This window comes from Xyrauchen texanus, chromosome 14 (assembly GCF_025860055.1).
Source record: "Xyrauchen texanus isolate HMW12.3.18 chromosome 14, RBS_HiC_50CHRs, whole genome shotgun sequence".
NCBI lineage: Eukaryota > Metazoa > Chordata > Actinopteri > Cypriniformes > Catostomidae > Xyrauchen > Xyrauchen texanus.
This window is the reverse complement of record NC_068289.1, coordinates 215,305-287,393: the sequence shown is the minus strand read 5'-3', so window position 1 is coordinate 287,393 and position 72,089 is coordinate 215,305. Positions and strand designations below refer to the sequence as shown.

Genomic DNA, 72,089 nt, shown 5'->3' with positions numbered 1-72,089 from the left:
AGCCCCAGCACGCCTGGGTGGGGCTCAGCCCCTCGTTTGCCTAGCTCCTCCTGATTCAGATGTCATTTGTGTATTCTCTTTGGATCAAAGGCAGGTCACGTTAATTAGCGAATTTCACACTCCTTTGCCAGCAAACACCTCCCTCAGCCGCACTGTCACTGAGGCATTAGACATGTTAATCGCCTGCACAAGCCTGAGAACATAATAGCAGTTCATCTGCACACGCTTCTAGAGGTCAAGTCGGAGACACCGTGGTATCCTTCGTGATACTCTGTCAAACCCAACGCTGGCGTGGCTTAGTCTGTCCATCCTGTGGGCTTCCCAATCATGATTGCAAAGTCTTAAAGTGTCTCTTTAATGTCCACCTGGGCTTCTGTTCTTACCGCTGGGCTGGGAAAAGAGCCACTAGTACTAGGGACGGGTTCTGAGGTTGGACTGTAGAGCAGGAGCCCTTTGAGAAATTCAATCCAATATTTTTGGCAGAGTGCACACTGAAGTGGCTCCCTGTGCATACTGATATCCCACTGTTTGCTATGGTGTATCATGGAGTATTAGCACCATGTTGTGTCCCATGCATAAACAATCAGTTCAAGGGTAAAGTAGAAGACACAGTAACCCTGGGCTTCAGACAGGAGTGCCCCATAGTTCCTGAAAGTCTTGGTTTTATAAGTAAGAGCAGCGTAAACGATGAGAGTTCAAATGTTGTTTCTGGCTGGTGTCGTCCATAGACCTCTACATGTAGCCATTTGTAATACCTGATCAAAAAGTTCCGAATTATAAACAAACATACTTAAACAGTACTTCAATGAGGATAATACAGAATAACAATAAATGTAATACATTACATAAACACAATATAAGTATAGTATATTATAGTTATTATATTACTTTGCCACTGTCACATTATGTGTCTTATACACAAATAAGATGATGAGAATTTACATGACTAACACGATGAAGTTTGTCAGATAATCTAAAAGACAACGGTTTTAAGGAAACTAATCTAACCTGTTATTTAATGAGCCTTACACTTGTACTTTCATATTGATCTTGCCTTATTTTGATACAATGCACAAATACTCAGCTGGGTCGACAACATTCAGACCAGCATGTCTATGATTTGGGAGTCAGCTGCCCTCAAGCAGTAGTCTGTGAATTGTTCTGGATTTGAATGTGCAATAATGGGCTGAGATGCACCCAAAGCCCATGAGAACATAGGCTGAATAGAGAGAAAGAGAGAGAGGGGAAAGAAACCCTGAAACCCCAGAGCCCTCTAATCCCTACAAGAGCCAGTAATTCTTGCTGGATGTGTATTTCCTTCCTGTCAGCGTGAGGGATAGTTCTGCCCAGTATCTTCATTAGGGGCATCATTTCCATAGCAGGTTTGTCAGGGTGGTGTGAGACTGCAATTTAACCGTTCTCAGCTGCAGGTGAATCAGCCTGGCAATTAAGAGAGACAATTAGAGCTCATTCACTACTGCAGGCTACAGGCACAGAGATAAGCTCTAAGCCTCCACTTAATTGTATCATTGTCTCAGAAACAGAAAATGGTAGTGTTGTGGATTTTAACTAGTTCTACATCGTTATTATCTATATTTGCATTTTGTGGTTTTTAACATTGATCCATATTTTATGAGTTATTTAAGTTTATGCTAAGTAAAAAGGAGCATTCTGCTAAACCGTTGGTTTTGTGTCTTTCCCTGAACGTAAAAGGTAAAAAAAAAAACATAAAAAGGTTTTTACTTCATGAAACATTAGACTAGACAATTGTTGCATCTTTTGGGGCTCCTAGTTAGTTAGAAAGTGGGCAGAAAATGAGCATTGAATTTGATATCACATATCACGACCCCTTCCGTGCCCATGGCATCATTTGTGTTGAAAGATGCAATTAGTCTTACGTGCCCTAACAATTAGATAATGGAATAATTGTATCCTCGACTCTTGTCTGCCCTTACCGTTGGCAATCTGAAATATGTCCTCATTAGCTGTTTTCTTTTTCTTTCACATTGTTTTGCTTTCAGGATGACAATCTAAAGTTGTCTGCATTTCTGGTGAATAGGACAAGACTCATATGTGTAAGAATAAATGTTTGTTTCTGATAATGAGTGAAACTAGATTTTTACTCAACTGTGTTCAGGGTTGGGGAGTAATGGGATACATGTAACGGGATTACATATTTAAAATACAAAATATAAGTAACTGTATTCCACTACAGTTCAATTTAAATCATTGGTATTTAGAATACAATTACATTCCAAAATTATTTTGATTATTGAAGAGTACTGAAACTATTAGTCGACGTTATTGACAACGACAACATTTTAATTGTTGAAAAGTCGTTTGATCTCATTTAAGGTAACATGAGATCACAATAAACTCTAATGATGACGTGTGAGAGGAAGAATTACACAGATCACAGATCTTTACTCCATTATACACTCCAACAATACACATGTTTGCTTGTTTTCCAATAAAAAGATCTAACTCATTTAAAACAATGTATATTTACTTTAGGAACTATACTGCAGAAGAAAAAAATTGTTATCTGAGAATTTTGAATATAATATAAAAATACAAATATTTTAAAATATCTAAAAATCCTTAAATAAAGATGCATTGACCTGAGAAGCAGCATAAGAGAGATTTACATTTATGCATTTGGCAGACGCTTTTATCCAAAGTGACTTACAGAGCATTTATTACAGGGACAATCCCCCCGGAGCAACCTGGAGTTAAGTGTCTTACTCAAGGACACAATGGTGGTGACTGTGGGGATCAAACCAGCAACCTCCTGAGTACCAATGTATTATACAGAGCACTTATTACAGGGACAATCCCCCCGGAGCAACCTGGAGTTAAGTGTCTTACTCAAGGACACAATGGTGGTGACTGTGGGGATCAAACCAGCAACCTTCTGAGTACCAATGTATTATACAGAGCACTTATTACAGGGACAATTCCCCCGGAGCAACCTGGAGTTAAGTGTCTTACTCAAGGACACAATGGTGGTGACTGTGGGGATCAAACCAGCAAACTTCTGATTACCAATGTATTATACAGTGCACTTATTACAGGGACAATCCCCCCAGAGCAACCTGGAGTTGTGTCTTACTCAAGGACACAATGGTGGTGACTGTGGGGATCAAACCAGCAACCTTCTGAGTACCAATGTATTATACAGTGCACTTATTACAGGGACAATCCCCCCGGAGCAACCTGGAGTTAAGTGTCTTACTCAAGGACACAATGGTGGTGACTGTGGGGATCAAACCAGCAACCTTCTGAGTACCAATGTATTATACAGAGCACTTATTACAGGGACAATCCCCCCGGAGCAACCTGGAGTTAAGTGTCTTACTCAAGGACACAATGGTGGTGACTGTGGGGATCAAACCAGCAAACTTCTGAGTACCAATGTATTATACAGTGCACTTATTACAGGGACAATCCCCCCGGAGCAACCTGGAGTTAAGTGTCTTACTCAAGGACACAATGGTGGTGACTGTGGGGATCAAACCAGCAAACTTCTGAGTACCAATGTATTATACAGAGCACTTATTACAGGGACAATCCCCCCAGAGCAACCTGGAGTTAAGTGTCTTACTCAAGGACACAATGGTGGTGACTGTGGGGATCAAACCAGCAACCTTCTGAGTACCAATGTATTATACAGTGCACTTATTACAGGGACAATCCCCCCGGAGCAACCTGGAGTTAAGTGTCTTACTCAAGGACACAATGGTGGTGACTGTGGGGATCAAACCAGCAAACTTCTGAGTACCAATGTATTATACAGAGCACTTATTACAGGGACAATCCCCCCAGAGCAACCTGGAGTTAAGTGTCTTACTCAAGGACACAATGGTGGTGACTGTGGGGATCAAACCAGCAACCTTCTGAGTACCAATGTATTATACAGTGCACTTATTACAGGGACAATCCCCCCGGAGCAACCTGGAGTTAAGTGTCTTACTCAAGGACACAATGGTGGTGACTGTGGGGATCAAACCAGTGACCTTCTGATTACCAGTTATGTGGTTTAGACCACTACACCACCACTCCATATATATATATATATATATACACACTGATGAGCCAAAATATTATGGCTCTCACATGGTGAAGTGCATAACGTTGATCATCTCCTAACAAGGACACATGTAAAGGTCTGGGTAGATTAGATGGTAAGCAAACAATCAGTTCTCATCAATTGTGTTGAATGTAGAAGAAATGGGCAGGAGACTTGAGCGACTTTGACAAGGGCCAAATTGTTATGGCCAGACTACTGGGTCAGAGCATCTCTGAAATGGCAAGGCTTGTGGGGTGCTCCCGATCAGCAGTGGTGAGTACCTACAGTGGTTGAGGCGGGACAAACCACAAACTGGTGACAGGGCTCATGGCTCACTGATGCGCAAGGGTATCGAAGGCTATCCTGTCTGCTTCGAACCAACAGAATGTCTACTTTGGCACAAGTCACAGAAAATGTTAATGATGGTTACAGGAGGAACGTGTCACAACACAAAGTGCATCACACCCTGCTGCGTATGGGGTCGGGTAGCCATAGACAGGTCAGAGTGATGACCTCTGTCCATCGCCATAACAGCCTACAATGTGCATGCGAGCATCGGAACTGGACCTTGGAGCAGTGGAAGAAGGTCGCCTGGTCCGATGAGTCCTGTTTTTTTTTTTTTGTGTGTTTTTTTTTTCACATCATGTGGATGGCCGTGTGCAGTCCGATCCACAGCGTCTTGTAGAGTCCATGACTTGATGGTCAGTGTACAGCGTGAGATGTACACACAAGTCATGAAATTGAATGAACATTTCGTTTACACAATATTTGATAAAATTGAACTAAAAATGTATGTTATGTAGAATGTAATATTGATATACCTTTTGAAAGAAACACTTTTGTTAATCGTAAACACGGGGACATTTATCAGCTGATGCAAATAATCTTAAAATGCCCAAATATCTGCTTATGTTTCAGTCTGTCAGTTTGTGATTTTAATAAGAAAAAAACTAATTTGATACCAGTGTGTTATGTTTGATTTGAAAGAACGTGAAATACTGTATGTGGTCAACTATATTCTTCATTTAATATTGTTCATTTTATTACTTATTCATTAAATATTGAATCAGTTCTTTTCATTCATTCAAATCCCTTTTAAATGAAGGATATCATGGGACAGAGTTTGAGAATGTTCTGCAGTTCAACCAATTTGTATGACAACACGGATTGTGTCCTGAGGCTCAGATGCAGCGTTTCAGCAGGGTCAGAAGTGTACTTGACCTAGCCAGTAAGGAAAAGAAATTGCAGTTTTGCCCTCTGCCCCACACCTGTGGCCACAACAATACACACAGGCCTTGAGAAAAAGGAAACATGTGTGACTGTCTCCAGAGCTGTGTGTGTGTTGTGTTTCCTTTTCCTCTTGCCTCTCAGGCTGATAAGAGAGAGGAAAAACAGGATGAAAGACAAGACAGATGGCAATTGGGCTTTTTATTTTTACACTTTCTGCCATGGGGATTAGTTTTGAGGTTAGGTTGGTGACAAAGGAACATTGTTCCCACCTCATGCTCAAGGTGGCTGTATGTGCAGTGCTTTCTTCCCCTCCAGAGGAACCAGGTTTGGGTATTATGTGTGATTTTTACAGAATTATATTCCTTTTTCAAAAAGAAGAGGTTTAGGCCTATGTTTGAGTGGAACAATAAAAAGTTTCTTTAAGTCTTGTTCAAAGTAGAGATATACTATATGGAATTTCTGGACCGATAACGAGAACCGATAATTCACAGCCCATTGTGGCCGATATCGATAACTGATGTTTTTAGTTTTAATTTTCAATCCTTTAAGCTGGAACTGCGAGCTAATTAATTAAAAGCTTCTCATTTGAGAAATATGTGTCATTTAAAAGCTTGGAATTTGGATTTGCTGCTATTTAAGGTTTGACAGATGAACCAGAAATGTGCCTATATTACAGATGTATGCCGATGTGAATGACTAATCAATTGTACGGTGCCCATTTATGAGCGGTAATACTCGTGTATTTAACAAACAATAAACAACACAACACAAACCCTAATCTCTGTATACATGCAGCGTTGTGTGTGTGTGCTTATTGCATTCCTCATTCACAGACACTCGTTACAGCGCTCATCTGTGACAGTTCCTCTGTATAACTTATGAAATGTGAACACAACAATCATAACAACACACATATCGAATAATCATAACGCTACAAAAGTCTCAACTCGTACAAGCACATTCCCTCACAAACGAGTGTTTTAGCCGTCTCGAGTCACACTGTGAGAATTATTTCATACTGTACATGATTTTGCCACGTTTCTGTTTATTGTCTCGTGTAACAAACAGAATATGAGAAATAACATGTCCTTACAGCAGATGACTAAAACCAGCCCCAAAACAACATAAGCAGAGATTCACCGCCACAAGCAAATAAACCGTAACAAATCTTCGACGAAAACATTGATGGTAATTCCATTATTGGCGTGAATTTTTTTTTAGATTTGAACAGTTATCGGCCAATAATATATAGGTATTAGCTGATATATTGTGTATCTGTAGTTCAAAGGCTGGTCTTATATTGACACCTCATTCGAGAGCAAATGAACGGTTCACTCTTTTTGAACAAAACTTTGCCAGAACGTCAGTGAAATCTTACGCTCTTGTTCTCAATGGACAACAAAAATGACAAATGCTATTAGATAAATGACAGATAGACTTCACTCTTTTGTCTCTCACAAACATAAATATTAAAATTGTATTGCAGCCGGGGGTCAGAAATCAACCGCGTTATTAGAGCAATTTTTGCCTCATGCCTTGATTTCCAGCCTAACCTTTTCTAACCTTATAAAATGATTATTTGTTATCAAATATAATCTTAATATCAAATACATCAATTTAATTAATTGTTTCAATATTTACATATTGCCTGATCTGGTGCATTGTGACTGAAACACTGAAATTGGCACAAAAAAACAAAATGCCACTAATGAACCTTTTACATACTCCCACACCACAATTAAAGGGCAAGGTTCATTACTGAACCGACCCGAGATTAACTGGGCAGAAGATCAGGGATCCCTTCTTGCAATTGAAAGCAAAGTGAATATGCAGAAAATCCCTTAATGTAATCCACTAATAAACAAGAAGGCTACAAAGATAAAATGAAAATCAATGTGGATTTTCTGCCACACAGAGCAAGCTGCAGATATAGTGACCCACAGTTTGTTGACAGTGCGGTGATGTTTGACACTGGCTGAATTGATATCACTGAGAAGGGAATGTGGAAGAACAACAGGCTGCTATCTGAGATATGCATCCTCAGCCCTCTTCAGATGTGCATGTGTTTACCCTGAATAATTTAAGCTGTACACTCCAGCAACTGTCTGATAAAGACTCAGTATGACATTAATGAGTCGGAGCAGTCAGTAGATAGCAATTGAAGTGCCGGTTTTGGCTATTTGAAGCTTGTTGATGTGACTACTCAGCAGAGCACGAAATGGGCCATAATGGTGGGCTCAGCAGATTTACTAAAGTGCTCCGATACATATCTGAAATCAAGACATGATGAGGTCAGTTTTTCTTGTTTTGTTTTAAGCATAGGCAAACCCTTGTTAAATGTTGTTAGAGTCATGCTTAAAACAAGAAAATACCAGAATAAAATATCACTTCCCATTGCCATTCTCTGAAAACAGATAACATTTCATATTTTATGCAGTTTGGCTTCTCAAATAACTGTATGTTGTTTTAATTAGTTTTATTGTACAATGAATCAAGAAAAGGATATTTTGCAACTGATTCCCAATCTGTCCACAGATTCAGTAAAAAGAACTCATTAATTGCATTGGACAGCACTTGGCACTGTATGGAGGTTATTGCATGTAATCAACGAGGACAATGTAAGAGGAAGTTGTGTAGACTCTTTATTGTGTATTTATTATTTTTCTCTCTCATCACACAATTCAACAGCTGGCAACTGGGATTAATTAAAGTGTATATATATATATATATTTAGTTGTGGTGCTGCTCTTGAATGGTGGTGCAGGAAATACTGCTATGCAAAACACAAACTCCATCCAGGAAGTTCAGTGGTCAGGACTGATGCTCAATGAGCTGACCGGTCCTGACCTACGTGACCCGAGTATGGGCCAGTAGACTGGACTCGTGAGAGAAAGCATGTGCAGGAAATGTGTGTGTGTGATTTAGTGAATGAGTTATTAAATGGGTTAGTAAGAGGAAGGGCAGACAAACAAGGGTGAATGACGACAATCTAAAGCTTTTAAGCAACTGTCATCCAGAGATAAGTTTGTATTGTCTTGAGGGCTTAAATACCTTCTGTTATTGCTTCTCTTATCCTTAGCAGTTTTTCCAGATAAACTGTAAGATCTTCCTAATATGTATGAGTATGGGACCCCCTCGCGGACCCCTGATCCTGCTGGATCTTGACCTTTGAGTTTTAAATAAACAGCAATATTTCTAGATGGCAAACCAAGGTGTCTGCACCGTGAAGATACCACTGCTATTCCCTGAGGAAAACATTCAGACTGTTCTTTTCACAAACTTCCCAAAGGTCATTTAGAAGTCTGTTGTGATCATTGTACCATTTCAGTGTGAATGTTGGATGCATGTAAATGTACACAAGTTGTGTAATCATCAACTAAATTTGTACATTTTCTAAAGTTCAGAAATGGTCTGACTGCTATCTTGTCTTGTCATGGATGTGACATGTGAAATGAGTTGATGTTTGGAATGGTGTTCATGCAACGAAGGTTATCTCTTACTGAAATGTTTGCTACTCCACCTCTCAGAAGTAAAGCTCATTATCTTGCAGTAAGTGGATGGTTTATTTTCTCTAACATGTGCATGGGATTCCTGCAGACCTCATCTTGAAACACCTTGTCATTTGTTTTGATCTGTACTCTTTGAGAAGCATGTGAGATGCCGAAAATCTTTTAATGTACATTTTCATAAGAAAAAGTGACTGGTTCTTGCTGAAGTTAATGCAACAATGCTGTGGTGTTGTGAGTGGTTGCCAAGGTATTGCTATCCAGTTGCTAGTGTGTTCTGGATGGTTGCTAGGTGTATCATATGAAAGGGGTGTTCGACTTCATGCAGCGCTGCGCAGACCGATCGGCACTGGACTTAAAGTAGTGCATGTCAGTTAGAAATGATGTGCCGCGGCATTAACATATGCCATCAAAGTACTGCGAGAGTGATTCTCAGCCGTTGCAGTTGCTCCTGAGGAGCTCTATAAGCTCTGAATGAGGACACTTACACCAAACTTACAACTTGACAACGGTTACAAGTATTTCATGGGCTGCATTCGCAATGGCATCCTTTACATACTTCTGCTGTATCAATCCATGGCAGAAAAAAGAGCAGTATGGTAGTATGCATTCACCAAGGTGTTTATGCTGACACCTCCAGTTCTGCAAAATCTGTCACAAATCCATATTTTTATTACAGTACATCATGTTTCTATCATGTTTTATTATGTTTGTCATAGTAATGTTCGGCTGCCATATCACCCTGTGGCTATTGCCTGGTTGCCCACTAAAGCTAAGCAGGGTTGAGCCTGGCCAGTACCTTGATGGGAGACCTCCTGGGGAAAACCAAGGTTGCTGCTGGAAGTGGTATTAGGGAGGCCAGCAGGGGGTGCTCACCCTATGGTCTGTGTGGGTCCTAATGCCCCAGTATAGTGACGGGGACACTATACTGTAAAAAAGCACCGTCTTTCGGATGGGATGTTAAACCGAGGTCTTGACTCTCTGTGGTCATTAAAAATCCCTAGGCACTTCTCGTAAAGAGTAGGGGTTTAACCCCGGTGTCCTAGCCAATTTCCCCATTGGCCCCTATCTATCATGGCCTCCTAATAATCTCCATCCCTGAATTGGCTACATCACTCTACCATCTCCTCTCCACCAATAGCTGGTGTGTGGTGGGCGTTCTGGCGCACTATGGTTGCCGTCGCATCATCCAGGATGTGGATGCTGCACACTGGTGGTGGTTGAGGAGATTCCCCCTATACTATGTAAAGCGCTCTGAGTTTGAGAAAAGCGCTATATAAATGTAAGTTGTTGTAATATCATGTTTATTCATAAACAAAACATTAAAAATGATTAAAAATATTGACTTTATTGGTATTAAAATAATACAGACTTTTATTTGACTTGTTCACACAGCAGGCACTGTATTACGCAGCACATAAACCTTTCAAATGATCAGTGATTATGATTATTTAGTGTAAAATTCAAGCATCTATCTATCTGAATTGTCATCTGTAGCCTGGACTACTGTTACGCTCTCATTGCAGGCCTTGCTGCATGTGCAATTACACCTCTGCAAATGACCCAGAATGCAGCAGCACATCTGGTTTTAATGAACCGAAGAGAGCACATGTTACACCCCTCCTTGTCTCTCTCCACTGGTTGATTTCGTCACTTTTAAAATCTGTGATGAATCATGATTAACTACAAAACAATTATGCGATTAATCATATCAAATTCAAGGCTCTGATGTTGCACACAGAACAGTCACTGGGTCTTGCCACAGAGAATATGCATGTGCAAACAACATATACAAGAATTTGAGTTTTCCTTGATATTTTGACATACAGGAGATCATAAAAACATGCTCAAAACTCAAAACTTCTCACTGTAAAAAGAGCATTTGTTGAAACCAAGTTGTCAAAAAGACTCGTTCTCTTCTTCCTCCACATTGTGATGTCACATTGTAATAGACTCTGACCTCCCCCAAAACACATCAACACCTACTTTACCTTATCACTAGCAGTGAGCACTGAGATGACCAGTAGAGAGAGCAAAATATAACAGTGGGCATTTACGGTCAGAGCGTTTCTGGGAGTTAGGGTTAGGTTGGAAAATGATAATATTTTACAAATATATTACTGTTTTTGTGCCAAAAACTTTACTAATATTTTAATCCACCAGTCAGTGGATTAAAACGTTTAATCGTGATTAATCGCATAATTGTTTTGTAGTTTATCACGATTCATCACAGATTTGAAAAGTGCTGAAATTTGACACTATACTTATTTTCTTGTCAAAATTAATTTATTTCCATCTTAGGAAAGAAAACAAAACAGTATGTAGCAATATAATGCTTTATTAACTTTTCCAAACAAAGACTTCTTCAATATAAAGATATAATATAGCACAAATTCAAGTAACATTAACCCTTTCCTAAAGTGGGAGTTTGACTGAAATAACTGGTCCCCACATAGGTTGCATATTCATTGCGATTGGCATTAAATCCCTGAAGCTCTCATCCGCTACAATATTAATCTGCCGGTACACCGGCGATCCACTTTGTTACAGCAATTGTGAAGCCGCGTTCATGATTTACGTCAGCGTCGAGCGCCTGCACACGAACACGTCTCATTCTGCGTTTTGGAGAACGTTAAAATTTGGGGTGCTTCTGTGGTAATTAAAATGTGCCTTACATAGGCTGAAAACTGCTTTATTTCTGTCACATGTCCCATCTGGGATTGTTTTGTACATCAATTAGCACTAAGAGCTCCTTTCTCCATATTTTTATCACTGACAGGAAAGCGCTGTTTGAGATTTTTTTATCTTGTTAAATGCGATTAAGAAAACTTAATGCGTTAAACTTTATGAAGTAATTGGTTAACATGTTAATTCTGACAGCTTTACTAATATTATAAGTGCACCTTAAGGAACATATTAAAATAATTAAAAAAGGCATGTCATGACCCCTTTAAAATTCAAGCTGTCCATGTTTCACCAAATTACCATTAAAAGCTATTTTTACAACACTCCCAGTCTTTGTGCCCAAAAACAAGCTCATGTTGACTGAAGTGGTTCCCTCTACGCCACGGTAGGTATTGTTCAAAGCACATTACCACGTTTGCCATCATTTCCTGCTCCAGCCCATCAGAAAGGCAAGTATTTCCTGTTCTGGGACACTCATAAAGCCCTTCAATTTATGCCACACCCACTCCATTTCATCTCCTCGAGGGCAGTTAATATTATTTCCCTCCATGGTGAGGAATATATTGCTCGCTTTTATGGGAAACTGCTCATTGTGCCATAACAGCAGATATTTTATATGTGAGTTAATGAAGAAATGTTGAAATAAAAGAGCAATAATTGCCATCCTAAGGTGAGAGGTTTAGCAGGATGTGATCATCCCCCTCAAACAGCAAAGCAGACAATAAATTATAGTATAATTATAGCCTAATACAATGAATATTTTAAAAGGGCTCACAAAAACTATTTTACGAGTACTTTGACATTTTCACTGTTTTCATGAAATGTTTGATGTCCCATTGCTATTGTAGTAAATTATTTGTGAAAACGTTTAAAATGTTTAGAACTCAAAATTAATTTTAATGTAAAATATTTTTGCGCTATTTGAGCTATAATGAAAGAAATCATATTAGACCTCTTGTGTTTATAATTGTGAAAGAACATTTCGCAACCTTCCATTTTATCATGAATTTTGAATCTGCTTTTCTATATTTTACACAAGATATTAGTAGAAAGTAGATTTTCTGGACATGGTAACACCATGTAAATAAATATGATAATTATTCAAAACCACGTTAGCCTACAAATGAAAGTACCATGACATTAACGTCTAATACAATCACTGTATCATGGTACTGCCACCGTAGTGTTTGTGAACAAATACTCGTTTGTGCATTTGCCATTATGTTGTAATATTTTCACAAATCAAATCTGAGCATGTTTACTACTGCACAATCAAGAGGGTTAAGATAGCATGTTTTCCTGTCCCTAGCCACCTGAGAGTCCTGTGCATTTTTATTATCTTCTGCTATCACTTTCTTAATTAAGTGACCTTTTGTTGGTTAGCATCAGTTACAGGGGTTTAGCCCAATTAAAGCAATAATCACATCAGTGGCATAATTTCCATTTAATCAACGCACTCATTTTAGTACCATTGTCTCGGCACACAAGGGCACAGGGATACATTACATTAATAAACTTGGCATGGATGAATGTCTTCTCCACCACCCAGACGATTCGACCCCTGTGCCAAGAGCAGAAGGGGTGAGTGGGCTGGTGAATGAGGAGGCTGGATATGCACATTAAGTCACTGACACAATTCCCAAGAGACCGAGCTGGAAATTTACAGCCTGCAGAATTCCCTTTTTTCCTTGATTAGCCTAGATGAGGTTATTCAACAGTCACTGTCACACCATTCCTACAAATTAACAATGCAATTAAAAGGATTTACTCGACATAGTTGACACCAGATGTGCTGTGTATCAGTTTGTTCCTGTTGAGATAAAAAAAAAAGACTGGCTTGTATTAGGAGGGGAGATGACACATGGAATTCACATTCGCTGTTGGTTCGAGGCGATGACAATGTGAATTTCAATTACTAGCATCAGCTATTATAGAGCTGTGCTGATGGAGGAAATCTCACTGGAAGACATTTACAAGGACATGAGAATGTGTTGTAGAAGTACCTTTTCTTTCACATAATTACTCTCTAATTAACCATTAGTTATTCGATTAGCCCTTTTAATCCTTGAGTCATGGGTACGCGCTTCTAAATGGTGGTTAAGTCAATGGCAGGCTTGTGACGACTAATTAAAGCATGTGATGCACAAAATGGCCCATAGAGAGAATTTTGGGAGGGGGTCACAGACATTCATGAGGGTCATTAATTTGTAATAAAAGTTGGATAATTTTGCCTCTAAATTATGATGAGCCACGTTTAAAGCCGTTGTAAAATAGCAAATATGTGCACGCCTACCTGAATAAATGTTTGCTGAAAATCATTAAAAAATTTATCATTTACTCACCCTCATGCCATCCCAGATGTGTACACATTTCTTCTTTCTGCTAAAGACAAGGTACATTTTTTAGAAAAATATCTCAACTTTGTAGCTCCATTCAATGCAAGATTTTACCCGATCTAACCACCGGAGTCTTATTGATCACTGTTATCCTGCTTTTATGTGCTTTTTGGAGCTTCAAAGATCTGGCCACCATTCACTTGTATTTTATGGACCTACAGACCTGACACATTCTTCTAAAAATCTTCACTTGTATTTTGCAAAAGAAAGAAATCCATGATTCTGGAATCAGAGAAAACTATCGCTTTAAATAAAACATAACCAGACAATGAATATTGAAATAAATGAAATAAATACATGTATACACCGATCAGCCACAACATAAAAACCACCTGCCTAATATTATGTAGGTCCCAATCGTTCCACCAAAACAGCGCCAGCGAACAGCGAAAAATCATCAATGACTTCAGGAATCACATGGTTGATGCTAATAAACTGAGGCGATCCTGTGTCATGGTGCACCTATACTGTTGATCGTGGTTATCTTGTTTGTTCAGAATGTAAGAATGCATCATGAACATCCATAATCCTAACCCATATAGAGCCTTTAAAGTGGAGTAGCCTGAGGAAAAACTCAGGGCACCTTTCTCCCATCATGATCTTGAGAGCGCTGTGCGGGGGCGGCCACGGCTAAGCAGGTACCCTTTCATGCTGCCCCAGAGAGAGTTGCCACCCTAGGCGGCTGCCTATATCGCCTATGCCAGGATCTGCCACTGTGGCCATTCTCCGTTGACCTTTCTCATCAACAAGGTGTTTCCATCAGCAGAACTGCTGCTCACAGGATATTTTTGTTTTGGCACCACTCTGAGTAAATTCTAGAGACTGTTGTGTGTGAAAATCCCAGAAATACTCAATCCAGCCCGTCTGGCACCAACAATCATGCCAAGGTCGAAATCACTCAGTTTTCCCCATTCTGATGGTTGATGTGAACATTAACTAAAGCTCCTGAACCCATATATCCGTATGACTTTATGCATTGCACTGCTGCCACACGATTGGCTGATTAGATAATTGCATGAATAATGACGTGTACATTGTAAATGTATTCTCAGTTCAGTTACATTTAGCATGAAAAATCTTGACATATCAGGGAATTTTGAAATTGAAATATAAATGAATAAAATCTAAAAAAAATATTTTTGTTCTCATCTAAAATATTTAATCGGCTAAGTTTTGCTTTTTTGAGTGCAATCTCTATAAAATGTTGAAAAATACTTCATAAATGACTCAAAATCCATTCACTGGTCAGAATAAGAGGGAAACCTAGTTTGAATAATGGACTATATTGCTTGGCAGAAGATTATTAATTATTGTTAATAAATATAATTATTGTTTGAACATGGGTATGCTGTGCTAACTGTGCTAAAATCACTATCATAGACACCAATATCCACTGACAAACGTGTGGTGCTGTTCCTGGAACTTGTGAATGGTGGGGCTCAACTTCCAACGAGCCACAGAGACATTTAACATCGAGGTGGAATAGCTCGTCTCTCTCCCTCACTCTGCTGTCAACGTAATATCTCTTCTTTTCAATCACAGAAACAGAAAACGTCAGTCTGATGTGTTCAGATTCTACCATTTATTACACTTATTAATTACATTCTTAAATAAAAATGCTCCACTGAACAGTTCTTGCATAGATATCTTACAATACCAATTTAAAAAAGAATTATGAAACAGACCAGTAACAAAAATAAATTTCGTCTTCTTCCTTAATAAAGAACATTACCATACTAACATTTTATCATACAAATAATAATATTTTAAACACTTTGTACAACAAAAGAACCAAAAAAGAAAAACACACAAGGAAAGAACTGAATAGAGAAACGGAGAGGAAGATTGTGAGTATTACAGGAAGTGAGGGGGTGGAGTGTTGGAGAGGTGACGGTGAATATGAGGGTCCCCTACAACACGCTTCAGCATACAAACAGCAAAACATCATCCCACTTCCATAGGTATAAATCAAGATGGCACATAACTGTTCTGTTTTGTTGTATTATTATTTCGATCCGTACCTGCTCTACCAACTGATGGAGGCCGTTTGAGAGAGAGATCACCTGTAAAGCATCACTGAGGTCTGTTGTTGGCCGGTTGCTCTCTGGTTAGTGATGTTGAGAGACATTCATTGGTAAAATATCCCTCAATGACAGCTGGTGACACACAAGCCCTCTAAACCTGCAGAATGGAACTGACTTTAAGCAGAGGAGCAAGGCTGTTTTAATGAACTGATCTAGGAACAGCTGACTGTGGTTATGCACGTGCAGGGGGTGATAGATGGGGTGGGTGTGAGGAACGTAAAAAGCTGAAGGGAAAGTCCTGGTGAATCCCTTCCTTACTGACACATCAAGTTTGAACAAACACACATACAGATGCACTTCAAGATGCAGTATATCTCAAGAAATAGAAGGCCTAACAAATCCACCGTTACAGTTCTCACCTCTTGTTGACTTTGTGAGAGATTGAAGACCATATGGGTGAATTTTAGACAAGATACGCAGAATAGCGGATTTTACTTTTGTGATGCATTGAGTATGATTGAAGGCAATGGACCTCACTCATGAAACATAAGCAGAATGGATTTCTGAACGCGACAGTTCATGTAATGAGTTACACATTTGTTCTGCTCTTGGTTCCTGAATACGGCTCAATGAAAATAAAACATGTTACAATTCATATTAATAAGCTGAAAAGTGAATATGTTCTTCTGAGAAGTGCATCTTGAAATGCTAGAAAATGTTATGTAGACAATCAACAGCTGTCATTAAACAGACTAAGCTAGTGTTAGTTATGGAGTGAAATGATTTTCCAAAAATTACATTAAAAACTGAAAAGTTGTCTTAGTCACCTCTGACCCTTTTCATAAAATCCCCTTGTGATGTTTCAAGCATTTTTTTGTATAAAATGCAAAAAGCTGCCATAAGCCTCTTTGAAGCTATAAAGCAAACCGCTTGGAAAGGGATATTCACTGGAAGAGTGCCCAAATCACTAGGTCAAAAAATTGTTCCCTTCGAATGTTTTCAATGATGTAAAACACTCCTCCACGTCCTTATCTCGGACTCCAAAGAGTCTTCATTTCGTATAGATAACTCGCAGTAGATAAGGTGGTCTTCTGTACAGTTTGCGATTCAGAATTGAGAATAATGTGAGCTATCACTTTAAGACAACATTTTAAGCAGTGTTTCGGCGATGTTGTATCTAAAGGCATGCGTGACCTTGAAAGTCCTTTTTAAGACATCCTGCACTGACTATGCAGTAAACTAGAACCGACGCGACTACTTCGCTGTTTGCAACTTCACGGCTAGGGCTCTTCGACCAACATGACCATTTATTTTACAAGCACACATACTATGGCCACACAGACGTTAAGAAGAAATTAAGAGGAGGCTGATGTAGAACAGAATCTAAAGTCAAATTGATCTTTCACTCTTTCAACACCCAGCAGTTTATATGCAAATGCGTAAATCTTTGGGCAAAGTTGAAGTATGCATTGGGTGCCAGTGCGATAGATGGCGCGTGGACCACTGCCGTTCATCTGAGAGTGAGAGAATGGGCTTATCAAACGGCTCTGTGAAGGGATTGTACGGCTGCCTGCTAATGAATCTGATTTGCCTGCTCCATATTCATTTGGTTACGTGAGGAACATCTTGGCAAAACAAGAGAAGGGATTTTCATTTGTAATTCTGCATTCAACATGGCTTTGAGCTGTATTTATATGATATTTAAATGTATATTTTCAATGTTTATTTGAAGACTGTGTTCAGTGGCTTCATTGTTCATCAGTGTCAGGGAAATGATACAACGCTATTTTTTGGTCTCTGCTTTCCTGCTGTTGTGTCCATATGGTGACTGTAGGAAGAAGCAGAATCTTCATTTTCTTAGGGAGCAAAAACTCATTAGAGTCACGGGAGGCCAGATCAGCGTGAAATAAATGTTGCTTTTCACCACAGCAATCTTTGAGTAAAATGGAAAGTAACCCTTTTGCTAAATTAAAAGCTGTTTTTCTAAATATCAGTCTTTCTAAATTGGTTTGACACATGAAGAATGCTGTACACTGTCCCACAAATCCCATTAATGTGGCAAGTTATTGACAATGCAATTATGATACAGTAGCGAAACATCCTGCTGACTGACTTTACAGAAACTCATTCATACAATCGTCACATACACATGCCGCTCCTCGCGGAAAGTGCCAAGAACCACAACTGATTGTATATGAGGGGAGATGAACAATTCATCCCTCATTTCATCAAAGGTTAGGCATGACTTTTCAATTCACTGGACAAAATAACAATTTGCTTGGGAAAACAAACCAAACTTGTGTGAATAGAAATAAAATAATGGGCATTGAGTAAAATGCATTGACGGTGAGTGTGTGTTTGTATATGTGACAGAAGAGCTGCCTTCAGCAGACACCAACCCTTCACTCTTAGGCAGTTGTGCACTAAGAGTTTTGGTATTGATTGTGTAGCTCCAGTCCCCTAATGCATACTCTGGGAACGTTTAGTAGAGTCTGCGACGACTTCAAACATGTAACTGCTGAATCATAATGGCTTTCAATCTCCTCTCCACCCTCAGCAGCCCATAAATCAGTGGAGAAGAGGAGGGTCGGTGGAGAAACGCCCTGACTGCAATGCCACGGCAGGCTTCACAACCTTGGGAACAATGATATATATATTTTGTACCCATGATTTAGAAGCTGATTGTTAACACAGAGATAGACCTCGGCCCGGTTTGACATAATTTACCAGAATACATCAACAAGCTCTCGTTTTAAAGTCTGACGTCTGGATGGAATGCAATCCTACAAAACAACAATTGCTGAAACCCTGCTGTGAAGATTTTGGTGAAAAACAAATAATGCTGAGAGGCAAGCTGTGCATGTGTGTGTGTGTCTGTATGAAAGAGGCTGCCATGCAGTGTTTTGTTTTAACGCTGTTCATTATCTTGGTAATTATTCTTCTACATTTTTTGTTGTTGAGATTAGTTTTTTCTCAGGAAAAGCCAGGAGCAAAAACACCATTCTATGTATTGAGTGTGAGTGTGTCTGTATGTGTGCGTGTGTGTGTGTGTGTGCGTCTGTGTGTGTGCGTGTGTGTGTGCGTGAGTGTGTATGTGTGAGCGTGTGCGTGCGCAAGTGTGTGTGTGTGAAAAAGATTAGTTTTTTTCTGTATTTTTTTGTTTTCGAAAATGTTTCCCCCTCCTAGTTGTTATTTTTTTTTTGTAATTTTATATATTTTTTTTTGTGTTTTTGAGATTTTCTTGACTGTGTGAAAAAAAGCACAGAGAACATTGAAAAAATCAGTGCAGACAATGGATACGAAACAGGCAAAGTTTGTCTGGGCTGATGCCACCAAGTTCTTTTGGATCCTGATCCCAGCATGTGCTCCACAATCTGAGAGTCAAACGTCCTACTATTCATCCCCCCAAAGCCCTGGTTCAACAGAGGACTACACAGGTGCCAGTATCAACACAAAACCAAAGAGCTTTTCCAGTGTCAAGAGCATCACACAAGGTCCGTGCTGACGCCATGCTGCGCTCGGTTTGCTTTTCCCAGATCAAATCAGAGCAAAGCAAAATGAAAAACAGAAGACATCTGTCCTTTCATACCAAGCCAACAATCCCGATCTTTTGGGGGTTTCTGTTTCTGTCTTTTTCAAACTTTTTCGCTTTCAGTGCCAAATAGCAGCCACTGAGTCGAACCTTGTGCATACTGAGAAGGGCTTACAATTCCCCCCCATGGCCCATACGTGCACATTTATGCTTGTGTATGCAACGCAAGTTTTTTTACTTTTCAGAAGTTTAAGACAATTCAGCTCAGAAGGAAAACATCCTTTTTTTCCATCTTTTTAACACTGTCTTAAAAAACAAAACAAAGGCAAGAAAGTGTCGCTGCGCATCGTTTCAGTCACCTGTGAGGCGACAGACGTGAAGAGCAGAGAAGAGTATAAGAAATCAGCACACATCCGGAGCGTTTTCTTTAGTTTTTAAACAGAGCCTGCTTTTGGGGGTCAGGCATTATGTTTGGCCGCTAGTTCCATTAGTAAATCCTCAGAATGTATTGACGATGTTGTTTTCTGAGTTTGGTTGCTTGCTGTATACGACATAGCTGCAGGTTGGTTATTGTGATGTGGCCTTGATTGAAAAAGGAAAAAGAAGGAAATTCCAGAGTGAACAATGAGCGTGATTATCTAGTAGAACGTCGTTTTACGTGATGAATGAGATGTACGTTTGGATTTTGTACATGATGTGGTGTTCACAAGTTATTTTTATCCCATGCTTGTGGTGTTTTACTGTACAAAAGAGAATGAAGGAAAGTGGTGTTTGGCAGTGTCTGACCTCCAAGCTATGGCTTGGTAAGGCATGGCTAATCGCTGATGAAAAGGCTGGACATTCTTGAGAGCGTGTAGATTCCAACAACGTTTGCCCACACTGCCTCGCATATTCCTTGTGGTGAAGTTTGCGGCCAGACCCCTTGTGTGCACCCAGTGTCTGTGGCGAATGTTCTCATCTGGATGGTGCACACATGTTCTTTTCTTCGATCTCACTCTTTTAGTCTTTTATTTCACTCTCTCGCTCTCTCTCTCTCTCTCTCTCTCTCTCTTCTCCATCAGTCTTAGATATGTCGCTTCATGTGCAGAGCCAAGTGGTCAGACCTGGAGAAACATCTGTACAGAGAGAGAGAGAGAGAGAGAAAAAAAAAACATTAGTTTAAATTCACTGATGGACATAGTTTACCCTTATGGAAATAAAATCAGCTTAAACCAGTCAGAGATGGCAGTGAGACTCTCAGTGTAGCTAAGCTGATGATCACTGGTTGGAGACAAGCTTGACCAGTCTGGAAGACCAGCAAACTAGCCTAAACAGTTTTTGTCCCGTAGGATAGGAAACAGTTATCAGTGCAATAAAGAGTCCCGAAGAGTTTCTTGGGAAGACGTGTGGCAGTCAGCACAGGCTTTGCAGATGGAACAGAGAAAACAACATTTGGCAGTTGAAAAGAAATAAATAATAATTAAGCATAGCCAGCTTCTTGCTGTAAAACTGAAGACAGATCGTTTCAAACTCATTTCTTGCCAATGCAGTTAGCGAGAAGGTCTGTGCCTAGACTTAGCTTGTGATTGGAATAATTTTGGGGAGTGCCGTTTGCATTAGGAGATCATTTCAAAGCTGGAGGTGAAATGGTATTTTTGAAACTGTGCGGCTGCATTACTTATGTAGCACTTGAGAATGGCGTTTGGTTTCTCGTAGTAGGCTGTGGGCTTTTTTGTGTCATAATCAATTAAGCTCACAGCAACTCCTGCTGATAGGTGCAACACATAACAGCGTTTAGAAAATATGGAGTTGTGATGCCACACAACATTTATAGGCCTACATGTATTACTATATTACATTCATAGATTTGAATGTGAATCTTAACTTTAATGAATACAAAAATCTGCAAAGAGTGAGAGAGTAAGGAAAGGATAATTATAATTTGCCTCTAGCTGCATCCATTATTAATTAGTCAAAGAGCCACAGAGTTAACTCCTCTGTTCCTTTAGGATGGGAAGATGGAAATTGGGGTAGTAGGAGATACACACACACACTCTCACACACACACACACACACACACACACACACACACACACACACACACACACACACACACAGGTTTTCAACTTGAAGGTTTTCTACACAACATTATGGTAAATGGTCTGCACTTATATAGTGCTTTTTATTTTAACCTCACTCAAAACCTGTCAAGAGCATGACCAGGTCATATTTCACTCCCAAATCAGAACAAAAAACTGAAGAACTTAAAGGAAATGAAACCTATTTTAGATATATCAGATATTTTGCATTATTTTCACAGTTCATGTCATGCTCCTATTTTATATTTGTTCGTGATTTGTGTATACAGCCTGTTAGGTGTGTGTGCGGCTTTATGATCATAGAGATAGGTAAACCTGAAATCACTAACGTTGTCAGGACAGTCCTCATGAGGAAATTGGCTTAATAAAGAAACTCAATAATGTTTTAATATCTATAATAGCTAACAGGTTTCTGTAAAGGTAATGTTCAGAGGTAGGTATAGGGTTATGGGATAAAAAACATAATTAGCTTAATTTAAAACAAAAGTCAATAGTAAGTCCTCACATGATAGAAAAACACACGTGTGTGTGTGTGTGTGTGTGTGTAGAGGTAGGGCAGAGTGACTGGACAGATGGTCCTATGACTCACTGTAAGTGGCTGCTACACCAGCTGGCACACCCTTAGATCTCATATGCCCTCCCCCCACCTCTCACTCAACCCCTCTCGACACCCATCAGGGGGCTGGGCTTGATTAGGCAGGATTAATGATGGCCAATACACTGGTGTGTGACTGTGACACTGTATGACTGTATGTGTTGGCTGACTGTATTTAATGTTAGACTGTCCATGACTGCCAATCCTTATAACCTATTGTGATAGTAATGCAAACAGTTATGCAATCAGTAATAACACTGAGAACTACAAACAGTTTCGAGGTTGGACACGGAGAACTAAAGAATAGTTCACTCAGAAATACAAATTGTCATCATTTCATGACTCCCTCATGTCATTCCTCACCCATATGATCTTTGGCCTGTGGAGCACATAATTATATTTTAAATAATATCAGCATCATCAAAAATGATTGTTTCTTGTGTCATGACGTTTGGTCACGAGACGCACAAGAACCAGTGAGGCTTGTGTTATTGACCTGTCACCATATTTGATTGGGGCTCTCTATACTTGAGTTGATCAATGATATGATTTGAGAGCGAATTACGACTGAATAATGATACATTACATCCAGAGTGATCAAATGTCTTCAGTTCAAGTCTGATGGACTACTTTTATGACCATTTAGAGAGTTTTAAACTTTCAAGTGAGTAACTATTAACAGCTATTGTATTGAGATCAGTGATTGGGGAATAAAAAATATATACTTTTGAGTTCCACATAAAAAGTCATATGGGTTTGAAACAACATGAGGGTGAGTAAAAAATGACCAAATGTAAATCTTTTAGTGAACTTTTCATATAAAGAGTATCTACAAAATCCCCTAAAATCAGAGTAAAGTGATTCATGAAATGGTTCATAAGAATAAACCCTAAACCCTCCCCTTTCTGATATTGGTCACACTTCCTGCCTTCAGACTGTACAATACTGTCGTCTTCCAACTTGCCAACACATTACTCTTGGCCGTTACCCCAGTGTAGAATCAGGGTTCCAGAGGATCCTTAAAATGTCTTAAATTAAAAAAAAAAAAGTCTTAATTATCATTTAAAGATGTTTTAAATTTACAGGTGGAAAGACAGGATTCGTGATATGACCTAATGTTTCAATCTTTAAACGAATACGGTTTAATTATATAAATGCGGCACTGTTGTCTTTTCTTCCAGCACGTGGGGGCTCGTGAGTGTTGCAGAGCAGTTCATTATCATTAGTGATCGCTTGTCATACATGTCTGATATATCCCAACTGTTGATGATAATGACATAGTGTTGATGAAATATAACAATGTTTATATTGCAATACGTTGTAGATCATTGTAGGAATGCTCATTTTATTTCTCTTACCTGTTGGAATGAGCAGCTGGAAGCACTGAAGCGCAAACATTTCAAAAGTCCCCGCTGTATTTCAGCCTTTAAAGATCTGCACTATGAATCAAAAATGTTTCTCTTTTATCCCTCCTAGTCATTGGCCTCTGTCTGGCCAATCACAGGAAGGAAATACTAAGAATGTTTAATATAGGGTCCCAATTTTAAAAACTATTAGCAGATGAATTGATTCTTTCAACACAGTATCGTATCGGCTAAATCCAATATTTGTCGACCTCTATTTTGTATTTATTTATATAATGGTACATAAACCAATTTTAATGTGAAATAAATAAATGTGATATTTTACCGATAAGCGTTGTTGAATGAGTGCCCCTGCCTGTTTAACAGTCTGTCATACAGGACTTATTTTGAAATTGGGTGGGTTTGTTTTGGGATGGGGATACAGTATTAACTGTATCTGTTCAGGTCTTAAAAAGTCTTAAATTTGATTTGAAAAACTCTGCAACAACCCTGAGAATAATTGCAACCATGCACAAGGACACTTTCACAACCCTAAAGCATTGCCATCTCTCTTGTAATACTACTTCTATTGTTTCATACTATTACTTTTCATGGGCATACACCCATAATGCAGTTTGGAACTGAAACAGTATTTGTGCGCCCAAGAGGTTCTACAAGGTATGGTATTAAGCCCAAATAAAAGCGAGAACCACGAGGCTTGAATTTATAAAGGCTACCCAGGGAATGATGGGGTCTATGTGTGGGATTCGGCAGCAGAGCTAAATTGCTTAGGCTACACTCCAAATTCAGAAGATGCACTTGTTTAAACCTGGCATCAGGGAGGGTGAACTGCCAATGTAGCTTTCTGTATCCAAGCCGGCGTCTCCTCCTTTTGTCATGCAATAGCTGCCAAACACTGAGTAATGAGTGTAGGGACACAGATTTCCCCAAGCCTTCCCCCAGAGAGTTCACATGCTCATCTGCGCTCAAGGAAAAACAACGCTGTTCAGGTGTCAGCAGCAGTCTGCGGAACAGAGGCTGTCCCAGCAGCGACTCGTCCACTGGGATCGGTGGAGATCCATTGTGATGGAGTAGCAAAGAAACGTTCAATGGACAACTTTCAAAAGGCTGCGGCAAGGTTGGTTTGATGCTGGCGGTGAGACGGGGAGCCGTGTCTAATTGTGCTTCCACCTGGAGCTGGCTCAGTAGGCACACGGCCTCCACTGTGTAATTGCTGCCCGCATGCCAAGCCTGGGTGACATCTTTCTAATACTGTCACCTGACAGGCTATCACTCTTCCTCCCCATGCTAATGCAAATCTCTCTTTTTCTATGCAGTCTCTGTGTCTCTGCACCTCTTTATCACCAACACACACACAAACATGTTCGCTACACTGCCTTGCGATCCACATCACACGTTTGTGTGCGCCCTAAAATATTGGCCTTCAGATTTAAATAACTTGACGTGAGAAGGCTGTTTCCCAATTTGCATACTTCTATGCACTAAAAGTATGCTACTGTGAGAAGTTCTACCTCACTAGTGATTGGAAAAAACATACTTTTTGAATATGTAGCCAGACAGTATGCCAGTATTGGGATAGACTACAATGTCCACAGACCCCTCTGTCGATGATTGTTTGCATTGGAATGCAAGCATTAGCATCTAGCATCCATTACTTTAAAGTTCATTATTATCATTAAGGTGAAGAGTGTAGTTTCTGTGCTACAAGTGTCACCAAATGGAATTGCAAAAAAATGTACCTTTTATAATGGTTTTCAAACAGGTTTCCTGAACACTCCCCCATCTGCCATTGGTTGGGCAAACTTATAGTCCCATCCTAAACTCCAAAGGGTATTTGGTTGACTGTGACAGGCTGGTTGGGACACCCAAAAAGAGCAATTTGATAGCTTTATAGTGTTTACATTTTTGGGGAAATGAAACTATGAATGGATTATTATCTATCTTGTTAAGCTGGGACAGAGAAAAGGTGTGTTCTATATTAGCCCAAAATCATGCACAGATTTGCAATTCAAAAACCCACCACAAACAGAATTTCATCCAGGCACATTCGGAATATTTATTTTCAACATTTTATGATTTGGGACATACTAATCCTAATCTTGTTTACTATTTGGATACTATGCAAATTGGGATTAACTCTGCATTACTTCCTACAAAAATCACTTGCTATCTTTCTGTATGCAGTCAAACTAATTAAATATGCTGTGTCTTTACTCAAAGATCTTTGTGCATCCATTTAGTCCTGTGTGTCTCCCCAGCTCTTTTATATTGCTATGTAACTCTCTTACCTTGGAATACACACCCATGCTTTTAACTTGTATTTCTCCCTGTAGGCAAGCCAGAATGTGTGCACACACTGCACCAATGGGAGGATGGAGGAAAGTGGAACAGAATGTGAGAATGAGATATTCGCAGTAATTCGGTAATGGGTATCACAGGACCAGAGTGTGAATGAGTTATTCAGCTGGAAACTGGGCCTGTGCTAACTTCCAATAAGCACAGTGCAGTACTGCTATGTGCGTGCAATCAGAGAGAATGGAAAACAAGAGAGAGAGAGAATGATCAAGAGAGGAAGGAGGCAGCATTTTTGAGGGAGAGAGTCTTGTCTTGTAGTCTCATAACTGAAGGAATTTGTTTATGGGCTACTAGTGTTTAAAAGTGTGTACTAGCAGTGTTAGGGAATTAAAACAAAAGGATTAAACGGTAAAATCTGTGCAGAAATTTGCGGTTTAAACAGTCACTTACCTGTCGCAGTGGTTGCACTTGAAAGGTTTGGCACCGGTGTGTTTGCGGTAGTGCCTCGTCAGTTCGTCGCTTCGTGCGAAACGCCATTCACAGCCCTCCCAGGAACATTTGTAAGGCTTCTCACCTGCACACATAAACACATCATTTAATACCTGCCCCTTCCACTTACACACCTGTACACAGATGGTGCCCCTCTGGAGCGAGGCAGCAACTGTGCCACTCTAAGCACTGTCAGCAGTTCCATTATAAACATCATTCATTACTGTTTCTCTCAATCATGCATCTCTGCAACCCAGCCAACCAATCAGATATTTCTCTTTATTTCCCACTCGACCAATCACATCCTTCTTAAGCAGTATACAGAGGTAAGAAGGCATTAAGTTACGTCCGAATTCAATGTTTATTGAATGTCCTTTCAATTAAGGCCACATCCACACTAATACATTTTTGTTTGAAAGCATCTTTTTCTCCATGTTTTGGCCTTCTGTCCACGCTGAGATGGCGTTTTTGAAAATGCTCTCCTAAGTGGATCAATTTGCAAACACAGTCGTCCTGTTGTAGTGTGGACAGAAGAAATGGAGATATCTGAAAACAATGACGATTTGTTGTCATGTGATCCATTCAATCAAAACAATCAAGATCAAGGCCCATTGTTGTAGTGCCGTTGTTGTGCCTTCTTGTTAAAATAAACGTTACTAAAACCTTCACAATGCATTCCTTCAAAAGTGACTCAGAATGGCTGTCCGGCGAAGGAACACGAGGACAACTGCGGTTCAGTCCGTACATGGAACGGTTATTTTTCGCATGTGCAGCGGATTTAAGAGTTTTAGTGTGGATGGGCAACTTTTGGAAAAATGCTTGAAAATGGCAGTTTGGACGGAGATTTTCAAATGTATCCGGATTAATGTGGACGTAGCCTAAAGCCACAACCACACTAATCTGTCTTCGTTTGAAACACAATGATTTTGCTATATTTACTCTTCACATCCACATTGGAACAGTGTTTTTCTCCCCCAAAAATTTGCTCTGTTACCAGCATACTTTAGAAAAAGACGATGTTAGGAAACTGAAAACGGAGGTTTCAAATACATTGGTGTGGCCATGGCCTAAGATGCCTCCATCAGGTTTATTTTTGAAGATATTTCTTTCACTGCCAATTCTGTGTGTGCAATTTGTGGTTGGTTAAATAAAAATATCTGATGGATTGGTTGAAAGAAGTAAATACATTTGTAAATGACAATTATTTAAAAATGTATAATTCCATTTCTACTAAAAAATAAGTTTTGTATTAATGGAATTTTTAAAGCTCACTTTACATTGTTTTTGAACATTATGTTGAACAATATTTTGAAAATGACGTGCGCCTGTTATGTTATTTACTGACAGGGCAGCAGAGCAATGCCTTCGATCTCCGACACAGCCAGTGATCAAATCAAAGGGTCATTTGCTAGCTTTTTTAAAATTGAAGAGGGGCTGCCTTAATGTGTTCAGTCACCATAACAGAACTAATCTCTAACCCAAAGTCAAGTATCCAGAATGAAACAATTTCCACAAAATGTCCCCTACCTTCCAGATGAGCTCTGAAATTCAAATGAAGTTAAACAGATGGGGAAGAATACAGCAATTGTTCCACATGCTGTACTTTTAAGTCTACTATTTAAATAAGTCCTTGAGTGAAGAGAGAAAGGGGGGACTCAGTGCCTGCAGAGAGGGTCCTGGCACAGTGGCACTGTTTCTGGGGAACAGAACAGCTGCAGCCTTGGGCCTGGGTGGGAATGGGGAGGGTGTCAATGGCACTGATTCAGATCCGGAGGAGGTAAAGATAATTGGGGTCTTAATGATGCTTAATAGGAAACAATGCCATATTCACAGCACAAGAGCTGCCAACGTCTACTGCTAACATTGTGTCCACCAATCTTCCTAACTGGAGCGGAGCCCTTTGCACACCTAACACACATTTTAAATGTCACAATTAACATTTTGAATAGAAACAATGGATTCCTATGAAGCCAAATTACACTTCGAGCGAACATTCGCACGCTGACAAAGCAAGGTTTTTTTTTACAGAGATTGTATTTTTGTTTTCTTTGCCTAGCGATGAAATGTCCTGACCAACACTATATGATATGAATAGGGATTCTCTTAACATGCAAATTATATTGTTGCATAACTGTCTTGCATTGCCTTCAAAAAATCATTGGCGAAGAGCAGACCGGCTGAAAGGTCATTTGCAGCACCTACCATACCGGAGTAAAAGTGCTTGTCGATTAGCGTCACCTATTGTAAAGGTGTGAATGTGCTTACAGCGATCATTCACCTCATTATGATGTGAAAGTGCCATTCGTCTGTGATTGGTTTCTCATTATCGTATTGTGTTCGGTGTGCAAAGGCCTTAAAGCTGCTCAATTGGAAATAGTCGTTTACTAAATTGATGCCGACTGCACGGTGCAAGTTCATGGGACATCCCTGCTGAAAACACAAATGTACATCTTTGGCAGAACTAAGTCTTTAACTAGTTTGACCAGCAAGGTCAACCAGCAGTCCACCGCTAGACCAGCATAAACCAGTCTGCACTAGCATGGAAATAATAGCTGGCCTAAGGCGGTCTGGTTCTCCAAGGCTTACTCTGCATACTGAAAGAGAAACACCAAAGAGATGGATAGAAATAATTACAGACCATATGACACTATTTTCCTATTTCTTTTCTTTTTGAAAGGAAATATGAGCCAATAAGATGTGGAGAAAATGGAAGCTGTATTTTTATATTGCACAAATGTATGCAGTTGAAAGAGTGCACATATTGCAGTTATGAAATAAAAGTCTCTTCATCATTTTTATCTAGTTTTTTTAAACTAGGGTTCTAGGTTTATGATGCAAGATTAGGTAAATTATGACAAGGATTACATAATTTTGGTTTTAGCACTATATTGCTCACTTGGTTCTCAAAGTCTCTAATGATGCAACACAAAGGAAAGAATGAAATGACAGCAGTGACACGGAAACATTGTTGTGAAGCCTCTGACCATTTCCTTTTTCCATCCCTTCATCCATATTTTTCTTTCATTAATTCTGATGACAAAGAGAAGAGGATTTTCAAGTATAATACAATTTACTTGCCCTTTTTCCTTGCATTTGTTCACCTTTGGGAATACTGCAAACAAGCAGTGGGCCAGAGCACTTTTCTTTGACATTTCTCATCCTTCTCTGCCATGCAAGATGCACACAAACAAACAGCGGGTCAAAGTGCCTTGAGGTTTATTTTATTATGTTTGCCTGTCCTTGAGCTTGTCCAATTTATAAAATCAGTTGGAGAAAATATTGCTGTGTCTGCTCTTGTGTCTGTGACTGCTACAAGTGCAAAGGATGAACATCTCGGTGTCATTTGCAAAGTGACAGGGCCGCAGGTGTAAGTCGGCAAACGTTTCAAACTACACTCACAATAATTGGCCAAAGACCCCCTCAAACTCTCTCCCTCCTTATGCCATTACCCCCCTTATTTCTTTCCCTCTCTTGCTGTCTGACAGCAGTGAGGCAGGCTTGGACCTGCAACCACGGCAACAACAACACAGGCCAATTATAACTTGGAGAATCATGGATGCATGATGGAGTCGCCTAGCAACCGGCTGAGAGAAAGAGACAGTTAAAAGGATCCACAGAGAAAGAGTTATCCAGTTGGTCTCCAACCTATGGACACTCCGCAATACCAACCAATTATTGCTTGCTTTAGATATGCATGATGTAGTTGCCTGGCAACCTCAACCATACCCAAAGAGCTGAGGTCGTGAGGAAAGGTTGGATTGATTTGGCATACTTGAGCATCAATTGGTATCTAGAGCTGCGAATAATCAACCTATTCGGTCTCTCTTCAGCTTTGATGCTGTCTCCTAGCAACGTACCCCCTCCAAAATAGCGAATCCCTTCTCTTGCCCAATGTCCTAGGTGCAAATGCTGCAGTTAATTACATTTCCTTGGTCACCTCAAGACATTGTGAGCTATTACAGTCTCTAAAGTTAAGCTTTCAGAGGTAGGGCCAATCATCCTCCATTAATTCTTCTCTAGTGGCTCATGTTGCATTTGAAAATGAGCTTTCTCAGATTCTAACACCATCCAAATCCCATTCAGGGATGTACCATTAACTTCTGCAAACATTGTTGACAAAGCAAAGCAGGACCCTGTCATTACCACAGTGCTCTACAGTTCGAGCAATTCACATTTCTGAGTGATATTCTGAATGGGAATATTTCTTTTTTTAGCATTTCGTGCCCTGAGCTTTGCATTTTTAAGATGGTGTGTCAAGCTACAATTAGTTCAACTTTAAACAAATGTCGAGATCCCTGCCTTCTATTCCAATTCATTGCCCTTTGTTTCAATGCGTCCCAATGTGATATTAAGTGTGATTATGATAATTGAGCCATGCAGACGTTGCTTGGGAATCTTGCAGGAGTGTCCAGTCAAGTAACTTAATGAATATTCATGAGCAATGCCTTCATCATAGTAGGATTTGTTAATTTGCCAGCTAATTAACACACATTTAACGTCTACCCTTCAGCCAATAAGACGAACATTACATAACATAGCTAATTTTCATGGATAATGTCTTCACTTTAGATTGATTTGTAAATTACATCATACAAAAATGTGAACTAATTCATGTTTGTCTTAGAGAAGATGTATTGTCAACTTTATAACTTTCAACAATAAAAACATTAAAAAACATTCAAGTATAATGATTAAGATCATCGTATACAGTTTTCTCAAACAGTTGTGAATGTCAGTTATTTTAATATAGATTTTTATGTAAAAACTACTATTTTATGTAATTTAAATAATGTTTTCATGTAATAACTACTGATTAATAATTATGATCTGCATTATACAATGACTAATGAAGGTTTTTATAAAGTGTTACTAATATCAAGTCATTTTAATTAATTTAACATTCGTCAAAAAACTGAACTTCAACTGTTCCCCAAGGGGCAAACGCAACAGTAGCAATGTTACCCTAGAGTTCTGTACCATGTAGGGTTCTCTTAAATCCTGTTGTAATCTTAATCTCCATGTTTCACTAATCTATGGAAATAATAACCGAATAAAGAGGATTAAGCTAATTAAATGAATTAATCCGTCTCGTAATAAACACATTATGTAATGAGCCAGCAATCCAAAATGTCTCTTCTTGGTTTTGTTTTATTTTCCCCTTTTTCTTGCTGAATAGTATTTTCCCACCTTTCTTCAAAAGCAAGAGAGCCGTCTATACGCTAGAATCAGCCTGAAAGCAATTAGCATCACTAGCATTCCCTGGAACCTGCCGAGTCAACAGCTGGTCACATGGGCCAGATACGCTGCATTGAGGCCACCGTCACAGTAGGTTTCAGGGGCATGGCAGAGTGAAACACACTCTCAAGTTCAGAAAGAGGGCAGAAACAGTGGCACCAGAGCATGCAAGCCTGAATTATCTGGGAAATGAGATTAAGCCCAGTCGGTCTATCAATCACCTTGCAATTACGGACTGCACTGGCAGGTTTTGAATGGTTTGGCTGTGCTCATTTTAGTTTGAGATTAAGGTGTTGGAGAGAGAAAGCTGAAATCTTGCTTTAGGGCTGTGCTGCAAAAATCAAGTTATCTTTACAAGATCTCTTGTGACCATTCTGTAGTATCAGAACTTTGGCAAGGATGATTTCTGCAACTTCATATCACTACATGCAAACCCAGCAGAGTCAGGTTTGGTATGCCAGGAATGTTTGGTTTGGTTTCTCCAGAAAAGCTACCGAATACTACTAGACATGGACAAATGATACGGTGTCTTTGGTGCAGTTCGAGTTACCTGTATGTGTCCTCTGGTGTGCCTTTAGATGGGAGCTTTTTGTGTAAACCTTCCGACAGCCATTAAATTGGCAACGATGGACCCTCTTTTTATTCTCAGGGATGTCTCCTCCGCCTACTGTCCCCAGTCCTCCCTCTCCATCACTCTGTGCTCGGCGGTTTGATGGTGAAGGTAGCGAATGTGTTGCCACTAGCTTTGCTGCCCCAATACCCACTTTCTTGGCCACCAGTTTGAGCGTGAGTGTGCCATCGGCTGTGGCGGTAAGAGTCTGAGTGGGCTTAAAGAGGTGACGTCCCAACTCAGGTGAGGAAGGTGGTGTGAGGGATGTAACAGCGTTTAGCTGGGCAGGATTCACCCCTCCACTGGTCTCTTTCACCCCTGCCTCAGTGCTCTTGATACTGGCTGGGGCGTGGAGATTCTTTGGAAGGGATATAAGCAGAGGTGGCGGACTGGCTTCGTTAACTAAGGTGGGCAGCAAAGGGTCTATCAGGTCCTCGTCACTTTCTCCTTTTATAAAGGCTGGTGTAAGGAGGCAATCAAGCTCCTCGTCAAAGAGTTCTGAAAGCCTTTTGGGCTCCGTCTGCAGGTACCTCTCCAGCTCCAAACATGTCTGCAAGGAAAAAGGGAAATTAAACATGAGACCTAAAATTTGAATAGTGAATAGTCCAGTAATGTTTACTGATGTGTAATTTACAAAACACAGTAACTACACATTTAGTCTAAATCGAGTTAAGACTGAAATTAGGTCTCTTAAGGCCAGTTCACACTGCACCGACAGAGACCGACAGAGACTGACAGAGACCGACAGAGACCGACAGAGACCAACATTCTAAAGTTGGCTGTTGTATTTGGAATGTTGGGAAACAAAACTATCATGCTCACACCGATCCAACAAACTTGTGTCTTTGCGTGTCATTGTTGGACAAGGAAGAGGTTGCGAATGAAGCCAAACATGCACAATTTAATAAATAAATATTAGGTGCAATTAATAAAGTGTCATGAAATAGAGAATCACATTTTCATTCATATTTAGACATATAAAAGTTAACTGTACTATAAAAACATACTGTACATTTCAGAACCCAAAACATCCCCCTCGGTCTTAAAAGAGCATTTATAGTTGCCACCCTGCTAAAACATCTCGTTTTGAAATCTGTCTGTTCGTGACATCATGAAACTTTGCCCATTTGTATTTCCACATCCCACAACATGCATCATCGCACCCTTGGCTCCGCCCACTGCCGTACAATTCAAGTAAAGAGTCAGGCCTTCCTTGGCTAACTATTCCTAACATAACACCTAACGGGACACATCTGGACTTTTTGGGATTATTTTGGAATATATTTATGCACTAGACAGACATTTTGAGCGCTTGATACATATCTTGTGTCGATTTTAAAAGATGCCGTGTCAAGTTACAACTCTGAACGGTAGAAGCAATTCTCTTTCATTCAGCCGCTACTTGTGTTGTTTTGAGCACAAACACGTCATGGATGCATTCTTTTGACCATCAGCACTATTTTTAATTGTCGGTGTATGTAAACATAGGATGTCTTTGACCGTCTCAGTGTGATTCAAGCTTTGCAAAGTAACTGTTATTGAAGGAGGCGGCATTTAAAAACACAAGTAAACAGTTTCCTTATATCTGAAATGTCATGACTGTTTGATAGTCTATGGTGCTTGAGATGTTTAATATATTCAGATGTAATGTGTTAGATGTGCTTTGTGTAAACCCAGCAATTTAGTTTTTTAATGTTCTTCTGATTAAGTTAGCTGAATTTGAGGGGTTGCATGATGTTCCAATCAGAACAGTGGGCCAAAAACAGGGTGGAAAAGGATCATTTATTACTAATTTGTGACTGGTTTGGTGCAAAAAAACTTTCATAACGTTATCAGTGGACCTCAGGGAAGATAATACAATTATAAAAAAATAACACTTCATGACCCCTTTAAACATGTTTAGAACTAATTCATTTTGAGAGACAGCAATCCAATGTCAAAAAAATCATTAAAAAAAATGACATTTTACACAAAGTTTGTCCACAAAATGTGGGAAAAATTAATATTTAATAATATTGCAGTTAATATTATTGCAGATTTGCATTTAGTTCAGTGTTTGCAATTGTTGTGTGATTTTACATCATTTGAGAAATAAAGCTCAAACAAGTTAGCAACAAAAATTTTATTAATCATGGACTGCATTTCTCCTGATCTACCAATGCAGTTGCAGCCACGCACGTTCATTTTCTATGAGCAAACACTTACCTCATTGTCATGGCAACGGTTATCGCTGAAGGCAGATTAAGTCAAAGTCTGTTGGAAAATCATACCAGACTGCTCAAACATTCGAAGACACGACAAACACAGATTAAACATGTTGAATCTGTGAAATCAGACGCCAATGAATGCCAACAAATGTCAACACGGTGAACGCACTGATCAAACAAAACTTAACAAACGTGTTTGTTGGGCAGTGGGAACTGGCCTTTAGGCCACATTCACTCAAACTTGTTTTAGTTTGAAACACATGGATTTTGCTACATTTATGCCTCTCATTCACACTAGAACAGCGTTTTCTTCCATACCCCAATAAAAGAAAACCATTAAAGGGGTTTAAATGACCTTACACGTTTTTGGCTTATCAAGCATTATCAAGGGCCACATTTACATGCACTCAAGAAAACGGTTTATTCTCTGGGTTTTGCACTAAATGGCATTCTGAAACCTCATGTAGACAACAACACTGGTTTCCTTATGCCTTTTAAGGGATTAAGAGAAAGCAGTTGAACACAACCAGGTTTTTCCCAAAGAACGCAGCTTAATGTGGCCATATAAACAAAAAGTGCCATTCTGGAGTGCGCATGTGCGTGAACAGACCGATAACGTCATAGGATGGAGTCCAACAACAAGCCAACAAAGTGGAAATATTTCAACATTTCTGGGAGTACAGTGGGAAAAGCACAAACATTGTAATCCATACCCATTTATACACACTAATGTAAAATATCGACAGTCCCTCACGTTCACGTATGGTACATTGGGGGAATCGCAGAGTTTTAAACAAGGGAAACCCCACTATTAAAAAGTTGGGTTACAAACTCAGCAACAACTCTGGATACCATATTTGTTATTTACACAAGCGTTGCGGGGAAATTAGTTTGCTGTGGAGAAATCTGCATACTGACCGAGCCAAATGTATGTGGGAGTAACAAGATTGCCGCTTATAAAGTGCATGTAAACCGGAACGCTGCTTTTTTGCAATAACTCACTTTTTGGTATCCATGTAAACATAGTAATGTAATGTAATCATGTAATCAGGCATGATCATGCTCAATGTTGCCATAGCTACTGCATTTTGCCTTTGTTGGGCAGTTTATACAGAACATGTTTAAGATATGTTCCAAGTTCAAAACAACTGAAGCTAAATCCACAGCATGTATTTCGACTCGTTCCTCCGCAAATATCAAGGTTACAGTGAGGCCCTAACGCTGGAAGTGAACAAGGACAATTTTGGAGGGTTTGAACACAGAAATGTGAAGCTTCTAATTTTCTTTAAAGCACTTGCATTAATTCTTGTGTTAAACTTGTGTATTTTTTGAGCTGTACGTTCGTTTAAATTGCCATTTTTACAGTCGTTTTAGGGTTTATTGACAACATCATCATGATAATGAAGTTGTAAAAGCTATAACTTACAGGAAAGGTTTTAATCACACTAAAATCATGTTAACACACATCCTTTATGTGTTGTGGTTATAGCTTTGAAAAAGGGAGTATTTTAACATAAAAAATACTTCCAATGTAAATGCCTCACAGTTTTTGCCCTTTTTTTAAGAAAATAAATAAATTGTTGTGGTAATCATCATTATGCCACAAATGCTTTAGATTGAGCTGAACTTGTGTTGAACCCGGAACGTTCCTTTAATGTCTGAATCAACACTGTCAGCTACAGATGAATGTTCTGCAAACACACTTGCCACATCAACACGTTTCTGGGTAACTGCTTGGGGTTGGTTCAGATGGTCACACTTTGGAAGGTGTAAACGATTACACCTGCTACATGGAGATGTGTGGAGTGCAGCTGGGGGGCAGGATTCATGGAACGGGTCTTACTCTCGCTGTGGTCGAGAGTATCTCTGTGGCATAGTGTAATTCGTAAGGTGCTTTACTCCACCTTAATGTGCAAGGAATTACTATTATTTAAGATAGATCTCTCCCTCACTTTGGTTTTTCCTCTGATTAATACTTTGGCAGACAGAGTGTGGACGGAAGAGAGAGAGCGACAGCACCATCATGACTCATTGACTGCCTACTCAGCAGTTTCTTTTTCAGCGGTTTAACAACATTGTTCCCCGGTCACAGTGGCCAGTTTGAACATCAGAGACTTCTGTTTGCTGTGTTGCAGTAAAAGCACTTCAGCAGTCAAATGGCAGTATACATGTCTGCTGTAAAACTACTGATGGCTTAAATGCACTACATCAAAAGAATAGTTAACAAACAATTTCCTAATTTACTATGAAAATGAAAGTGAATGGTGACTGAAACTAACATCTCCTTTCACGCTCTTCAGAAGAAATAAGGCAAATGGGTTTGGAACATACATCAGAAGGCTTTCTTTAAGGTTACGGTTTCAAACTAAACCCCCAAAAGACCTTTCAGTTGCATTTCTAATGCAACACAATTCCAGCTTCAGTCAAATATTGACCATTACATTAACCTGAAGCCTAATGGGTGCTGTGCACTTTCCTTGACCTTGCTGGTGACGCTGAAAGAATGATACTGCTAATACTGTTGCTACAATTTGACTCATGTTATGCAACACAGGAGAGCCTTCGACATATTAACATAGAAAAATGTCCACTGCACCAGCAATAATTTACCCCTGCAATCTCTCCATGTGAGCAGTATTTTCATTTATGATTCTGTCGGTACCTGCAAAGTTCATGAATTATCCATTCAGACAGAGGCTTTTTATCCTCGTGTTAGACAGAGATCCTGGAATTATTCAATTCTGGTGCATTTTGTAGGATTTATTATTGTAGGATTAATAGATGCCCAACACTTATCCAACAGCTTAAAGAGAGAGTTCTGTCATCATATACTCACTCTCATGTTGCTCCAAATTCATATGACCTTCTTTCTTCCATGGAACCAAAAGAATGTAAAGCATAATGTTAGCCTCAGTCACCATTCATCTTCATTGCATCTTCTTTTCTTCTTCCATCCAATCAAACATAATTCTGACTGAGGCTAATATTTAGCTAGACAGCTCATTTTGTGTCCTACAGAAGAAAGAAAGTCATTCCAAGAGTGCATTTACAGTTGAGTTTTTTGGTGAATTATCGGTTTAAAGAAACATGCCATGGAGAGATGGTGAGAGGAAGATAGAAGTGTCAAATAACTTATTGGCATAAACGCTTTTAAGACAAATCTCAGTTATCTGAGCAACTACATGATATCGGTGCATTGCTGTAGCTTAAGGTGGATCAACTCCATTCTGATCCGGCGTTCACTGATCTTTGGACTAGCTGCTACTATTGAGAGCCCCATCGTATCCTGCTCACTACACTCCATCTATTATAAATGTGGTGCCAGGGGGTTCACAGGCAGCAGTACGAGGCAATGTCAGACAAAGACGGGCAGAAAGAGAGGCGAGGGGGAGAATCGCAAAACTGTTATTAGCAAATGTGGCTGCAGTCCAAGCTAGACACAAAGAGGAAATTATCGGCAATCTCTGAGTCAGTTCCTCTCCCTGTCTCCGCTCCCTGCTTGAATAATAAAGTCGGCACATTATCTTAACTAATGTGTTTATTTCTCCACCCTCATCTAACAAACAGTTTTCTTCCCCTCACCCTCTGTTTTTGGGGTTGAAATTATGATGATTTTTCGCTCATTCAAATAGATTTTAATTAAAGCATTTAGGCTTTCATCAGATGTCGTTTGAAGTTCTACCTCTTGATGCAAAACCTCTCTCTCCCCCTCCCTCTCTCTCTCTCTCTCTCTCTCTCTCTCTCTCTCCCTCCCTCCCTCCCTCTCTCTCTCTCTCTCTCTCTCCCTCTCTCTACACAGCATGCGCTGATGACTAATTAGCCACTCAAACGACCCAGTAAAGAGAGGCTCTTTATTCAGTTAATTTGCTGATGGGAAGCCTAAGTGTGTGTGTGTGTGTGTGTGTGCATTTGTGTATTTGTATGTGTGTAAGATGTGGTGATTAACCACTTCGCACGTACGATCAAACCAGTGAGATTAGACTAGGCTGGGCTCAGAGATGTACGATCAACTGTTGTGATCTGCATTACCAGGAGAGAACGACTGAAGTGGGTGTCATAATGAAACAGCTGCTCAAATAGTATTTTCAATATCACAATATCATCATTTATTTGTTCCATTTAAATAATCACAAAATACAAGTTTAAAGCCGCTACCGCCATTACTGATGTTTTCTGACGTCACACAAAGAATGTATAAATAAGTTAGTCCACCGTTCTCCAGTCACTACACTTCCAGAGAAACAAAGTGGAAGGCATCGCTGCATTTGGGGATTAGAACAATCTTTGCTGTGACTCAGAATCCCATGTGGCATTGCAATGTAAACAACATGGCAGCGCAAATATCTGCAATCATGTTTGCAATCGCAAATGATCCATCATAATCAATCATTATAAACATCTTCACACCGCATTATATGTTTAAATATATTAAATTCCTTCCTTCAGTATTTGTAGTGTGAAGTGTAAGACCACATTTATTTGAATACAGAACGCATTAAATAACTCTCTGGAGGATCATTCAGTACAGTAAGAACTCACATGCGAAGAGGGTAAGAACAAGATTTAGTATTTATGGGGGCTAATTGTCACAAGGGCTATATCTCCATAATGATAAGATTTGGAGTCAAAAGTCGAATTGTACAAAAATGTGTTTTCTCTAGCAGAGGTTTAGTATGTTGGTTTCAAACACCTAGTTTAAAATCTTAAATTAGAATTTAATTTAATTCTTAGAATAGAAATGTTTGTGTGAATTCTACCATCCGAAGCAAATTTTCACTATCATCATATTTTTGTTTAGCCCATGGGTAAACAATCAAATATTATCAAACCCCACTGGCAAAAATTAAGGTAGGGGTCAACTTCAGGGTTTAATAAAAGATCAATGTGTGTTTAATAAACTGTATATTTGGGGACCATAGTTCACAAGTTCGAACCCAGGGTGTGGTGAGTGACTCCAGCAGAGCATGTGAGCGACACTCAATAACCCACTCCATGCACGTGCACCCGCTCTGCCACTCATGGCCCAAGGAAATTTCTCTGTAGTATCCTTCGTTCCAAACATGTACACAGGGGGTCGCTACAGTGGCCCAAGCAAATGTCCCTTGGCCCACATGGGCTGAGGTGCCCCTCTGGTTGAAATACAGACTATAGGCAGATTTATTAAATCATCAAGTGTAGTAATGTACACATCTGAAATTACGTGATTGTATTGTTGTGTTTTTGTATATAAAAAACTGCTGTTAGATAATCAGGTCAACCAGACCTTCCTTATCATTTGTAATCAGTCAAATATTTCTCTGCTAGCACATGTCACTGAACATTTTCAAATAATGCCTTAACAATTTCAGTTCTAAATTACCTTTATTTACTTTAAATAAGTCATCAAGCACACCTCTACAAGTGATCAAACATATGTGCATTGGCAAGGAAACTTGTATACGCACACATTTGCGCTTTCCAGTTTAAACTGGACCCGAGTGATACAACCGACCCAAAAAACTACAATCTTTTCGACTTTAGAGTTTGTTCGAGTCAGTGGGTGTGCGGGAAAGACCCCTACCAACCTCTGAAGTGCAGCGGGCTGTTCTGTCCACCAGGGGCTGAAAGACTGCCTCTGATCCTACACTTTTTTTTTTGTTCCCCTCCCCTTGTCCTCTCCCTCATCCAGGTAGACGGGGATGACCTGTCGGCAGACGGGGCGAAAGGCACTCCCCTCCCAAGGGAAACGCCATAGTGTCACGGTTTCAGTATGGTTTGGTATTTGTTATGTTAAAAAAAATATTGCTGCCAAAGTAAAAATCAATGGAGAAGGGCAACATAACTTGGGCAATGAACGCTTGAAGTGCTTTAGTTTAGCTGTCCGAACTAGCACAGAGTTCCTTAATGACGGAAGGGAGTGTGTCTGTGCAGTTAGGGTTAAAAACAGTTCTGTGTATGAAACACTCGTTGATGAGAGAGGTCAGAGAATGGCCAGACTGGTTTAACTGATAAAGTCTACAGTAACGCAGATAACCGCTCTGTACAATTGTGCTGAGAAGAATATCATCTGTGAATGTGATTCTGAGATGCGGGTTGGCGCTGTTTTGGTGGTACAAAGGGGACCTACACAATATTAGGCAGGTGCTTTTAATGTTGTGGCTGATCGGCTGATGTCCTCCAGACTATTAACCAATCTCCTTTAAGATTGGTATCCTTCTTTTAATTGTTGAAGGGCTTTTTGGCCTTTTTGTACACCAGAACATTCATTTATCCATAATATTTTATTTGGAGTATCTTTTAGGGATGCCAGGAGAAACCTACAGCGGCTGCTGAACAATTACCTCAGTAATGGCACAACAATTACCCAGAAAGCCTTAGAGATTTCTTGCGTCAAGTGACATGCACTCAACATCAACCTCAGGAAGTGTTAGCCCATAACACAGCCTATAGCCCATAAGGACCTCCCCCCAGCATCTGTCTGTACGTACACAGAAATGTGTATAGAGTGAGACCGAGCTGCCTGCATATCCTATCTGTACCAATGACATATAACCCATCATCACAGCAGGGTGGACATCAGAGTCATCTGAGGCCCACACCGTCATGGATAGGATTTCATGGATATTGCACGCCTTTCCCCGTTTGGTCCCTGCACCTGACCAGCTCGGCTCATGGAAGGGAGCTGTCACTGCTGTCCTGGTGCTGGATTGTGGGGGTGACTAATGGTGGGGAGGCTGTGACAGGGGTCTAGGGAGGGGGAAGAGAGTGTGGAAGAAAACAGCTGTCACACACACACACACACACACACACACACACACACACACGGCCGAAGGCTGAGTTTCTTCACTTTATCTACTGTCATCGTCCCATTCCCCTTGCACCCCCGCTCCAGGACTGCTGACATTTAGACAATACAGTTACAGCATGGATCAGTTCACAGTTTGTGATTTTCTGGGGACCTGGGTGTGTATGTCTGTTTTTGCAAGTGTTTGCTTGGTATGTAGTTGGCCAATTGATAACTGGCCATAAAGCCAAATGAACTACAATTGCTTACAAGCTTATTCCCATCAAAAACCCAAACAAAGCATGAGAAAGAGTTCCAATAAAACAGTTAATAGCCAACAGAAAAGCTCTTATGTGAAAAGTAAACATAACTGTGATACAATACTGAGCGGCTGCCATACCTCCCTTTGATCTCGCTTGGGATGCTCCCCATCAAAGTGAGCCCAGTCAATAAACGACCGCTTCCATCGCAATCTCCGTCTCACAAAAGAGATGTCAGCAACTTGTGCGGAGTCTATAGAGACATGATTGCATCTGGAAATGCTATCCAATCCTTCCCACAACCCGTCAGTCTCACTAAACTGCAACATTTGGACAACAAACAATCGCTGCCAAAGTATTTGTGTGCCACTCACCACAAAGTGCAATCAAGGTAAGAAAACAGTGGGTTGACCCAACACAAATAAAAGAAATCCAACTGCTTCCACTGGCCCCTCCGAGCACTCAATCCACTTCTCGCGTTTATACAACTACCTACAGCAGATTTGCCCCCTTACCCCCTCCTATGAAATTTTAATCAGCAGTCTGTGATGGAGTGACTTTTTGCAGACTCTCCTGCTGTGTAATAGCCCTCCTCTTTCCCCATTTCTGCACCTGTGACATCCCTCTGACCCCCTCCTACACTTCAACCTCCCCCTGTCTTGTATTCTTATATTTGCCAAAACACTGTCGTTCTCTGGAACACACACACACACACACAGTCTCTCTAGGACGGCAAGGCAATTAGCGCCCCGGTGCCACTCTTTGGTCCCCTCTGCCCCACTTCGGGCCAGTCAGTCTGATAAACACAGATTATAAAATTAATGAATGGCACAGACACATGCGAGAGATAAATGCTAACAGCTGTTAGCAGGGAAAGGACAGATTTGCTCTTTTAATTTGGGTGGATAATTTAATCCCGTTTCCCTTGGCCCTTGGCCACTGTTGCAGTGGATGAACCGAGTGGTTGGCAGCTCATTGCAGGTCATTTATCAAGTCAGGCGCCCGTCTTCCAAGATGCAGCATTTGTTTTGCTGAGGAAAAATAAAACCTTGTCTTTATACTGTAGCTACACCAGCTAAAAGTTAAAAGATGAAACCGGCAATCTGGTATGCTGAAATCAAAGGACGTGAGGAAAATGTTTTACTCCAAGCAGACTGAGAAACAAATGTCTTGCCAGTGAGCATGTAGTTTGAGGATGCATTTACACATTTAAGATCAGATGCTTTTAGCATATCTCTGTGTTTGAGCAACAGAGAACGATCCTGAAAATTGTGTAATTTAAGTGAAAAAAATCTGACGCTAGAACAGCATTTGTCTTTCTTCGGTGACACGCTAATGACCACCTGTCACAGATATCTTCACTGCTGCTTTTGCTGCATCGCTGCAGAGGAAGCAGATGTGTGTTGTATGGATTCAAGCTGAATATCTGTCATTAGGAGAGCCTAAGTAACATGTTCAAAAATGATCCATTTAAAGATCTCGGTCATATCCTGCCTCTGCCAAATCAGACACCAAACCCCCATTGGAAAACAATGCAGCGCTTGCCATGTGTAGCATGGTGAAATTAAAATGTGCCTCTCCAGGGCTGCAGTATAATGATAGAAAAATAAAAAAAGGCCAGTTACTCACTGAGGATGGTGTCCTATTAGCAAGCTGTCAAAACTGGACACTCAGTGACGAATGAGCGGCTGCAAATATGCCCAAGGCTCTGGCAGCCCTACTGCCTAAATGTTCTCAGGGCCAGATTTACTGAGCAGCTATTCAGCAGAAGAAACCTCTGCCCCAGATTTCTCTGGAGAAAATACAAGACTTGGTTTTGTGTCCTGCATTTACATATAGGTATTTTTATTGTTGTGGTTGCCTGGGAACCAAGCAATATATAAATCCTTCATGTACATCTGCAAATGTTCTAGCGTTGCTTGTGAGGGAAGCATTCAGCACAAACAAAAGCCCAGATTCAGGAAGCTTCCGACACATTGGTTTCACCACACACACACACACACACACACACACACACACACACACACACACACACACACACACACACACATACACATACACATACACATACACACACACATACACACACACACACTTGTGTCAGAATCAGAAATCTATTATACTATACAGTCATCTACAGTATATCCCATTATAAACCTGGCTTCAGCCCTGAATGTAGCCCTAGTACTTATTAAATGCAAACAAGTATTAGGGATACAAATAAATCATGATGGAAATTTTACAACTCGGTCGGTCAGAGTGACAGATACATATTTGTGTATAAATGCAGGCTTCATTCCCCATTTGTGTTTTAGATCCTTCAGAAGAAAAATGTTCACTGGTTTAGTCCACTGTAAAATTAGACTTTACAGTGAACATATTCTACATATCAGTTCTGCATACTCCGATCAGCCACAACATTAAAACCACATGCCTAATATTGTGTAGGACCTCTCTCCTCAACAAGGCATTTCTGTCTGTAGAACTGCCCCTCACTGGATGTTTTTGGCACCACTCTGAGTAAATTCTAGAGACTGTTGTGTGTGAAAATCCCAGAAATACTCAAACCAGCCCGTCTGGTGCCAACAATCATGCCAGAGTCCAAATCACTGAGATCAACATATTTTCCCCATTCTGATAGTTGATGTGAACATTAACTGAACCTCCTGACCCACATCGGAATTATTTTATACACTGCTGCCACACGACTGGCGGATTAGATATTCACATGGATGACTGTTGATGCCAGACGGGCTGGTTTGAGTATTTCTGGGATTTTCACACACAACAGTCTCTAGAATTTACTCAGAATGGTGCCAAAAACATCCAGTGTGGGGCAGTTCTGCGGATGGAAACACCTTGTTGATGAGAGAGGTCAGAGAATGGTCAGACTGGTTTAACTGGTAAAGTCTACAGTAACTCAGATAACTGCTCTGTACAATTGTGGTGAGATGAATGCTGTTCTGAGATGCGGATTGGAGCTGTTTTGGCAGCACAAGGGGGACATACACAATATTAGGCAGGTGGTTTAATGCTGTGGCTGTTCGGCGTATATGGTGAGTAAAGCTTGGCTTAATGTTTTTTCTATGATATTAATGCATTAGCCCATGGAGCACAGCCCCTTCAGGGTAGGAAGTCCTCTGTGCTATAGAGCGATGCTAAAGTCTAGTGGCCTGTCTGCCTGCCAAACCTGTGAATAAGGGAGTGTCTGAGTGCTCTGTTATGTAATGACTGCCATGCCTAATCTGAAGGCATTGGCTGCAGTTTAAACATAATGTCTTGAATATCGGTGTACTAAAGTTGACCTTGCTCAAATATGTACTTGGAGTAATTGAATCACTGGCCCAGTCCCAATGCCTAGAGAAGGATCTTTTTTATTTGCCATTCTTTAAAACACAACAAATCTGACAAGGGCAGTCAAGTCAAAGTCATACATGAGGAAGTTAAACATGCTTTTCTGGAACTGTGGATCTAAAGGCAAAAGAACGGGCCACCCAAGAGAAACCCAGATGAAAGCATGTAGTATCTGCTACTTAATGCTCCGTTCATGAGGAGCAATTCATCTGTCTGCCTGATACCCATCATGTTTCTAATCTTGGAGTATTATATATTGATGAGGGTAATGCCTGGAGTCGTTCTCCTGATGTGGCTTCTGTTCGTGTGTGTGTGATTATTATTATTTTTGTCATCCCTGGTTTGTTCACATCTGTTCAGAATGAATATTAGTGACTCCACCGAGGCATCAGATACTTCACACAAGACGGTTTATAAGTAGGGCTGGGTATTGATTTCCTGATTCGATCCTGATTCACAAGCTTTTGATTCCGATCTCAATTACATTCGATATCGATTCATATGGGTACATTTCTGTTAAAATGTCCATTATGCTTACATATACAATACATTCTCTCTCAGCTAATGCTCTTAATTATAAAGGAACCTTCTAGGCAACCATTCTCAGTACAATTAGAAAATATTGATTTTACAAATGATATTTTATCATTAGTTTTTCATCATATTGGTCACATTTTAGCTTTTGAAAAATGTATAATTTGTACTATTTACATGTATATTCATATTTAGAATACAAGCTTAATTGGTACTGTCCCTTTAAGACTAGCGGCATCAGCCAGTAAGCATATAACAAGGGAAGATGTGCACAATGTTTGTAGCGCATCCATGTATGATTACAATTAAATGTTTCTTTCACTGTAAAATACAGAAAGGGTATTAAAATAGGAATTATTTAATGACATATGTATCCGTCGAGCTTGTCTTTGGACACACAGAACCAGTTAAACCACTTTTCCACTACACTCTCAATTACTAGTGAGTGAAATCTGAACATGTACTAGCCAGTGGATAATCAAAGACCTTATAAGTGGCATAGTGTGAGATTTGGTTGCACACGTGAGTGATTTACTTGTATTATAGAGGGTTGCCATGTAGAGCAAAAGATTTAAGAATCGATATTGAGATTGTTCAAATGAGGAATGTCGGAAATTCAATATTTTTTCCTACTACTGTAAATGCTTGTAATGTTCCTCTTCTAGATGGCCATGAAAAGTACCATGCACATATAATTAAATGCACCATAAAAATATAAATTCTTAAATATAAAAATGTTTTTAATTACAATTTCTAATTTATCAGAACTGTATTTTTCTGGCACAAAACAATTTGGGTTTTTGAAGAAAATTAGAGTGACAACATCAAATTTGAACAGATAAATTGACAGTAAATATGACTAAACAACTTTAAAACATAATAATGAACAACAGCATTTGACTAAATATTCTGCTTTTAAAAAAAGGCCGTAGAGGGCCGTTGAGGATGAACAGTTTCACTAGCATGAATCAGACTTCCAACACTTCATATGGACCGTTTAGGAATGTGTGTTCATTTATAGCCTCCGCTCGCTCAGTAATAAAGCTGCCTGCACAATACAAAAGCAGCATTATGTGATAAAAAAGTAGCTTGTTACTGGAAAAGCTGCACTATCATGTAAACACCTACGGTCATGCTACTAGAAGCACTAGTACTTCTTGTTAGTAACCCCCAACTCTTGCGTTGAGCACTCTTTAGAAAGGATAAGCTTGGCTTTGGGTTTCAGATTAGTGTAAACTCCATGTACTCATTACTGTGTCAATATTTACACTCACACAAAGCTAATTACATGTTGACCGTGTAATGTGATTTGCAATTATTTTTTTTTAAATCCTCATCCTTTCCCTGCCCTCCATTTCCCTTCCTAGTCTTGCTTCTTGCTTTTTCCAGCTGCACCTTGTGAGAGAGGGCCTCTCCAGTGTAGTTCCTGTTCCTGTGTCTCTCTTTGGCTGGTACACACAGACCTGCTCCACTGGGAAATGAGAGGAAACAGACAGACAGGAACTCGGCCAGAGATGAGCACAACAGGCTTGGCAGCTGTTTCCATGGCAGGCACATTTTGGGGTTTTGGATTTTGAAAAGACAGCAGGACACAGGCTTGGGTCATTATTGTGCGCTCTCCGTTTCATTATCAAGTGAGTCTGTGGAAGCATTTCAGTTTGAAAATGTCCAAGTAATTGGTCAAATATTTAGTTTAATTCAACTCAGGTAGCCAATGGAAGTCATCTAACCTTTTATGGTGAGAAAATAAAAGCTAATGAAAATATTTGGCAGATTCGTCACCAGTGGAGGAGTGCAGGGGCAGGAAAGCATCCATTAGCCATAGGTGCAAAAGTTTATGCATGTTGACAGCTCTTGGAGGAACATTAGGGACCCTTTTCAGTTCATGACATCAATGAGAGGTTTATTATGACAAGAACATTTTTGAGGTCAGCTTAAGTATGACTCCTAAGAAAAAAAGGAAATATGCACCCGTAGACTTTGAAATATTCCCATGTCATTTATCTATGGAGGCATGTCCCATTTTCCAACAACATATCGAGGATGCATTTAATGCCTAATCATGCTAGATGATAACCAAACTTTATCTGTACACTACCCTTAGATGCAAGATTACATAAAATATGGATGTAACAGCTGGTAAAGAACAAACAATAAAACCTAACTGAGAACAATGGTTCTCAGTGAACTTGGCACCAAAGATCACAAGCCAGTAATAATGTAATATATGGAGTTGCGGAATAAGTATTCATTTCACAGCCAAGTGTTGTCCACTGCAATCCCGCTGCTAATCACACTTCGAGCACTAGCTAAGTAAATATTTACATATGACACTGCATTTCTGTTAGGGGTCAAGATTCTGCAATCATTCACTCACCCTCATATTCACATGTTTACCTCAGTCACCATTCATTGAAAAAAACATTATTCTAAGTAAATTCTGCCAGCAGATTTCATTTTTTGGGCGAACTATCCTCGTAATTCACGTGTAATATATCTGAGAAGTTTGTACTTTCTATTTTAGTTGTTCTGTAGCACTTATAGGACAGACTCTTCACTGGCAGGCATGGCACGGTACCAGTCCCATGATTCATCAAAGCTTAGAGAGAGTAAATCGTGACATTTACTTAAAGATATGCAAGGGACACCTTCAATAATTTAGGATTGACAGTGAAATACCCTGTCTACAGACTTCTCCATCTGCATCCAGCCGCACAAGGAGACTTTAAGTCTGACATAGTGCAGCTGCAGCTAATGAATACCCCCATTTAAAGATGGAGGCGGCTTGGGCACCAATCAGCCTTTGGGTTTGCTTGTATGAGGCTGCTGAGAGCTATGTGTGTACACAAACACTGCTTTAACTCTTGCAGTATTGTGAGACTTCAGTAACAGAGTTCACAAAAGGGATAAAGAGGATGTGAAGGGACAGAAAGGCATTATAGTGTCTCTCAATAACTTCATAAGTAAATGTTTGTGAAGGACATAATCAGGGCTCCAGACTGCAACTAAAATGGTCCCAAATGTGACCAAAAATGATTGATCGTGACAATAATATAAAATCGAATTGCCATTGGTGACAGTCGGGTTCTGTGCTCATATGAGGCTTCATCAGATATTATCGTACATATTTAGAGCACGCACCACAGAGAGTCATGACCAATACACTCTTTTGAACCGGGTGTTTTTCATGAATCACCCAAAAAGAACTGAGGGTTCAGGTCCGTAGCCAGCCTATTGAAAGGGGGGGTTCTTTTTTCAAAAAGTGGACCTTTTTGCAGTTTTTCTCCTCCTTTTGTATTTAATTATGAGGTTCAAATACTTCATTTTGGTGACCTTTTATGCACTAATTTGTGCTGGATTAGTTTGTCTGCTGGTTAACGAGCACGCTTTTTGATGCATCGAAAATATTTACTGCATTGTGGTCAAATGCTTCCTCATGTAACACCTGTCTATACACAGTTCATAAGTTTAAAGACCACACTAACAACAGAATAGAGTTAATGAACTTTACTGAAATATTAATAATAATTCTTCTCATCATCATTTCTTGACTCAATGTCAATGCCTCTTTGCTTGTTGCTGTATTTGTCTTGACACTTATGGATTTAGTACCAGAGGGGTTACCAGGATATCATGTTTGGGGGGGCATTTGGCTTGTTTGGGGGGCAACATAAACAATTGAAACAATCTGTTTTAGTGCATATCTTTTTCTAAGCCAGGAACCCAGAGATAGGCACAGGGCCCCTATTAGACTATAAGAATTAAACTGGATTTGTGTTGTGTCAGACCTCACTCATCTGCTAGCGATGGAAAAATATGCACAAAACAATCCACTTTTAAATTGTAATTTATCATCAGATGCAGAGGCGTTTCCAGCATTGAAGGACATCCGGGGCTTAGCCCAGACCAGTTTATTTTCACACTAGCAACCACTTCCCTGTAGTCCAAAGCTGGTGAGAGGGTATTCTTTGAGTTTTGCTCTGGCTGGGCCTGTTTCTACAGTTCCTAAATCTTCCACTCTAGTACTATCCTCAACATCCTCTCTCCTCCCTGAATCATCTGTGATGCAAAAGAACAGATACAGCACATAACTTATTGCAAATCAGCTTCAAACAACTAATTCATCAAGTGCTACATATGTCAAATTGTAGATCAATACCATTGAAGTAAATGTATTGGGAAGAGCAGATTAGTGGGATTGCCCTAAGATCTATCATGATGCTTGAATTGTCATGTACAATATTCTGCCTTATATTCTGCTTTCTATCTCGTTTCTGAACAACAATCTAAATGGAGCAATTCTGAGATCAGATCACACGAAACGCATCTTTATACCTGGTGGAAACGGGCTCTATTGTGTTTTATCCACTATTCACTTTTAATCGCAACTTTTTTCCATACAGTGAAAGTGAATAGTGACTGAGACTGAACATCTCGTTTGTGTTCCACAGAAGAGAAAAGGTCATAGGGGTTTCGAACAACATGAGGAGAGCAAATTATGAAAACTTTTTTTATTTCACTTCAATTCTCTTTACAAATCACATCTTAAATATTCCTCCCAAATATAACAAAGAAAATTGCGCTTGGTGAAATGATAATAATGGATAAAGTGGGTAAAGCAAGATGTGAATGAGTCCTCACCATAGATGTGCCAAATAGGGGATAATCCCACTGACAAAGGCAGAAAGACTGCAGGCTGGTAAAAGGCAAGCTGAGCCTCAGAAAACCGCTCTCCGTCTTCCTTTAACTGGATTTGCAGAGCGGGGCTGCTGTTTATCTGTGTATGGGGTCGGCTAATGGCCACTGGCTGGTGGCACTGGGGTAATCTAATCAGGATACAGTGATTTTCATTAAACCGCTTGGGCGGGATTATTCCCCGTCACAAGCCGATTGAAAGGGGACATTTTTAAATGGGGTTAACAGCTTGTTATAAGATTGGGAGACTAAGAAAGGGATAGTAGTGATTGGGGGGGATTCTAATGTGCTGGATGACAGGCTATTCTTCATTACTCAATGCAAAGAGAATGCCACATGGGCGGGCGGGGGGAATACAACAAATGGAAACAAAAGGGTACAAAAAGAAGAACAGGAGAAAACAAAAGGGAGCTGGCAGTCAAGTAGCGAGCTGGAAGTGGGGGCTGAGCTGGAGAGTGTTTTGTTTCATATGATACATGGACCTTTGGGTATTGTATAGGGCTCGAGTTACCATACTGTAACAGAGAAACATGACTAATAGGACAAGTTCTCAGAGGGAGTGAGTTTCAGCTGCAGTCCCATTATCAGGCACCTGTAAAGGTCCATAACCTAGCAGGCATAAAGAGGAGATGGAATGGTGGATTGTGGAACGGTTAAGAAGTCTCACCACTAGGCTGTCTGTGCCCAGCTAAAATACAGCAATGGGTTTGAAGTTCTGTCAAAGATTCTGCTTGATAAATATCTTTAACATATCACCCTATTCCTTGCAAATGAGGTCCCATCGACCTCATATTAAAAGCAAGACTTCTCAAGGGAAGCTGTTTGAGTTTCAGTTGTGGATACTACAATAGTCTTGATCTATGTATTTGTTATAATTATTAAGCAGACTTAAGTAGGATAATGCTAAATGTTAGAGTACTTGAGATCTGCTTACATTTCCCTGTCTTTCTGGGCCTCCCTCAGCACTTGTGCACGATGCATTACAAGCAGGAAGCCACATGGAGAGAAGCTAAAATTACCCTGGTGTGAAACTCCAGCACTGATGTAAAGGGTAGTGTTCTGTTCTGTCTTGCAATTGCTTCAGATACCAGGGACCTTAAGGTTCACTGTTCTTTACGTTGTCAGGCCCAGCCAAGGACTCTGAAGGTGTGCTCATTACCCCAACCCACTGTGGGGAATATCAGTCATGCTTCTCCACTTTCTCTTTTCTGCTCTGTGGTATTAAAACCATGGGAACTGCCCATCTCCACAAGGAACCGCAGGGGAGAAGTGAAGAAGCCAATCTTATTCAATGGCCTTATTGCTAAATAAGATGCAATAGCGGTACTGTTCAATCCAGAACAGGATTTTCACTGCAGTCACCTCAATGTGCTCACAGGAGGATTGTCACAATACCAACATTTCTATAGTCAATATAAAATACTCAAAAAAACAAAACAAAACGAAATTAAGATGCTTCATTTGATTTATTTTTAAACAAAATTCCATCAAACTGAATTGAGTCATTTAACAATAGACAAACCTTAATATTTTAAGTTTTATTTAATTTGTTAGAAATTTCAGTTCCATTTGATGGAATTTTGTTATGAAATTGAAATGTGTAAATATGCTTATATATATATATATATATATATATATATATATATATATATATATATATATATATATATATATAAACCACAGCAAAAAAGAATATGTTTTATTACTTTTAGCAAAAGTATATTAGAACACACTCATTTATAGTCTAAAATTAATGGAAATATCAACAAATTTAAATAAACAATAGCATGAATTTCTTTCAGGCCTTTTAGGTTTCTAACAGCAGTAAAAAGTCTTCAATTACCCTATCAGTGAAAAGAGTAATCAAATGTAAAATTAAAGTATAATTTTAATTACCAGCAGCCAACACAGCATGGTTCTTAGATATACTACATGAATTTCAATGCAAATATACACATCATTAATATATATTATAATACATATTAATATTATAGCTAAGAGTGAGTGGTTCACTCTTTTTCTTGTCAATATTGATGTGATATTTGTTTGTATTATTATTTTGCCTCGATTGCTCTTCACAGAGGATTACAAGGTGCACTTTCAGTCAGAACTGATCCCTAACCTGTACTACCAGTACTGTAGAAAGACTGCTATCGTATTTAGGTTTTTATTTAGGTATGGACTTCATTCCAAAGTACCTGTACTTTTGTCATCCCTAATTCATAGCTTGAACCCTTAAAACCACTATGACTACTGCTGGGTCAACAGTGTTTCCTCGTGCTATACATAACCCTGGGTGATTCTTTGTACTCAACCACAGGATGTGAGCATCAGGGAGAATGCGACAACAATTGACAAGGAGCCCTCACAGAGAGGAAACACACTACACTTATCTGAGCTTCCTGTCCCATGCAAGTAGCAGGCATGATGGCTCAACCAGCAGGCTGAAAGGAAATGGAAAAGGAAATTGCATAGGTGGAATACAGTGGTCCATGCCTTGCTGAAAACGCTATGACTGTGCCTTGACTTGGAGCCGAGAGAAGTTATGTAACCCCACAAGGTCTTCGTGCTCTGTCTGCAATCGTGCAGATAAGCACACATAAAAAGATCGGCCCAGACAAATATTCTGGCCAGAGTCGGTGTGGACTAGTGTGAGCACGCTACCCTGAGGGGCATGGATATGGTAACCTGTCCAATCTCCAACTTAGCTGCTGGATCAGGCTGCAGTGATGGACAAAGGCAGTTATGATAACAGGAATTCAAGACCCCCTCCCAATCCGGCAGCTGCCCCACCAGTCTTTGTGCTGCAGGGATTTTTCATGCACGAAAGGCTCCAAAACAAAATGAAGAATGCAGATTAGCAAAGCCGCTTAAAAAAATTAAACAACTTGCTTGAGCCTGTTCGCAAGGCTCACCTCCAAGAGATAGGAGAAGGCTGGCCGATTCTGGTTTGTGTGATAACTGTGAGGATTTCCAATTTCTCAGTGCCAGGATAGACATCCCAGTTAATTGCCATCGCTCACTTAAGTGCACGTAAATGACTTTTTCATCCCTGCATCTGTCCTCTTTATAATTATCCTGCAGTGTGGTAATTACACAGACTCCGCACAACTGGTATTTAATGGGTCAACAAACTCCTTTGCTCTTTTCTAGTCTCCATTCCCTTCTGCTTATGTGTGAGAGGAAGGGAAACACAAATTCTGGTTTTGAAAGCCTGGCTCTGGGCCTATTTACAGTTTTGCTATTTGTTGAAGGCTTCGCAAGAATACAAGTCGGAGTGCTAAGGATGTTGTCTATCATGAGTAGCAAATTAGTGTTTTGACTACTGCAATAAAAAAATGCAAAAGCCATCTCTCAGCCTTTGTTGATCTAGATGTCTGGAACTTCAAGGGTTATTCATTGTTGACATGAACAGGAGAATATACAATGAAACAATAGCCTCATGTAGCTGTTAAAACACTGGCAAAAAGTGTACGTGTGTCATAGACACCTCAAATCAGATGTCTGCTTCACCGATACCTCCAGTGATCGGATACTGCTCCAGTGCATGCTTAGAATATGTAATCAGGAGCCGCTGCTGTGTTGTGAAGTCTCAATCTTTCCGGGCTGTCCTGTTTTTTCCATGTGCCTTTCAACCCAGCTCATCTCTCTAACAACAGACACAAAGCTCTGCCACTCTACCAGTCAGCCATAAATGGAGTGATGTGGGCGAAGTGGGAGGGAGCATTTGATCTTGAAGTGATGCATAAAAGCTTTTTTACATAAATCCACAGACCACAAGCTGGCGATTCTAAGCGATGGCGAGACTATGTCTAGGTGAAATTCCTCTGTTTGAGTGGGACCAGTGTTGTAAATTGTATTAAACATTAGAGGTCTTAGAACCAACATACTGTTTATCTCTGCAAAGATTCATGTTTCTTGTTATATCAGTGTCACATTTTTGAAGGTGACACTGATATAACAAGAAACATTAGAGGTCTTAGAACCAACATACTGTTTATCTCTGCAAAGATTCATGTTTCTTGTTATATCAGTGTCACCTTCAAAAATGTAGACTCAAAAATCTCACGCACACAAAGACACCTATGCAAATCCTGCCCACACACTCCCAGCGAAAGTATGACCTCATCCCCCACATCCTCCCTCCTTCCTGTACTCCAGAGCAGCTGGGCCAAGAGTGAGGTCACCTGAGACGGCAAGGGCCCGCCCCATCTGACTCACTCCCACACAGCTTTTTACTGTGATGGCACTCTGAACCCAATTACCAGCATCTGACAAGGCTGCTAGAGTGACATAGAAGGAAACCTAACTGGGACTTGATGAATGTCTTTGCGGTCTATTAATTCCTGACTACAATGGAAGCTGCGTAGAGGGAGACCTTTGCCAAATGTTCATGCTGAATGTGGGCATCTAAAGTTGTGCTAGACTGTGTCGAACTCTCTGGGGCTGCCGAGCTCTCTCAAGAGTTTGGCTTTTTGAAGCCACAACGCTCACAGCTGGGGTGGGATGGCTGAACGGCAGGTGCCCCTGCTGCCATCACACCTGTTTGCACCACAGGGGGCCCCTTGCGGGAGCTTCGGCAACACACCTTGCCAAAATTCCTCAGCCATCTCTGTCATTTCCCCTGATTATCACAAGGTCACAAAAGCAATGACAGCATAGTTGCTAGGAAGAGGTAGTGACTCTGTGATGGATCGCAGGCATTACCTCATAATTTTACTGGAATCTAGAGTGCAGTCGGGTGCATTTAGCACTTTGCATTTGACAAAGTGGGTGATCTCATCCTGAATATCGTAGAGCACGAGATGAGTCACAGGCACTCAAAATGTAGAATTGAGCTGTTGGCCTGTCTGAGGATTGCCTGAGGGGGAGGGTGGTGAAAGAGCACGAGTGTCAGCATGATGCGCACATGTGTGCAGAGAAGTCTTGTAGAGGGGGTGCAGAGAGTCGTCTAGTCTCTGCTGGGTTTGCTCAGTGCAGCGGCCCTTGTGTAAAAGCACACACTTTCACTTCTTGCTCCACTAAACCTAAGAGGATAAAAGAGGCACCCAGAAGGCATGTCTTAAAGTGGAGGGTCGCTGTGTAGACACATACTAAAACAAATCTTTAAACAACCATTCTGAAATGTGCGCTTACCTATGTGCTTACCTATGCATTTACATTTCAACACACACACACACACACACACACACACACACACACACACACACACACACACACACACACACACACACACACACACACACACACACACACACTGGCACAGGCACAAAGACAAGCCCCCATTCCAACAGAGCCTGACTATTCCCCCAGGTATTCCCAGCAACAACACAGATTAAAATAGCAGCCGACCCACATAGCTGTACACTGGCTCATCCTCCCCTTCAGAGAAGGCAGACTTGCGTTCTCAAAGTCTTGACTACATACACCTGGCAAACACTGTGATATTCTGCAGCTTTCACAGTGATGGTGAGAGTGCTGTCATACCAGACAGGTGCTTCGTGCAAATGGTGCTAAAAGAACACGGTAACACCGCAGAAACACCAAGAAAATTAATAGTGCAGTTGTCTCAGTGACCATTTATGTAAAGACTAAATTATGTCAAGATGATAAAGATTTGAGAGTTGGGTACAAATGGTGGAAAGTGGTCTCCGTTTCTGTGTAAAGGAAACTGAATGTCTCAATAAGCAGGACAAGTACTCCAAAGTTTCCAATCCTCAGCTGATGACCCATTTAACAGAGCCATAACATACTAGAAGAACTAAGAGCAACACGCTTGTTCTGTCTCCTTCCCAAAAGCCCTCAGCAGGACTCGCAGAGCACAACCTTCAGAACATAATTGCATTTATAGTTTAGTGTTGGGAAGATTATGTTTGTAGGGCAGCCTCAGATTCTGCTTCTCAACATAAAAGATCTCACTATAACTCTTTTTAAGAAGATAAAGATTATTTTTCCAATAAATGACAGTGAATTTAAAGAATATTCATTGAGATTCTGTTACATGAATTGGGCTTCATTTGTGTTTGGTGGAAAAGTGGAGCATGCCAGCGATGTTAAACAGGTGGGTCTCACAGCACAGCAAATCATAATTGCCAGAAAGGGAGACAGCAGTGCCTGTAGATTCCCAGCCAGAGCTATATCAGGCATACAGTATGGCACATGGCACAATTTACAGAGGGTCTGTTCGGCCTAAAATAAAAGGCTTAAAACAAAGCATTTGGTGCTTGCCGCAGCTTAGCAGCCATCACCAGTGGAGTAACTGTATCAGTAAGCCTGTTTGGTTGATAAATGGGGAGGATGTTGGCAGTTGTTCATGTGTCAGTAGTGATGTTTGGGGAAGAGGGGAAGCAAAGGCAGGTCTGCAGGGGGGAGTAGTGGAGAACCCCGTTGGTAAACAAGGACTTGGTTTCCTCCACCGAGTTGGCAAAGGATGAGGAGGGTGTGGCTAATGCCAGAATCCGCATGGACACCCTTTTAGGGATGCCACGATTATTGGGTTTTACTATTAACTGTGATTATTTTTGTCAAGGATAATTTAAAAGTTGCACTTTAATTATTGTCACTTTATAACTGTCTGCTACCCCAATAACTGCTATGTGCATAGAACACTATCTCATAGTATGTTATGTTTACGTTTTTAGAAACTGTCATCTTTTTGCACTACTGTGTACTGGTCGGCGCTGCACTGTGTCTATTGTCCTGTTCATTGTCAGTAATTTGTTGTACTGTCCTGTACTTTGCACATGTTTGCACGTGCACTTTATATAGGTATATATAGGTATTTTATATAGGTATTTTATTTCGTTGTGTTGTCTCATGTGGTCCTGTGTTGGTCCTTTGTTGTTTTTATGTAGCACCATGGTCCTGGAGGAACGTTGTCTCGTTTTGCTGTGTACTGTACTAACTGTATATGGTTGAAACGACAATAAAAACCACTTGACTTGACTTCACTTGAAAAGTGTGGGTACTGGAGCTGTAGCTATGGTTAGGGAAGGTGGCCGCATGGTGCTTGATGGCCAGGTGTCGCAGGCTGAACATGAATTCATGTGAAACTGGGGTTACACTCAAACTCTAAAATATAAAATAGGAATTCGATCTACGAGACTGATATCTACAAAAAAGCGGCTGTTTGGGAGCATTTAACTGACTGACTGAACACGACAGGTGTAAAAAAAAAAAAGCTCTAAAAGCTTTGAGCAAATATCTTGAATATGAGTATATATTTTTTTTTTACGGCACTGGCAAGTATGAACAAGTGAAAAAGGATTTTTAGATAATGAAAACAAGACAAAAACACTTCATAATAGGATTTTTTGCGGTAAAATGTTTCTTTAATTAAACAATAAAAATACAAGCAGTTTTTCACCTTAAATTTAATGATTGTCATGAAGTATTTTTAAAAGATGATTTTGTCCTCTTTATTGTTAGTAAGCACGTTTAATACAACCTTTTAAGTCAGGCACAAGCTGAATAATCGATCAAGAGCTGAAGATTAATCGTTGCAATAATCGCCCAAATCATCGAATAATCATTCTAATAATCATTAGATTAGTCGATTATAAAAATAATCATTAGTTGCAGCCCTATTATTGAGCAGAGCTGTTTGTTAGGTGGAGGGCTTTGCAAGGGTGATGTTCACCAAACATGCCTGCAGTTTTAGTGTCCTTTCACGTGATGTCAACCAATCTCTCAACACAAGCATTAGACACTACTTTTACCTCCACATGAAAGTATAGCCAATAGTGTCAAGAAAGTGACAGAAAATCATACAGGTTTGAAACAACATGGGAATGAGTAAATGATAAGAATTACATTTTTGAGTGAACAATCCCTATAATTTCCATAGGATACATAATGTGTATAATATAATGGCTGTACTCTGAATGTAATGATATGCTTAACAATGTATCTAAATACTGTATGTACCAAATCTTTTGATTTTCCCAGCCCATGTAATGTTAGGCCGATGTGATTGAAATTGTAATCATTGGTTGAACTTCAAAAGGTCAGCGGCAAAGAGGGCCGAAGCTAAAATTGTTTGAACTTTAAGTTACTATGTTTGACTGTGAGCAACATAACGCTTAAGCGGCAAACTTCGCACCATTACGTTCAGTGCATATTATAACGAAGTCATATCATATGAGAGGGACCTTTAGAGTATGAGAGAGAGAGAGAGAGAATGAGCAAGTGGAAATGAGCAAGCATAGTGAAACTGGTCTGGCACAACAGGAGTCTGGAGTGATGCCAGGGCATGTGGCCACAGGAGACAGAGACACAGACGATATGCAAATATATAAACATACAAGCTCTACACTCTACACATTAAAAACCATCCAAAAGGATACAGTTCAGTCCAAATCAAAAGACAAATGGGGCATAATAATTAGGCTAATATATTTACATAATACATCTTAAACAAACCCTGATATTTTGGTAAACAATCCCAGTTTAGTTAACATCCCATACTTAACTAGCCAAGTTAATGCGTCTTAAATCCAATGAGTTGTTTTTTGGTGTTCTTTAAGTCACAAAACATGCCCTAAAGGCAACTGCTGTAGGTCATTGTATTTGAATGGGTATTATTCATTTAATCACCACCACCAAAACAAACAATGAGATCACTGCTCCTGTTTGGCAGCTTGACAACAGGTGTTGGGTGATCCAGACCTGACCTGCCTGCCACCCTGAAGTACAATCTGAAATCACAATCTCTATTTGACAAAAGACTCCAGATTCCTCTAGAGGAATTGGATTGCAATTCTAAAGGAATACTGTTGCTACAATCTCAGCATGTAAACAGGCTTGACAATTTGATAGCGATGGAAAGATTTAGTTATTTGGTATTTGTTAAATACGTTAGTTAATATGAACTAACAATAAACAATAATTTTACAACAATTGTTAGTCATAGTTCATGTTAATTTCAACATACAGAATACTAATACGTTTTTTTTAATTAAGTTGTATACACGCACGGGGCACATTATTTACTTGAGATTTACATACAAGAGTAACGTTTTTGTACTTAAAGTGCTGCGATTTCAAACAATTTTATAGGCTATTTGCAAAATATAAACATTTAGACAATCTGATAGTAGTCTTGGATATGCCTTATTCACATTCCCATCTGGACTGTGTCCGAGCAGGGAATTTCCAGAAGGCCAAACAGAGGCTAGAGAGCGTGTGGAAAAGTCAGCACCCCTCCCCTCCTCAGGAGCACTTGAATAAACATGAGAGACATCCTTCACCTCTTCACATGAATCCTTCCACTGCCTTCCACTCTCACACTTTCCTCTGTCTTGCTTCTCTCCATTTCTTTATCTCTACCGTGGCAGTATGCAGGGCTACTTAAAGCTGGTTAGGAATACACAAAATGCATTTATTTATTATTCATATGCCCTCCTGGTTTATGTAACATACTTTTGCAGAATACTGAGTAGTTCATTCTCAAACAGTGTTGAGGTACCATTTGCAAAAAGGAAGTATTGATTTCCAATTTTCTGTATTTTTGGGGTGTGTGAAAGAGATCATCAAGCTGTTAGCCTGAGTTTGTATGCGCGAGTGTGCACTTGCACTTAAAAATGGCTGGTTTCTCTTGGCCTGTTAATCAAATCCTTGAGTGGCTAAACTGCCTCTCCATTCAGACCAAGAGAGCTCATGCATAAAGATGCATTCCAAACACACATCTTTCTCTTGTCTTTTACTCTCTCTGACCATCCCTGTGCTGCTTCTCTACTTCATAGGTTGATAGATTCTTGAGAAGCAGGCAGACAAATGACCCTCACCGTCCCCATCATCCACCAGATCCTCAATCATGGCCCCAGAAAAGCTCTTGATCCCTAAATAACAAGACCACCTCCATCAGCAATCACTCGCAGGCATTTAGCACATTGCTCCCTGTCTGCAAACTGAAAGGGTGTCATGGTAAGTGGCTTTGAGAGAATGACCCAAATGCAGATTGGCAACAATGGTCTTTTATTTAAATAAACAGAAAACTCACGAGTTTGAATCCAGGGTGTGCTGAGTGACTCCAGCGAGGTCTCCTAAGCAACCAAATTGGCCCGGTTGCTAGGGAGGGTAGAGCCACATGGGTCCTTGTGGTCACTATAATGTGTGGTTCTCACTCTCGGTGGGCCGTGTGGGGAGGTGTGCTTGGATGCCGCAGAGAATAGCATGGGCCTCCAAGGGTGCTATGTCTCACCGTTAACAAACTCAACAAGCCACGTGATAAGATGTAGGGATAGCCGGTCTAAGACACTGAGGCAACTGAGATTCATCTTCAGCCACCTGGGTTGAGGCGAGTCACCACGAGGGCTTAGAGCGCTTTGGGAATTGGGCACATAAAAAATTATAATATTAATATAAATAAAAAATTAAACAGGCTGCAGCTGACCTGTTCTTCCTCCTCTGTTTACGGGTCATAGGAGGGCTGGGGATTGGCTTGTTGAGGGTGGGATGATTGTGCGGTCTGCCTGGGGAAACCCCTCCTGCACTCGAAAGATGGTCAACAAAGTCCCAAAAGCCCAAATGCCCTAGATTCTCCATCACCCCTTGACTGAGAGGTTGATCGAGGCAGATGTTATAAACCTCTTTCAGATCAGTCTCATCGTAGTCCAGTTCGTCCACTACAATTAAAAACTCACATGCAACGTCCCTCACGTCAGTTCCCTCTGACGGACATTGCGAAGGTGGATGAGATGAATCATGCACTGACGTTATTAAAAGTCAGTGAGGGGAGATGGAAAAAGGAAGATGCCCATTGGTCCAGAATTCAAATCAATGTCAAATCATGTTATTGTCACTCAAACATATACACAAGTGCAACAGTAAGTCTTGAGTGCAGTTCCAAGCAACAAATCAATCAAGACAGTGATGAGATATATACCAATTTACAATAAACATCAGATTTACACAACACAATTTACTAACCTAATATAAACATAATTACTCACAACACAATATACAAATAATAGTATACTATGTACAGTATGCAATACACACAATATAGAATACACAACATACAATAAATAATAATATATCAATAATAATAAAGTCAGTTTATAGTCAGTTGACAGAGTGTTAAGATGAATCTAATTTATGACAGTCCAGTGTGAGATTATTAAAGTGCGGTGCTGATATATGTTGAACAGGAGCAATCAAGAGTACAAAAGTCTGATTGCTTGGGGGAAGAAGCTGTCATGTAGTCGGCTGGTGCAGGTCCTGATGCTGCGATACCGCCTGCCTGATGGTAGCAGTGAGAACAGCCCATGACTCGGGTGTCTGGAGTTTCTCATGATCCTTCGAGCTTTTTTCACACACCGCCTGTTATATATGTTCTGGAGGGAGGGAAGCTCACCTCCGATGATGTGTCTGGCAGTTCGCAGGTCTTTGCGGTTGTGGGCGGTGCTATTGCCGTACCAGGCGGTGATGCAGCCAGTCAGGTTGCTCTCTATAGTGCTGGTGTAGAACAGTGTGAGGATGTGGTGGTTCATTCCAAACTTCCTCAGCCGTCTCAGGAAGAAGAGGCGCTGGTGAGCCTTCTTCACAACGGCCTCAGTGTGGACGGACCATGTGAGTTCTTCAGTGATGTGGACACCGAGGAACTTGAAGCTGCTGACTCTCTCCACCGGTGCTCCATTGATGGTGATGGGGCTGTGTTCTCCGTCTTTCTTCCTGAAGTCCACTACAAGCGTTTTACTGACGTTGAGGGAGAGGTTGTGCTCCTGACACCAGCGTGTCAGAGTGTGCACCTCCTCTCTGTAGGCTCTTTCATCATTGTCAGTGATCAGACCTACCACCGTCGTATCGTCAGCAAACTTGATGATGGCATTGGAGCTATGTGTTGCCACACAGTCATGTGTGTATAGTGAATACAGGAGTGGGCTGAGAACACAGCCCTGTGGGGCTCCAGTGTTGAGGGTCAGTGATGAGGAGGTGTTGCTGCCCATTCTAACCATCTGACGTCTGCCTGACAGGAAGTCCAAGATCCAGCTGCACATCGAGCTGTTCACCTCAAGCTTAGAGGGCACCATGGTGTTGAATGCTGATACGGGAGTTCTCTCTGTGGAGGAGATGTTGTTTTCCTCAAAACGAGCGTAAAATGTGTTTAGCTCATCCGGAAGAGAGGAGGTGGTGTTCACAGCGGAGCCATTAGTTGCTTTGAAGTCTGTGATTGTTAATTCCCTGCCACATACTTCTCATGTCGGTGGTGTTGAACTGTGCTTCCACTTTGTTTTTGTATTGTTGTTTGGCTGCTTTGATTGTTTTGTGGGGAGAATAACTGGTATGTTTATATTCCTCAGTGTTCCCAGAATTAAAAGTGTAGGTCCGTGCATTAAGTGCTGCACAATGTCATGTTATGTGTCATGGTACGTGGTGTTGAAAGAAGGGTTAGGGTTAGGGTTAGAGACAAGAGAATGCATGGCAACACCAACAAGGCGATGCCAGGCACTCTCATACTAGACAAAACCTGAGTGTACACCGTGAAGCAAATACCATGCGATGCATGTAACAGGCGACAAAACGAGATGGGATATCTGTTCAATAAAGACAATAAAAACACAACCAAAAGAAGTGGCTGAACCCTGACAAAGGGTGGATGAGGGTAGGTCTATTTTTGGATTGTATGGTGTATCAGTGGCATTCTGTGAATCAAATACACCCTATGAATCATCTGCAGTTCTTCAGGCAGTATACAGTATGTGACCACATGTTTCCTTGTGCCCCCAGCTATATATTGTAGGTGACAATTTTAGGTTAACAACAAACAAGCTCAGTGAAGATAAGCATGACACATAAGTGCTTCAGTGCTTGTGTGGCCTGTTTGTACTTCCGATTAAGAGCAAGATCACTTTCAGTGCTGATGATGTGAACTCTGAATTCAGAATTAGGACTGGCCCCCTTCTGCTTTGCAGGAAATGGGCAGGGAGTTTAACATCATCAGTGAATATTTATGCAAAAGCCTTGGCAAATCAGCGTTTCTCTTCCCACCATACAGTACATTTTCATGTATGATGTCATTATTAATGTTTTGGGGGTGGCTGGTCAGGGACATATAAGTCAGGAACTTGAGTGAAACTACACTGATTTCTTTAAATGCTTAATATTCAACTACTCCAGCTTATAAGTCTGGTATATTTCCTTTATACGTACATTCTTCACTATTGCAACTCTTGTTATCATACTTGGTTCCTCACTTCTTTTAAATTACCTGCTAGGTTTACATAAGTATTCTGATGATTTCTTCTCTCATAACATTTTAAAGGGAGATATTGTAACACAAAAAACATCCCATAATACCACTAATTAAAAACAAAAAACATATAAAGGCAAAGAGTGTTTGTTTAAATATGACATTATATATGAAAATGCATTTTTAGAGATTTTTTCAGCACTTTGTTCTGTTTGTTTTCTCTGGAGATGCCAATTATCCTCAGTTTTTCATTTCACAAACCTTTGTTTGACTGTTCAAAATCCTACCAACTGTCAGTTTGATGTCATCTTTGATCTACCTCTAGCACACAGAATAAATTATAGTGCAATTGCCAAATATCATGGTGAAATATATTTGGTAAACATAGCACATAGTGTATAAGACTGCGCTTCAGATGCTAATGATCTTGTGAAAGTCGTTTCACTTAAAAACGGATAATACCTAAAATCTCTGAATTATAATTGAGATGTGAATTGCCTTGTTTCCTCTATTTTTGTCACAGCTAGTTATCAGGTTGCCCAGACCTGTCGTGTAAGCTTGTGTTTACAGCTGTTTTAAACAAAGAGATGGAATTCTACATGTCAACATAAAATTGCTGGCTTGTATCAGAAGCAGCCTGTGCAAACGCTGTAGTCTGAGCCTTACTCAAACGTAACAGCAGAGTGTGACTGAAAGGTCCCAACTTCAAAGAGAGACCTGATTCAGCCCTATACATGAAAGACCCTGCTGCACCTCACTACTGCCTAATTACTGTCAGCTGACTGGGGGCTGACTGATCCGCCGTGTCTGGGGCTCCGATAGAGGAACTCAGCATTGCTTTTGCTGCAGTTACTGGCTTTCAACCAATGTGCAAGCCACATTCAATCTGAATCAAAAGAAGGGAATAAGTAGGTGGGGAGATAAATAGACACTTCTTTTGTAATCTCAGACGATGACTTAACAGTTATTCAAACTGTCCAGAAAATCCAGACAGTGCTTTATTTTGATCTGTCCTGTCACTACACTACACAAAAAATAAGTTTGGAATAGACTCAATATCATATGACATTTTGGTTCTGGAGATGTATTTTGTATCTGAAAACAGGTAAGAATGTTTACATATTTTTACTGTGAAACAAGACAAAAATACTGAGTAAAATTTTTTTTTTTTGTGTAACAGGAAATAACCAGAACAATGGGCTTGTTTATGATGTCACATTGATACCAACATACCATAGGATTGACTCGTGTGTTGCCTGTACACTGATCCCTGCCATTGTACAGGTCGATCAATGATCCAAAAGGAACCAAACAGCTTACAAGAGGTCAAGAAAGTTGTAAAAAGTTCAAATAAATTGTAACTCACTAATAGGATTAGAAAGAGTGACAAGCACTTTCCATTGTGGGTCAACAGTATATAGCACTGCCATTGTGACTAATGGAGTCTGATTCAGCAGGGGCAATTAAGGTCAAAGCTAAAGGAGGGACAGGAGTTGTCAGTGTAATTAAGCCTCCACAGATGAACTGTATATATGGATAAGATAAAATTTGAGACCACTTATTTATCTTTTAAGTGGGAGGCCTTATTTTTTAACGCATGCCTGAGCATCAATATGTGCTGAGAATCCTGTTATCACTTCATAGAGGGCCCATTTGAGATAAAATGTCAAGGTGTTTCCTTCAATGTAAGGTCATCAAGTGAGGACACCACCACTGGAAAAAGTTTATAAAAAAAAAAAGCAGCACAAGGCTTTGAGGCAATACAAGGAACCATCTTTGCCCTTTTCCTAGTGTATGCCAAGTACCTTATGGCCCTTTTCCACTGCACATTACGGTTCGACTCGACTCTGCTCGCTTTACTTTTCTGAGCTTGCTTTTCCACAGCAGTTTAGTGCCGCCTCAACGTGAGTGGATTATAGTTGATCATCATAGTTGCTCCGCCTCTACTGCCGTGACATCATCTTAAATGCATCACAAACATTACTGACCATAAACAATAGCATGACCGCTAACTGTTAGCTGCTAGCTCATTGTGCTGCATAAAGCAGTTGTTGATGGTGATTTTACTCAAGTGTAACAGTTAAATTGGTCTGGTTGTTTTAGAAGCTTTCCAGTAGCTGCTCAACTAAGTAAAGTGAAGCTTTCAAGCGGAGTATAGAGTTAACGTAACAAAACGTCCCATCCTCCATCGTGGACTCCAACAACACTCTCCCTTCCATTGCTCGCCGGTCTATTGCCATAGATAGTGTCTATTTAGTCGAACCACTTCCACTTTCTTCTGTTTGAACCACTCTGGCTGTTGTGGTCCTTGATGGTTCAGTAGTAACTTTTCCCTACACTGTTGGGAGGTCCGGTGGTAGCGTGTGTGAGCAACAGCTGAGACACTTCCTGAAAGACTTTTTCGTTTCACGTTGTTTCGTTCGTTGCTAAATAGAGGAACGTCTGCACCTCGTTTATTGACCACGGCGTGGTTTTGAGCACAGCCATTTCTTTTTACAGTTTGAAAGTTGCGTGAACAAATGACACAGCTATCGCTGTTGATAACTTTAAAACTAGCGGGTTGATGTCGTGTGTCGCAAATCCAGTTACGCCAGTAGTGACGATTCTCTGACCAATCAGTGATCTGCAGGGTTTAGATTTAGTATTGGCTCGGCTCTCTTGGAACCTCGACCGAGGAGGTACTATCCACAGTGGAAAACCCCCAAAAAGCGAGCAGAGTTGAGTCGAGCTGTACCATGCAGTGGAAAAGCCCCATCAGTATAATATCTTGGTCTCTGAAATCATCTTGGTTAGGAATGCACCGATACCATTTTTTCTCTCCCGATCCAATTCCGATACCTGAACTCTCAGTATTGGCCGATACACATCCATGCGCCAATTCTGGTGTTGTTTTTTTCCTGATTGGGGTACTCTTTTATGTGTCGAGAAGCAAAAAAACATCTAATTACACATTATTTAATTATAAATAGAGAGAAAAAATAATTATTACAGAAAATATGTGTAGCCTGTTAAGAAAAAACATTTGAATAATAGTCTAATCAATAATGCTGCAGCAAAATTAACAGTAATTACAGTGAAAGTCTTCAGTATAAAAGAAGCCACTTCTCTTTTTTTCCAAATTGTATCTGAACCTCTTTTTTGTTAAAAAAACATCTTTTTTGTTTTTAATAATAATAATAATAATAATAATACAATAATAATAAATATGATTATTGTTAATAATAACAACAACAGTAATCATAATAAATAGCAATAAATATTAGAATTTTATTAAACAATAGTCATGTATTTCAGTCGCAATATTTTAACTTTAAAGCCCTAGGGCTTTTATTTTGACGGAACATTCTAGGGAAACGGTGATTGTAGAGTTTCTTTTTGTGGCCTAGTTCACAATAGTTTAATATACTTTTCATAAAAAATCTGGTGAATTGCTCGTCCGGATCCAATCTCAATGCATGTTATAAGTGAACAAACTACTGAGCATCTACATTTGAAAATCTCATGTTCATTTTGAGATTCACAAAGCTATCGAATGTCTTCAAGAGACTTGAAATAAAATACACAATTCATATGGACTACTTTAATCGTGCTTTTATGGTTCTTTTATGCCATTTTGTAGCTTGACTGTAACGACAATGACTAACACACAGTTTCGGATTTGGCTCGGGCTCATCGGACTGATACCTGATCTGGTTAAAAACACCAGTTATCATATAATGCATCCCTAATCATGGTGCTATTAACTCAGTGTTGAAACTTGGTAATGAAGTTTGCCCATCACCTTGGTTTCCAGGAGCTTCCCCAATCACAAAATGAGACCAAAGAAGGGGTTTGGGAATTCTCTGAGCTGTCAGAAGATATACTGTGAGAAAGCAGCTGTGTTCCACAGAGTATTACATAATGCACATTTCAGTGTTTGTGGCCAAGAGAAAGCTTGATTGCCTTCAGCTGGAGTGAGTTCAGTGTGGACAGTGAAGGAACACGATAAAGGATATAAAGAAAGCAAAAGCAGGCCAACTGCCTGGTCCACTGGCTGCATTGTGGAAATTAGAATGAAAGTAAAAGGGTAAGCTAGTGAGGGTGGTGGACTCCTGTGGTCAGGTGTGGAGCCTCCATGGGCTTTTGGAACACTAGGCAGACTCAATGGAAATATATTTTTAATGGTCTCATGTACATATACTGCTTCTACCCCAGCCTCCTCTTACCGACCAAACTATCCACGTCTTTGTTTCTCAAAGTTACTGAGCTGTGAAATGTAAAAACTCACAGCAGAGAATATGCAAGCAGTATGATTCATTATCTTGTCAAACTGGGCTTCTCTGGGACAGACCGGGATCAACATTTGAGAGCTGCACTGCCTTCGCCTAAGATCTCTCTGGGGCTTACACGACCCTGCTCAGATGTGTTCCAGTTCTACTGACTGTGATGTGTTTCCTGTGGGTCAGTCGTCTGCCCTCCAGCTGCCAGCATTGAGAGTACAAGTTTACTACATGTTACATTTGATTTCTCAACCCCTAATTATATTCAACAAAAACTATTGATAGAAAAACTTGAATGAAAACAAAAAGACAAGAGCACAGTAAGGACAGGTCTGCCAGGTTTGGTAGACACAGAAAGTGACCCATTTTCACTGTGGCCCAAAAAAAGCCCTCTCAGAGGACTACACACCAACAAAGGCCCATGTGGCACGCTAGCTTATGGAGGACAGATGGATAGATTGAGACAAACAGACTCAGCCCCCCGATCCGTTTCTTAGGTGATCCATGCTAATTGGCTAGGCTGCCTTGACTACCTCTAATGGTGTTGTTTACTGCATCAGTCTCATTTCCCAGGCCACTCCACCTGCTCTTCCAACCTCCAGTGAGGAGCTCTGAGAGTCGTAATGGGTGGTACTGCTCAAGGAAGGGGGGCAACAGGGGCTCTGCTGTTGCACAAACAGCCGCTCTTTGAATTAACCTCGCTTGTGGGTCACTGGCGAAATAATACCTCCCTTCTCTGCCCCAAGAAAGGTTGGCGAGCTGTGATTACAGCGTGCCGCCTGTTTTGTTTTTTCCTCTGTGTTCTCTTCTCAGGCTCTTATTGACAGTGAGAAATAGTATCTTTGTTCAAGTTGGGAGAGACAGTGCCAGCGTCTGTCGTCCCTTGTGGGGAATGGGTGCGGTGCAAGTTGGGCCCTGGAAAGACTTTATTGCGGTTTGACAGACATCCTCTCATCATCCCCAAGAACATCACCTCATTCACCCTCCCTTCTGCGGACCCTTCGCTCCATCCCTGGTCACAGCCTGAGCTCTGAAACTCAATTCGCCAATATCGCATCCATTAAGGGCTGATTCATGCTCCACTCGCAAGGGGCCGAACACAGCTATCCATCTTGTCTCCTGCTCAAATGGCGCTGTTTACCTTCCACTGTCAGATCTAGGGCTACTCTTTCAAACCATCCCAACCTGTAAAAGCATCACACTTCAACTATGACGTCACTCATGGAAAAAAGCTTATTTTTATTTGTATTCATTCACTCATTTTAATCATCTTCAACTTTCTTCTGAGCAAGGCCTTTTTTCTTTTTTTCAAAGCAATACTTACTTTCTTGCCATCAAGTCTGACTTTTATTGTTTCCCATTCCATGTGATTGTCCCCCTCCTCAACTGATGCTAGCTTAGACTGTCTGTTGTCTTTGCCAGTGGCATAAGAACACATCTGCAGGTTGCACAAGCTCACATAATGAGCTTATTTCTTTTCTATCATTCCAAGGCTAGTAAACCAATCTTACCTCTGTCTCAGAGTTTTACGTAAAAGAGTAGCAAGCAATCAAAAGTAAAATAACAAATAAAATGAAAGAACAGCTCTCTCACTTTCTCTTGGGTTTTCTCTCACACATGGCTAAATAAATGTAAAACAGCAGGCAAAACTGCAATTCAATGTGTACTTGGACTGCCAATTCTCCATAATGTCGTAAATGAACACCAGCTCAACCCATTGTCTGATATGACCAAGACGAATTAATTAAAACCAGAATTAGCAGATGAACCAGACCTATTGTTCAAAGCATTGAGATAATATCGCCAGACCTGCATTTTCCTTTTATAGGAGTGCCAATGTGCATGTATTTGCATTCTGACCAGATCATCTCTGTGTTGGGTTAGAAGTATCGGCTGGTGTTGGTCTGTTTCAGTTTCACACACTAGCGATAAATAATCACTGGCTGCATTTCCCTGCAGTTGAGCACATGGAATTGCAATGAGCTGAACACAGCCGGTGCGTCGCACATCTACTTACACAAGTAGGCCTACTTCTTATCCAAGCTCCCAAATCATAAATCTAGGCATTCATTTAAAGCATGTCCAAATCCCTATTATTTTAATCTCCAACTACAAAACCAGTTACTGTGCAACAACACGATTGATGGAATCTCCTTTGCTTTTATAAAGAACAACACTTAAAAACGTGATCCTGGCACAGGGACGTGTCAATGCGCGTCTGTTAAGAGAGAGACAGAGAGAGAGAGAATCTAGCCTACGATTTAAGTGTGCAAATAGCGCAGATAATGTAAAACATATCATAAACATGTAAAACACCATATTATCAGAGATTACTTTAACCCCTTTAAAAAACAGCAAATGTTTCACACATAAACGCACCAGCTTTGCTCAGAAGGAGAGATTGATTTTTTTGCATGCATCCTCCTCACGTCCACTCCGTCCTCACGCGCGAACCCTCGCGGTGGAGGTAATACATAATACATGAGGATCGGGGACTGCATATCGTCGGGTTGAAATCTGACAGATGCAAATGCATTATTTAATGACAAGTCGCTTATTGTTAGTCAAGCGCATGTTTTCTCTAACCAAATTATGTGCGCCTTAATAAATCACAAATTAGTTAATTATAAGAAGTGTAGCCTAAGCATACGCATGAATCATCTCTTGGTATGTAAATAAACACATCTGATGCTGTCATTGGTATTCTCTTTTCATTATTTAAAGCATATTATAAATTATTCATTTAAGTATAGAACAACAATTAAAAAACTGTTTTATGCACGCGCGTTGCTAATGACTTAAATTTGAAAGCTGAAAAAACTAAACTTGCATCACTGAGATGGTTGTAAGAGCCAGTAAGCGGCATCATTTGCAGAAGAAAGCCAGCGTGTTTATGCATCGCTCATCTGCGCGCGCTGTTAGTAAAGTTGTAAATGTCTCCATAAGATCCATGTGCGCACAAACACACGCCTTATTTATGAAATCTGCAGTGCAACTAACTAGCATGTACAAACTCTCACATCTCTCACCTGCTGCCAGTTCTCCTCCAGCGACGGCATCGCCGAGAAGTAGCCCGTGTCATGCACAAGCTGAAGTTCCTGAAAAATACTGTAATTCGCCAACACGTCCATGTTGATGCTCGCAAAAAAGAAAGCAACTTGCTTTGATCCCCAAGTGTGTGTGATTTTGCTTTCTTTCTTAGCCCACGGTCAAAAACAGAGAAAGCAAATGAATTCTTCAAATCTTCCGCGAAGTGTACTTTACAGTGGGTAATCTTAGAAATACAAGAGCGCAATAATAAAAAGGAAGGGGGGGAAATTGTTGTCACTTAATTGCAATCCCTGCGAGCTCTCAGATCCTCAGCCTGGGAGAGGGATGCAAACTCGGTGACATGAACTGTCCACCTATTTCCGCATTGCCCGATTGCTCTAACCCTTTTGCGCTATAAATTCCAGGTAGCCTTTCTCTTGAATGCCGCTGATCACCAAGCAAAGTTGCTGGATTCGCGCTGTCTCGCGAGCGAGAGGAAGCCGAGGGAGCTGAGGGGGGAGTGGCTTGTTGTCAATCAATTCCGTGCGTGACCATATAAGGCAAATAGAGTCGATGATCTCACTGGCGTGCAGGGAAGGCGGCGCTAAAACGGCCAAAGAGGAGGGTCCAAATAGGAATATTATAGCGCGATTGGCTCGTGACAGTTGTCAATCGGGTCGTAAATGGCTGTGAAAGGTGAGCTATTTTTAGAGAGCTATATAGCAGCGGCAGAGCGTTGGCGGCTCTCAGACTCATACAGCCGGACAGAACGCAACAAACAGAAGTGGAAGTTCAAGCGTTGCAGTTTGTAACGTGGAGTAATTCTGGGTCTGTATGAAGTCATAGCAGTTGGGAAGCAACATGAATGGTTACACCACACAGCCGTAAAAAAAGCCGTAATTCAGAAAAGAAGTCTTGTTTTCTTATGTCCTATAGGCTGCAGGCAAAAGCTTCAATAAAAGTCTGCGAAGATCCCAAATGTTCCACAAACGCTAGGATCATGGGGTTCACAGACATTACAGGATCAGGACTACTTTAACACTGTAATTCTGAAATAAGAGGCTTAGCACTTAGAAATAATAATTTTAGCACTTTTGATTGTGTTGCCAGTTGCCACAAAAAGAAGCATCTAGAATTGAAGTGTTTGAGCTGGCATTGATTTACTGGACTGATCTGGTTATTGTTGTGTAAAATGTAATTGACTTATTGGGATGTTTTTCACCCCTGTGTGGGAGCTAAAACCACATCAGCCAAAACCTTAAACAATCCAGGCAAATGTTTTTATATTACGGACAACCTGTGTAGGTGGTATACTAACACAAATCAATTATGAACTATGGATCCACCAGTTTAAATAATAAGCACACGGTTATGGGGGTTATTTCTAATGTTTTCTTGTCTTGTTATAATTGTTATTTTCCCCACAGAAGTCTCATTTCATTTACACCATTGATTATAAGAGTATGAGAATCACTGTAAAACCCAGCAAACAACACAGATAGCAGGTACAGATGTCTGTTTTACAACGTTTCATCTGGAAAGTATCGCATTCTAATTAACCCTTAAATGCACGGTAATGTTCCCAAATACTCTTAATTATTCTGGTCTTTATATCTATCAAAAATTGATGTACAAAATGCCCAGATAGTGTACAATAAAAAAATACTGTCAAGACAATTAGAAAACA

General features: G+C 40.3%; 1 protein-coding gene and 1 long non-coding RNA gene across 2 annotated transcripts; both read right to left on the bottom strand.

The window, feature by feature from the left end:
- Positions 1–2,724: 2,724 nt before the first annotated feature.
- On the bottom strand, positions 2,725–3,905 carry LOC127654681 (uncharacterized). Its single transcript, XR_007971960.1, has 4 exons — positions 3,832–3,905; positions 3,586–3,708; positions 3,156–3,339; positions 2,725–2,911 (listed from the first exon to the last, which is right to left on the bottom strand). It is a non-coding gene; the product is annotated as an uncharacterized LOC127654681 (long non-coding RNA).
- Positions 3,906–15,451: 11,546 nt separating this feature from the next.
- On the bottom strand, positions 15,452–70,874 carry LOC127654675 (Krueppel-like factor 7). Its single transcript, XM_052141950.1, has 4 exons — positions 70,402–70,874; positions 32,049–32,658; positions 26,225–26,348; positions 15,452–20,557 (listed from the first exon to the last, which is right to left on the bottom strand). Exons 1-4 carry the CDS (start codon positions 70,501–70,503, stop codon positions 20,506–20,508), a joined length of 888 nt encoding a protein of 295 aa, XP_051997910.1. The 5' UTR covers positions 70,504–70,874; the 3' UTR covers positions 15,452–20,505.
- Positions 70,875–72,089: the final 1,215 nt, after the last annotated feature.

Bases quoted from the DNA above. Each gene is read 5' to 3' on its own strand.
- LOC127654675 (XM_052141950.1), bottom strand. From the start codon at position 70,503: ATGGACGTGTTGGCGAATTACAGTATTTTTCAGGAACTTCAGCTTGTG. The intron at 32,659-70,401 runs GTGAGAGATGTG...TTTTCCTTGCAG, and splicing joins TGGAGGAGAACTGGCAGCAG to ACATGTTTGGAGCTGGAGAG. The intron at 20,558-26,224 runs GTAAGTGACTGT...CTCTCTGTACAG, and splicing joins AAGTGCAACCACTGCGACAG to ATGTTTCTCCAGGTCTGACC.